At 39.7% G+C, this 71780-nt stretch overlaps 2 protein-coding genes across 2 annotated transcripts in view; both read left to right on the top strand.

Annotated features, from left to right (window-relative positions):
• The window catches only part of nadka (NAD kinase a), a 21112-nt gene extending 4197 nt beyond the window's left edge, over positions 1-16915 (top strand). Inside the window, exons 4-12 of the mRNA XM_056246927.1 lie at positions 4634-4763; positions 5247-5352; positions 6166-6251; positions 6764-6866; positions 7534-7673; positions 10357-10456; positions 14606-14763; positions 15380-15462; positions 16444-16915. Of these exons, the coding sequence (XP_056102902.1) occupies positions 4634-4763; positions 5247-5352; positions 6166-6251; positions 6764-6866; positions 7534-7673; positions 10357-10456; positions 14606-14763; positions 15380-15462; positions 16444-16591 (1054 nt within the window). The 3' untranslated portion in view covers positions 16592-16915. The remainder of the gene's footprint in view (positions 1-4633; positions 4764-5246; positions 5353-6165; positions 6252-6763; positions 6867-7533; positions 7674-10356; positions 10457-14605; positions 14764-15379; positions 15463-16443) is intronic.
• A 15975-nt stretch (positions 16916-32890) lies between these two features.
• wdr46 (WD repeat domain 46) lies at positions 32891-70716 on the top strand. The gene is made up of 14 exons (XM_056246926.1): positions 32891-32971; positions 33929-34075; positions 35568-35648; positions 36944-37056; positions 38236-38323; positions 44650-44711; positions 47760-47864; positions 48806-48956; positions 51120-51355; positions 54417-54570; positions 58576-58726; positions 68039-68229; positions 69944-70057; positions 70434-70716. The coding sequence occupies exons 1-14, from the start codon at positions 32909-32911 to the stop codon at positions 70548-70550; spliced, it is 1773 nt and encodes a 590-aa protein (XP_056102901.1). The 5' UTR covers positions 32891-32908; the 3' UTR covers positions 70551-70716.
• The last annotated feature ends 1064 nt before the right edge of the window (positions 70717-71780 follow it).

Genomic DNA, 71780 nt, shown 5'->3' with positions numbered 1-71780 from the left:
AATATAGGTCTAAATCTGGGTGACCACTGACATCAATGTTATATACATCATCATATCGTCCAGCACTAAAACTTGTATTTTTGTTAGTGTTTCACGAGTTCACACTTACAAATAAGTCAGATAGAATAAATGCGTATTTGGCGTGCTGTCCGAGGAGAGGGCTCCGAGTTAGGTGTTCGGCCCGAACCCAGAGCACTCCCCCCGTATTCCTGGCTGTGAAATAAATAAATAAGATAAGCCAAGAGTGAGGAGTCGGGGTGGTGGAGGGATGCTGAAACTGTCAAGGAATGTTAGGTGAGTTGACAGAGTGAATATTTATATGCTCCTTCTCGTGCTGATAGGGTAGACATGGTAATTGTTTGATGACCAGTTGATTGGAATGATTATTTGAACGTGCTCCTCCCGAACTTTGTTTATAAAACATCATTTATTTAAAAACATCCAATTATGCAGAATATACAATGGTAAATATTTAAATGATGAGTTGTCAATATATAACAATATGTACAGTAGGGTATGATTTTACCCCTAAATTCAGCATAATGACACAAAATAACTGCAAATCCGCCTTTTTCTGTGTGGATCCAGTTGTTTCTGTGAATCGCAGCGATCATTTGCTTCTCTGTTCTGTAGCTTTCGGCAGTCTGTAAAAATATACCTCAGATTTCTTGTCAAATCTATTTATACAGTCAATCTAATAGCTATTTCCCGTTTTAGATGTGTTTTGTGTGTTTTCCACTCAGTGTGTGTAACAGCAGTTACTCCAGCCGACGGTGACGCCACACGTATAACCTCTATTGGTTTTAATGCTTGAGTAAAAGCTAGGCTAGGCTCAGTGTTTCTGCCACTCGGTGTGTTTCTGCCGCTCGGTGTGTTTCTGCCACTCGGTGTGTTTCTGCCACTCGGTGTGTTTCTGCCGCTCAGTGTTTCTGCCGCTCAGTGTTTCTGCCGCTCAGTGTTTCTGCCACTCGGTGTGTTTTTGCCACTCAGTGTTTCTGCCGCTCAGTGTTTCTGCCGCTCAGTGTTTCTGCCGCTCAGTGTTTCTGCCGCTCAGTGTTTCTGCCGCTCAGTGTTTCTGCCACTCGGTGTGTTTTTGCCACTCAGTGTTTCTGCCGCTCAGTGTTTCTGCCGCTCAGTGTTTCTGCCGCTCAGTGTTTCTGCCGCTCAGTGTTTCTGCCGCTCAGTGTTTCTGCCGCTCAGTGTTTCTGCCGCTCAGTGTTTCTGCCGCTCAGTGTTTCTGCCGCTCAGTGTTTCTGCCGCTCAGTGTTTCTGCCGCTCAGTGTTTCTGCCACTCGGTGTGTTTTTGCCACTCAGTGTTTCTGCCGCTCAGTGTTTCTGCCGCTCAGTGTTTCTGCCGCTCAGTGTTTCTGCCGCTCAGTGTTTCTGCCGCTCAGTGTTTCTGCCGCTCAGTGTTTCTGCCGCTCAGTGTTTCTGCCGCTCAGTGTTTCTGCCGCTCAGTGTTTCTGCCGCTCAGTGTTTCTGCCGCTCAGTGTTTCTGCCGCTCAGTGTTTCTGCCGCTCAGTGTTTCTGCCGCTCAGTGTTTCTGCCGCTCAGTGTTTCTGCCACTCGGTGTGTTTTTGCCACTCAGTGTTTCTGCCGCTCAGTGTTTCTGCCGCTCAGTGTTTCTGCCGCTCAGTGTTTCTGCCACTCGGTGTGTTTTTGCCACTCAGTGTTTCTGCCGCTCAGTGTTTCTGCCGCTCAGTGTTTCTGCCACTCGGTGTGTTTTTGCCACTCAGTGTTTCTGCCGCTCAGTGTTTCTGCCGCTCAGTGTTTCTGCCGCTCAGTGTTTCTGCCACTCGGTGTGTTTTTGCCACTCAGTGTTTCTGCCACTCGGTGTGTTTCTACCACTCAGTGTTTCTGCCGCTCTGTGTGTTTTTGCCGTTCGGTGTTTCTGCCGCTCTGTGTTTCTGCCACTCAGTGTTTCTGCCGGTCTGTGTTTCTGCCACTCGGTCTGTTTCTGCCTCTCGGTGTGTGTAACCGCCGTCACTCCGGCCGACGGTGACGGCACACGCACACCCTCTGTTCTCAGACTAAAAAGCATGTTTGAGCTATCTTAACTGAAAGCAACTTGCATTGACATATGCACAACAGTAATGTTTTTTTCTAAGGAACGTTTATAAAAGCTACTTAAATATCCGAATTTAACTAAGGCCTAATCCTGACTTAATCTATCTAAGGCTTGTGTGTGAAACCAGGTCATAGTGATGCTTAAACAGCATTAGATGATTATGTGACTAAGAACGTCTGACTGTGCACAAGTCTTTGCGTATCAGAAATCTCTTATCACCGATTACACATTAGAATTAACATTGTTTCTTACTTGTTGCGGCATTACTATCAGGACCATCTTTCTGTAAGAGTCTGTTTGCAAAGCCTGAGCCAAATTGTGGCTTGTTTACCAAATAATCCACAGTGAAATGAACAGTTACAGAACAAATAATACTCTACTTAGACATTTACATAATTGAAAATAAACAGCCGCTCTTCTAATTCCTTTGGATCCTTAATGTCATTTTCAATTGCAGTGATTTAGATTTGAGTAATTCTCCTGTCTGTCCTTATTACTGCACTTAAATGCAATGGTGTAGCTGTTGTTACTCACTCTGCTGATCTCTATTACGTTATAAAAACACAAGGAAGTAAATGAGTCAGCCTGGTTTCAATAAGATCTCTTCTTGGACTTACAAGGAAGTCAGTTTTTATAGTATGTTTGTGTTTTACAGCACCATGATCAGTTGCATGTAAAAAAAACTCTTTAATCCTTAACATGTTTAGTTATTCTTTCATCACCCATTGAGCTTCAAGTGTTAAATGTAACAACACTATATTGTAGGGGTGTAACAATATATTGTGTCACAATACACTCACCTAAAGGATTATTAGGAACACCACACTAATACTATGTTTGACCCCCTTTCGCCTTCAGAACTGCCTTAATTCTACGTGGCATTGATTCAACAAGGTGCTGAAAGCATTCTTTAGAAATGTTGGCCCATATTGATAGGATAGCATCTTGCAGTTGATGGAGATTTGTGGGATGCACATCCAGGGCACGAAGCTCCCGTTCCACCACATCCCAAAGATGCTCTATTGGGTTGAGATCTGGTGACTGTGGGGGTCATTTTAGTACAGTGAACTCCTTGTCATGTTCAAGAAACCAATTTGAAATGATTCGAGCTTTGTGACATGGTGCATTATCCTGCTGGAAGTAGCCATCAGAGGATGGGTACATGGTGGCCATAAAGGGATGGACATGGTCAGAAACAATGCTCAGGTAGGCCGTGGCATTTAAACGATGCCCAATTGGCACTAAGGGGCCTAAAGTGTGCCAAGAAAACATCCCCCACACCATTACACCACCACCACCAGCCTGCACAGTGGTAACAAGGCATGATGGATCCATGTTCTCATTCTGTTTACGCCAAATTCTGACTCTACCATCTGAATGTCTCAACAGAAATCGAGACTCATCAGACCAGGCGACATTTTTCCAGTTTTCAACTGTCCAATTTTGGTGAGCACTTGCAAATTGTAGCCTTTTTTTCCTATTTGTAGTGGAGATGAGTGGTACCCGGTGGGGTCTTCTGCTGTTGTAGCCCATCCGCCTCAAGGTTGTGCGTGTTGTGGCTTCACAAATGCTTTGCTGCATACCTCGGTTGTAACGAGTGGTTATTTCAGTCAAAGTTGCTCTTCTATCAGCTTGAATCAGTCGGCCCATTCTCCTCTGACCTCTAGCATCAACAAGGCATTTTCGCCCACAGGACCGCCGCATACTGGATGTTTTTCCCTTTTCACACCATTCTTTGTAAACCCTAGAAATGGTTGTGCATGAAAATCCCAGTAACTGAGCAGAGTGTGAAATATTTAGACCGGCCCGTCTGGCACCAACAACCATGCCACGCTAAAAATTGCTTAAATCACCTTTCTTTCCCATTCTGACATTCAGTTTGGAGTTCAGGAGATTGTCTTGACCAGGACCACACCCCTAAATGCATTGAAGCAACTGCCATGTGATTGGTTGATTAGATAATTGCATTAATGAGAAATTGAACAGGTGTTCCTAATAATTCTTTAGGTGAGTGTATATCTCAATACAAAAATGCAACATTATGTATCGTGGATGGTGACAATATGTATTGTGTATAATTCACCAAAAATGAAAATTACTGTGAAAAAAAAAAAAATCAATTTTTAGTGTCAGTACTACATTAAACTACCATATATAATGTATATTAATGCAATGGGGGAATATTTGTGGGTCCTGATTGTGATAATGCCAAATGTCTGATGTTACCAGTAAAAATGGCCGACATTATTTAAAATATATCTAGTCGGTGACAGAGTTCAAGCATATTCATCTAAAATAATTCTGTATTTTCAGCTTCAGAATCATGAATATGTTTATTCTGGTGTCTCTATTGTCCTGTGCTTTGGGTTTCCAGCAGCAAGTCTATTCATTTACACACACAATGTAAAACCAAATGTATCATTTTAATCAACAGTGCATTTTTTGTTAACCTTTTATCATATGTCTTGGAAAACCGCAATAATATTGTATCGAATCGTGACACGAGGGTATTTTTACACCCCTACTATATTGACAAAAGTGTGTTGTTCATATCTATTCATTCAGGCATATACAAGATCCAGCCAGTCAGAGGTTGACATGGAACAAGCCACCCAAAAGTGTCCTTATTATAAAGAAAATCAGAGACGCCAGTCTGCTACAGCCTTTCAAAGAGCTCTGCGTTTTTCTGACACAGGTGAGAAGACCGAATAAAGAAATGCAGATGTGGCCGTTGAGAGTGTGCATCAAAGGGAAAGATGGTTCAATGGAAAGCAGTGCTGATGATGATCTGCAGTTATTAGAGGTTCCCTCACAATATTGCGATCTTCGTGGCCATTGAATAGATGCAGAAACTGTTTCAGCAACGCACTGGTATTTAAAATCATTTTTTAAAATCATTTAAAAAATGCATATTATACGCGAAATTGAGACCAGTATACTGGATGAACCGGTGTACCAGCCAGCAATCCTGTGTAATATGCACATTCCTAAAGGCCACACCTGTTTGTGAATTTTTGGCAAATTTGAATGAGCATCTTTGGTATGTCATTGATTGCATTAAGTGTTTTTTTTTTTAGTTCAAATCAATTGAGTAAATCAAAGCATAATGTTTCCTGACATCTGTTCATATTTGCTCTTTTCTGTCGTTGTGTTTGTTCTCTGCATCAATGGCTTCTAGCAAAAAAATATGATTGTTTATGTGGAGAGAAAAGTCATTGAAGATCCAGCCATTGCTAATGAGAGCTTTGTCTCCGTCAAGAAGAACTTTTGCACTTTTAGAGAAGGTGAGGATTTATCCAAAAGTACTTTGTTATACCTCGTGTAATTTGTTTGTGTGTGTGCGCTTCAGTGTGCATTGATTATTAATAATAGAATATTAACAAATTGTGTGCTGTCAGTTGAATATATTTCAATGACTTGTACACAACCACGTAATGTGCTACTTTGAAACTGTTACAATTAAAGTCCCTCAGTAGTCAATCATTTTATCCTTTAAAACTCATATTTGATCACCAAAATTACATATTTAAATGTTTTTTTTCCTTAAAATATCTTGAATGTAACTCGACACCCTTGCCTCGTTTAGTATTCGCGGTTCTATGAATATGCAAATGAGCCCCGCCTCCACTCACTCACTCAGCTCAGAGATCCACTGGTTGACGATCACACGTTGATCTGATTGGTTACAAGGTCGTTTGTGACGTCAGAAACACCAGCGATTTCAAACCGTGTTTTTGAGACTGTCTTTGGTTCACTGCAGTTTTAAGCAGAAAATACTCAGCAATGCTGTCGACTTATGAATTTACACATGGTTTGTCTTAAAGCATATTATAAACACCACATAGACATATAAACAACGTTAGAAACTCGATTTTCACTACAGGGGGACTTTAAGCAGTTAATTCAAAGTAGTTAAACTACAGTATAATCGATCTTGAATTGACAGAAATAGGCAGCTACATTTAGTTGACGACTGTTCTCCAATATTTAAGGAAAACCATTGCAGTGATTTATAAAATCTGCTTAGGACTTAAAAAAATGAAGTGTTCCTGAGTAAAGATGTAATGTGTAAAATTTACATGTGACATGTTTCATAGATTATGATGATATTTCCAATTGTGTCGACTTCATCATTTGCTTGGGAGGAGATGGGACTTTGCTGTATGCCTCCTCTCTTTTCCAGGTTTGAAAATCTTTTCTTAATTAATATAATATTTACAGAATAATGAGAATCTAAGTGTACTGACAAAGAATAATGAGAATCTAAGTGTACTGACAAAAAAATATGTTAAGTCAGTGAGTCAGTGAGTCAGTGAGTCCGTGCAAACACTCACTCATTGTAAATATAAACCTTAAACACATCAGGAGGTGACGTAAATGGAAGTGTCACTCTTTGTTAATCATGGCATCCGTAATCATAATCTTGATTATTTTTTTTTTCAATGTATTTTGCACCCCTGGTCATTGCCATGTACATGTACATGCATTGTACATGCTCACCTTATGTTGTTTATGTTGCCAGAGATTGCAAACTCAAATTGAAATTGAGTGACTTTTTGTAGCTTTGTTACTGCAAATTGCTGTCACTGTGAACACCCTTTAAAAGCCTAAATATAAGTGTGTGTGTGTGTGTGTGTGTGTGTGTGTGTGTGTGTGTGTGTGTGTGTGTGTGTGTGTGTGTGTGTGTGTGTGTAGGAGAGTGTGCCTCCTGTCATGGCCTTCCATTTGGGTTCTCTGGGATTTCTTACACCATTTAACTTCGACACATACCAATCTCAGGTCAACCAGGTTATAGAAGGTAAGTCATTACACAGTAAGAGGACATCTGGTTTTTCACAGTTTATATTTGTGACACTTTTCTCAGGTTCCCGGTTGTCAAAAGGGTCTGAAATATTGGACATTCCCATCTGGTTTCTTTCAATAATCTTTACACTTCTGCAACTGTATTGTGCTAAAGTATCCATTTATAGGAATGCTATTGCTCTTGTGTCACAGAGTAGTAAGGTAAATTGCTTTATGAAAACTGCTTTACCTGGGAGTGGGACCAACAATAGACATCAGTTCAATCTAATAGATTTTAGAGTGATTTTTGAAGTTCAGCATGTAAAATCAAATGGTTACACTTTATTTCGATGGTCTTACTTTAGTAACTTTGCAACTACATGTCATCTAACTCTCATTAGAGTATTAGTAGACTGTTAGGGTTCAGGTTAGTAGTTTCAAAGTTACTTATAGTTAGTAGAATGTCTAAAGTGGACTATTGAAATAAACCGTGACTGATCAAATTCTTTATTATGGCTTGTTTGGGTTCACACCGTCCCTCTTTTCATGACAACCATAGCTGTGTTTCAAAATCTAGTTTGCTGCCTACCTAGACAGCTGACAGCATTGTTTTCATGCAGTGTAGAAATGTAATGGTTGTATGTGTAGAGGATTTATGCCGTGTTTTCTTGTTCTGTTTGTAGGAAATGCTGCGATTATTTTACGCAGTCGTCTGCAAGTGAAGGTAGTGAAAGAGTGCAGAGAGAAGGCACCTGTGGAGGAATCGAGTTTAATCATCACTAACGGAGACTCTGAACCCAAACACAAAACTATGCAGTATCAAGTGAGTGCCACACTTCCTCTTATAATACAGGGATCTACACTTCTTTTCCAGTATTCTCGTTACATTAACTGTTCAAGATGTAACAATTATACCCTAATGCACATCACTGATAACAAAAAACTAAGAAGTGATGATATGTGCAAAAAGCTGTTATTGTCCTACATGTAACACAACATGGTGCGGTGCTCCTCGATGGTGTTTTGTAACATTACAAACATTGAGATTGCTTTCTTTAATAATCATGCACTGCAAACAAGAAATTTTGCACGCTTACATTGCACAGTAAAGCACGGCATGCTGTCAAACCATTTATTTGAATAAAAGCAGTACTTTTGTAACAAATTCAATGCAGTAGTTTGCTCTTTGCAGTTCTCCTTTCCTTATGCAGAAATGATGTGTGTGTGGACTGATAGTATCATGTACTGAAAGGCCATTTAGCATATTTACTTGTTGAATATCTCTGTCAGAAGGCCTAAGATTAACAACTACAGTATATGTCCATGTCACTAAGAAATGCCTGGTGTATATGACCCTTAATAATAAAAGGCTTTCTCAGTAGTTACTTGTCTTTCTGCCAGCCAACTGACTAATTGATTTTAAAGGGGACCTATTAGGGGCCAAGATGTAATATAAGTCTCAGGCGTCCCCAGAATGTGTATGTGAAGTTTCAGCTCCACAGAGCATTTATTATACCATGCTCAAAAATGCTACTTTATGTGTGAAAGCATAAACGTGCTGTTGTGTGTGTGTGTCTTTAAATGCAAATGAGCTGCTTCTCCCGCCCCCTTTCCAGAATTGAATTTGAATTTATTTCAGGATAACCCCTTGAGATGTAACATCTCATTTTCAAGGGGGTCCTGCAACATACAGACACAAAGGTTAAACACACGGTACATATACAAAAAAACTAGGGCTGTCAGTTAAACGCGTTATTAACGGCATTAACGCAAACCCATTTTAACGGCGTTAATTTTTTTATCGCGCGATTAACGGTCTTTTTGGCCTAGCAAACTTTGCAGTTTTTTTTCACATGCTTTTGCATCAGGACGCGGCGCTGCGCGGTGAAACCCATTCATTTCAATGGCTTGTGCCGCGCGAGGACGTTTTGTTAATTCGTCGACCAAAGCGCAAGCGGATCTAGCTAGACCGGAAACAAAACAACAGGCACGACGCACACACTTGTTTAGGCTTGCGAGCCGGCGAAATGGTTGGTTATCGTTACGTTTTGAGCGGATGACGAGCTCGAGACGCCGAAATGGATGCCAATAAGATCCTGAATTGAAAGTTTACTTTTAAAAAGTTGCCAAATGGTCCCATTGACAAGACCAAAGTTATCTGTGTGTTTTGTCGTTGTGAACTGAGCTATCATCATCGCAGCACGTCCAGTCTGAAACACCACTTGATGGCCAAGCACACACACACACACACACAGCTGATGCGAATTCTCCGCCCCCTCGTCAATATCAGGACCTCGTCAGTATTTCTTTCACCCGTTTATTGATGGACAGTGTTACATTGTGTGAGAGATTATTTGCTCCAAGTGAGAATGTTAGTGTGAAATTGAACACAGTAAATGCCAATGTTGTTTTCAATAAAAAACATTTGCACAAAGCAAGCCGATCCACTTTTCCATGTTGATAAGAGCATTAAAATGAGAAAAAAATAATGGGACAAAAAGAAATCAAGAGACATTTAGAACAGATAAAAATGTGTGATTAATTGCGATTAATCGTGAGTTAACTATGGCATTAATGCGATTAATCGCGATTAAATATTTTAATCGTTTGACAGCACTAAAAAAAACATAAACACAATATAAACACAGACATATGCACAAAATAATAACTCGCTCACCTGCCCGTACCCCACAATTACAATAGCACACATATTAAAGTATATTAACACATAGTCAGCCAAATGCATTAAACTAATGCATCATTTATCGATTTGCCTTATAACAAAATGTAACATGCAGGATAACGTCACATCTCCCAAAGAAATCAAGATAAAGAAAAAAAGACAAAGAAAATCATAATTGTATAGATACTACTAAATGTTTTCTACATAAATCATTTATATGTAAATACCATTGGTGTCCCTAATGACAAGAACATGTAGTTTTAAGAAAAGAAAAAGTGACGATTTGAATAAGCCAATTGTGGAAATAGACCTCAAGAAAAGAGGAAGGTTATTCCAGTCAGAAGAGGGCGGGGCCTTTACAGCTCGTTTACTGCACGTTTGCATAGAAAAGCAATGGACAAGTGAGATGGAAAAACGTGTTCTGTGTTCATTGATACAGGATCGTGGGCGGGGTCTGTTACATCGTGGCGACACAATGTATAGAAAACGCGAACGACTCGTTTTGAGTCACTGTTTATGATTTATGGAGAATATAATAAAAGGAGTGGGTGGATTGTTACCATTATAGGGTGGTTGTGTACACACTGCTGACACACGTTTATGTTCAAACACCAAGTAAAAGTGATTTTTGCACAATAGGTCCACTTAATCCTTAATCTGATATCATGTTAATATCACCAACTTGAACAATGATATTCTTTACTTCAGACTGGTTACTTTTTGGGCAGTTATTCAATTGTTTTATTTGTTGCTTTCCGATATTTTCATGTGTAAAGCTGTTGTGATATTTTCTGTAAATAATAAATCTGTCTTCCTCTATCAGGTGCTGAATGAAGTTGTTGTAGACAGAGGTCCATCGTCCTACCTCTCTAATTTGGACTTGTTTCTGGATGGTCACCTGATCACCACCGTTCAGGGAGACGGTTAGTGTGAACCAGTGTAATCCAGTGAATTACTCATGTCGTGACATGTCGACATAGTCTATTATACCTTTATCTTTCTGTGTGTTTCCTGTAAAAAAAAAAAAACTACATCCTTAATGGATTAATTTACGTTTAAAGTTCCCCTATTATGCTATCTAAAGGTCCCTAGTTTTGTTTTGGAGTCTCCTACAATAGGTTTACATGCATCCAAGGTAAAAAAAAACACTCATAATCTCCATTGCAGCATCAGCTCTTTTCTCACAGTGTCTGAAACGGTTCGATCAAGGATTCAGTCTCTCTAAACTCCGCCTTTCTGAGTTGCTCTGCTCTGATTGGTCAGACGGCCCAGTCTGTTGTGATTGGTCGACCACTTACAGCGCGTATTGGAAACCAAACTTCCATTAGCATATCTGAATCTCAGCTCTTCCTCAGCACTTGATGCACAGTGATACGGTTATTTTTCACAGTAATACGGTTATTTTGTTATTTAAGGAGCGCGTTAGTAATATGAGCCTATCGGCGGGTCCACAACTCACGCACACTCTGCTTATTACACACACCCACACTGCTTATTACACATACAGGAACGCGCAGCAGCACAAAAACTAGCCAAATATTAAAAATAAAAGGATTACAATGTAAAAGATTATTATTATTTACGCATATGCTGTGCGTTTGGGTTGCTTATAATGTTCATCTGGGAACGCAACATGCGCCACTTCATCAGATTTGTAAGGTGAATCATTTATAGACCTACGCCAACACAGGAGAATACATCAGTATGTTTCTAAATTGTTGTTCATCGCGATTTCAGCGTTTCAACATTTGCATTGCATGCTTTGATGTCCACATGTTGTATTTCTTTCATAAGTATCAGAAGTCGCCAAATATTAAAGATTTCGAATGAATCTTTAATATGACTCGAGAACGTCGAGTTGACTCCGAGAGTGATTCGTTCATTTTGTGTTTACCGCGCATGCGCAACATCCTATAGGCTCTGTACCGGAAACAGAAATGATTAGTTCACCTCCAGAGTCTTCGAGTCGTTCGTTCTATTGTTGTATTGGAAACCATAACTCCCAACCTTCCATACAAACAAGCTCTTAGTTATTTTTTTAAATTATTAATACAGTTATGTGATGCGTTTCTGGTCTCAAACTGTAGCTTTTTTAGTTCTTATTTATAAATTTGTGATTCTGATCTGATGGTTCTTTTCCATAACATTGAATATGGTAATAAAGAGATGGTTAATGCTTTAAACTTTATCCGTATGATGGAGAAAGTGTTGTATTTGTTGCAAGATACTGAGCCGGGAAGAGGTGACATGACAAAAGAACGAACGACTCGGAGCTGAAGACTCGAGATGTGAACTGATCATTTCTGTCTCCGGTACAGACTGTATAGCTTCAGACTGGGGATGTGACGGGACAAAACAAAAGGGCGAGCGACTCGGACCGGGAGGTGCAGGTGAATTAACACCTTGGCTGTATTATAGTGTTTTCTTATTCGAAATGTGATTAACGTTTCATAAGTAGATGCGTTGAGGAGTTTGGCTATTAACATGTAACATTTTAGTTATATTCTGCTGAAATTAACAAAATGACTTGAAAAAAGATTATTCATTTTGATGAACGAGATTCAAAGATCCGAGTCTGTAAAATGATCCGACCTTCCCATCACTAGTGACAACAATCACCAGGCCGCTGGCGCCCTCTGCAGGCACTTGTTATAATGCGTAAAGTACATTTTATATTATGTATTTTAAGTATGGTTGACGTGTTAACGCATGCGATTCATTTTTACAGTTTAACGCGTTGAAAATATTTAACGCAATTAACGCAGCATCTGTTTTTCTGTCATCTTTTGGCTAGCGTTACATTATATGACCACTCTCCTATTCGTGTATAAGTTTTAATATAATTTAAACGGATGAGTTATAAAATTCACAGTTGTCATGAAGGGCAAAATTAGCTATATAGACCAAAACCACTTTTTGCAACAGGCTGTAAACATGTATTTTTCTGCTGTAAAGTTGGGCATTTTAACATGGGGGTTTATGGGATTGACTCTCTTTTGCAGCCGGTCTCTAGTGGACAGTCGATGAATTACAGTTTAAGTCACTTCTATGCCAAACTGTCAGTTTTGTCGAGTATCCTCATAAGAGCAGCCTTAAATGAGTTAACCAAAGTCTTAAATAAACGTGAAGAGTCGTGAGAGAATGAGTGTGAGACCGCGTCTCTGTCAGCAGCGGCTGCTCTTAAAGGGCCAGCAGCCAATAAAGCTTTCTGTCAGTAAAGTTAATCAAAGAACAAAGATAACAGAGAAAATTACTCACTGCTCTTGACTAAATAACTTTTGTAGCTTTAATAAGGATTAGTCTATATTTAATTTATAGTGTATGCAGTGCAGACTGTTTGATAACCTTATTCAATTTCTGTATATTTCCTACCTGTTAGACAGGAAGTTTAAGTTTACTTAAAAAAAAAAAGTTATGCCGGTGGAGAAGTCTGAAACCCCTGTCAATTATTCACTACAGAAAGTGAAAGTAAAATCATGTGACGCTGCATTAACGGTGCATGTTCTCTCAGAGACGATGAGAGCCGAATCTACTTTAGTTCTTCAGTTATTTTCGTAATATTTCTCTTGTGGACCTAAAGTAGTGAAAAGATTAAAGAGAAGTACTTCGTTTTAAACAAGTTGTTTTTGAAATGAGGAATAAGCTAATCTTACTGATCCTAAATTTTAGTCTTACATTAGAGTTACATTCAAGCTATTTAAAGGCATGAAGAATATGTCGTTTAAATGTGTCACAACTGTTTATGTTCACTTAAAGTCCCCCTGTAGTCAATAATTGTATCCCTTAATCTTTGATCACCAAAATGTCATATTTAAATGTTTTTTTCCTTGAAAAGAAATCATCATGCCTTTAAAATATCTTGAATGTAACTCGACACCCTTGCCTCATTTAGTATACGTGGTTCTATGAATATGCAAATGAGCCCCGCCTCCACTCACTCACTCAGCTCAGAGATCCACTCGGCCAACTTACTGAAGTAATCGCTGCACAATGGTATCGCTCTTTACAACGTCGGACACATAACGGTAATTAATAAATTGATTAGCATTTTGCTTGACTATGTTATCAAACCGCTAATAATGTGTTGCTAATGTTACACACACCATGTTCCCGTTCGCATCTCAGTCACACAGCAGCCTTATAAACATCAGTATACGAAACGCTTTGAACAACTCAGAACATGAGTGGAGAAAGGCATATAGTTCATCATAACATTGAAATATACATCACATACATAATTCACTCGCTATATTGCTAAATCTACCCGATTTATCAACAGAAAAATATACCGGGATAACCTGCTTCTCTGGAGACTCCCCTCCTACTTCACTGTTAATGATATGCGAAAGCCTGCCGGCACCTTGACCTGATTGGTTACAAGGTAGTTTGTGGCGTCAGAAACACCAGCGATTTCAAACCGTTGTTTATATGTGTATGTGGTGTTTTTAATATGCTTTAAGACACACCATGTGTAAGTTCATAAGTCGACAGCATTGCTGAGTATTTTCTGCTTAAAACTGCAGTGAACCAAAGACAGTCTCAAAAACACGGTTTGAAATCGCTGGTGTTTCTGACGTCACAAACGACCTTGTAACCAATCAGATCAACGTGTGATCGTCAACCAGTGGATCTCTGAGCTGAGTGAGTGAGTGGAGGCGGGGCTCATTTGCATATTCATAGAACCGCGCATACTAAATGAGGCAAGGGTGTCGAGTTACATTCAAGCTATTTTAAGGCGTAACAAATTTTTTCTTTCAAGGAAAAAAACGCTTAAATATGACTTTTTGCTGAGTTTTAAGGGATAAAATGATTGACTACAGGGTGACTTTAAGCCGTTTATGACTTGTTAACATGACCACACCTAAGCATAATCGGGTTAAGAACGTGCATGTAAATGCGCTTGGCGACTTGAAAACAAAGGTAGATACCAAACCATCATCATCGGTTTAGATATTTGTACTGAAAAAGACTAAATGCTAATGAGGAAATACAAGGAAAGCGTTTTGTCTGATTTGACTTTCTAAACATTTACAGTCTTTAAAGAAGATAAAAGCCTCTCTGCCCTCTCTCAGGCGTGATCGTGTCGACTCCCACCGGAAGCACCGCATACGCAGTGGCAGCAGGAGCTTCAATGATCCACCCGAACGTCCCCGCCATCATGATCACACCGATCTGCCCACACTCCCTGTCCTTCAGACCCATCGTAGTGCCGGCCGGCGTGGAGCTCAAGGTGAGCGCGCCGCCCAGCCTGTGTGTTTACCACCTGTTCACAGGGAAATCACAGAAATATGACATTATTATGGGTTTATGTGAGGGTTGGAAGGGCACATACGGTAAATACGACATTTATTATGGGTTTATGTGAGGATTGTTTTAAGTTCAATGACACTGTAATGTTGAATGGCTATAATTAATGTTTAAAATTGGGGGGGGGAATCATTTTCATCGAGACATCGTGTAGCTCAGTGAGACTGGCCTTCATTCATTAAAAGATGCCATTAAACAAGCATTTAAAATATGTTGTCTCTACATTCATTTGGAGATTAACTATGAAATTATTACATTATTAAATGTATTTATAAAGGGATTTTAATCGCAATTAATCACAGAAAAAAAATATTTTGTAAATAATACTAATAGTAATAATGTAAATAATTTTTTTCACTTATTTTAAGCAGTGTTGTTCAATAAAACCATATGATTACTTGCTTTTATTACTTTATTTGAACCAATAATTGCCCCGTTGTTTTGCTTATTTTAAGTAATTTTAAGGGCTTAGGTCCACAGCCTCTGCTCGTGGGCTTGGACTGCATGAGGACTTTCACTGAACCCTGATGTGATTTCAGATTATGCTGACCCGTGATGCCCGAAACACGGCCTGGGTGTCTCTCGATGGAAGGAAACGCCAGGAGATTGCATACGGGGACAGGTACGTGACTTCAGCTTCCACATTTAAAGCTTTCAACGCTGGGTGTCAACATGAGCAATAGGATCTACACAAATCATTTCACTTTAAGAAGTGTTTCTCAACATTGCAACACTGCATATTTAATAAGATCCTGACAAACACATTAATTATTATTTGAATTATCACTCAGGGAGTTATTTAACCATGGTTTACTGTCTCTGGAAGGCTTTTGTCCATCAAACACATTAAAATTTACAATTTCTCCTAATTTCATATTTACATGCACTGTATGCGATTCACCAACTTTTTTCTTTCTAAGTTAAAATCCCTCTGTAGTCAATCATTTTATCCCTTAAAACTCATATTTGATCACCAAAATTACATATTTAAATGTTTTTCCTTGAAAAATGACTTGATGCCTTACAATAGCTTGAATGTAACTCGACACCCTTGCCTCATTTAGTATACGCGGTTCAATGAATATGCAAATGAGCCCCGCCTCCACTCACTCACTCAGCTCAGAGATCCACTGGTTGACGATCACACGTTGATCTGATTGGTTACAAGGTCGTTTGTGACGTCAGAAACACCAGCGATTTCAAACCGTGTTTTTGACACTGTCTTTGGTTCACTGCAGTTTTAAGGATCTCTGAGCTGCTGTGAGTGAGTGGAGGCGGGGCTCATTTGCATATTGTAAGGCATGAAGAATTTTTTTTCAATTTAAATGCATAATTTTGGTGATCAAAGGAATAGTCATTTTAAGGAATAAAATTGACTACAGAGGGACTTTAAATGGATTACTTTACTAACTATTTTTGTCATGTAACTTGTAATCTATAACCGACTACAATTTGTATGTAATCTACCTAAGCAATGTTGATTCGCATGGAAAATGTGCCTTTTATGTGTCACGCCAGTGTTTTTGCATTGATATGATGTAAGCATGCATGTCAAAGTGATTCCTCGTGAACCCGATGCATGATTTTCCTCTCTACTTTCTAGTATCACCATCACGTCTTCATGCTTCCCCGTTCCTTCCATCTGTTTCCGAGATCCGGTGAACGACTGGTTCGAGAGTCTGGCTCAATGTTTACACTGGAACGTCCGCAAGAAACAGAGTCATCTGAGTTCTGAGGAGGAAGAGTTCTGAACACATTCCCAACACTATCACTCAACACACATCCTTTTAACAGACTTTTAACAGTCTATCTCATTCAAACAAAAACCGCTCCCATCTCATTATTACAAAATTATATTTTGCTTAAAAAAATCAACTATTTTTCGGACCATTAATATTTTTTGCATTGTGACCGCTTTGCCCCAAAACTTTTTGAGTGTGTAATCCTGATGATTGTGATTATTCTCAGTACTGTAATAGCCATTATTATTGAATGACAGTAGAACATTACTGCAAAACAATAGTTTTATTTAAATATGCATAAATGGAAGACCGATCAACTACTACAGCCATGATGTATAAATACTTAAGAGGTTAACACATTTTTTTTTTGTGGATAATGCAATTATTTTGCATTATGGTAATGAGAATTTTTGGGGAAAGTGTGAAAAAATAGGAAGGCATCATTTATTTTGTTTAAATTTTGGGTGAAATATGACCCCAATATGTGTGGCCACATATTATTGGTACGTTTACTTTTTAATTGACATCTGTTCATTCCATTATGACTTTGGGGGAAGTATCATGTGTTGTCAGTTTTTGGCTGACAAGGTCCTTTAAAGCAATAACTGAATTTCAATAGATTATATTGTGCCTTATAGAGCATTGCATCAAAGTCTGTAATTTGGGGGAAATGTATTTATGGCATATTTAGAATGTATCATACATCTTGTTTTTTGAAATATTACATATCTGAGCTTGAATATTTATTGGCTATTTTTCTTTTTTTCCACTGGATTTTGTCCCGTTGTAGTCTTACAGGCCAACAAGCAGCCGGATTAACTATGAAGTCAAACAATGAGTTTCTTAAAAACTACAACAGGGAAAGTGAACACTACAAAAAAAAAGTCCATTATGTGAGTGTTTTTTTTTTCAGTTCTGTTATGAAGGTATTTAAAGATGGACAGATCAATAACCATCGTACTTATGAAGGGACCTGAGAATCATTCAGGTTGATGTTTGCAATTTTTCTTCAATAGGTACTTAAATTGAAATGTAAGCTTTTTATGAGATAAAACATTTTGTAACAGCTTCACGATTAATCATTGACCTTTTACTCTGTTTACATCATATCTGACCTCTGCTTCTGTGTTATACCACATCCTGTCAGAAGCCAGGTTTTATTTACTGTCAGAACTTTTTATTATTAAAAAGAACATTTTCATAGCAAAAAAAATAAAAAAAATAATCTGTTTATCCTCGTCTCTTTCTGTTTTCAAAGGTTGGTTTTGTAGCTGCCAAATGTGTATTTGCCATAACAAATTTGTAAGTGACAATAATATATTTTTAATGAACTTGAGACATAACTGCATCCTTTACAAACTTAGAGAAATGAGAATTCATTGTAGTTGATAGACTGACATATTCCTTTTTTATTTCTTTTTTTTTTTTGCTCTTTTATTGTGACACCATTAAACTCATTCTATTTTATGAATCATTATTTTTCATAATTCACCTAAGACAATAAAATTCCACTTTCTCTTAGTGGTCAATTAAAGAAAATTGTGTCATGGATTAGCTTTGTTTGCCTACTTTGGCCCTGTCCCAAATTGCACACTTCACATGTACTTACAGTCTTGTGGACTTATGCGTTCCAGTCCAAAATTTCACTCGCTACTTTCCCTCCGTCTCGATCACTCGGATATACGTCATTGCCTACGTTGCACGAGTGCCACTGGCGGAAACTGCTATGGGCCCTTGTTCTCTTGGAATCAGCTGAAGTTGATTTATCATTATTAAAAGAATTCCCCTTTAAGAATTTGTTTAATGCGGCATCCAAATGTATGTAGGTGTGTTTGGGCTGTTTTAAATGAAAAAAAATATAATTAATATATCATCGAGTTGTTTGTGGTGGTGGTGATTAGACGAGATCTGCGGCGACGTCACAATCGTGTTGCATTGTGGTATATGGCGCTCTCTGAAGTGTACATATGAAGTAGACTGTCCATATAAACTTCCCTCGTCCACTTCACTAAGTGGAACGCACTTCAAAATGGTGGCAGGGATTCCCCCGAGGGGAAGTGCTTAGGGAAGTTCGCAAGTGCGTGTATAATAGTGGACTGGAACGCAGCCTTAATTATCGGAAATTTCCTACTTCCCACTTCTGAAGTCATGATTACGAGCTCATTGCATTCAAATTTTGACTTCAGAGGTCATTCTGACTCGTCCATGTCCGATTTTTTAACTAGAAAACTAGTACGATAATTCCGATAGCATGTGAAGGCAGCATTAATGGACTTGATGGCCGAGTGATCGTGAAATCCACGAGACTGAATGGTGTCCCATTTGTCATTTTAGGTTTTAAAAGTGTGCTTCCGAGCGTCCCCTATGCGCCCTCGATGTGCCGAGATCCGTAGCAGACTTCTTCCCGACAGGCAAAGCGTCATACGTCATGAAAGTGTATAAGATCGCGAGGGCTTAGGGTGCCATTTGGGACAGGGCCACTAACTTTTTTTTTTAGGGCCACTAACCATAGACAGTATAAGAAGTGGACAGAGCCATCTCATTGGAACTCAGTTGAGACAGTTGAAGCCCATTTTTAGCGATTTTTGAGCACTTCCGTTCCTGACGCGCAGACTCAGACCGACTCAAACTAAGCTTGATGACGTGAGCAACCTGTCTGACAGACGTTAATCTTTTAGTAGCTGTGCGTGAAAATTGACAACGTTAATCTTGCAGAGACGGGGAACTTGAGCAAAGAGTTCTTTGGCGTGAGTGAGCAGGAGGAAGTATTCCGTTGCTTTTATGGACTCATTATCTATGGGCTTCTCCCTTGACGGGACGTCCCCCCGATTGCCTGCGAGCTTCTCCTCCTGTCTGTACGGTAACTTCTGTACAGCGCGACAGAGAGTCGAGTGGTTATGACGCAATCGTTAGCCTATTTTTACTAAATCTGTTTCTGTAAAGTTATTCGCTGTCAAAGTGACGCCAAAATGAATGGGAGTCAATGGAAATGCTAACGCAAGTGAAGTTCTGCTACAACATGGCGGCACCCGGCCGACTTCAACTTCCGGTCGATGGATGTCCCCTTGGCCGCCATCGTGTAGCAGAACTTCACTTGCGTTAGCATTTCCATTGACTCCCATTCATTTTGGCGTCACTTTGACAGCGAATAACTTTACATCTGGGGCGTTTAAAGACTCCATTTGTCCATTATTTATTTCTAAAGAAACACGACGATGTATAAAAGGCTCCATTACCTTCTATGTTACATTATGGCCCCGTAGAAACAGATTTAGTAAAAATAGGCTGAACGATTGCGTCATAACCACTCGACTCTCTGTCGCGCTGTACAGAAATGACCGTACAGACAGGAGGAGAAGCTCGCAGGCAATCGGGGGGACGTCCCGTCAAGAGAGAAGCCCATAGATAATGAGTCCATAAAAGCAACGGAATACTTACTCCTGCTCACTCACGCCAAAGAACTCTTTGCTCAAGTTCCCCGTCTCTGCAAGATTAACGTTGGCAATTTTCACGCACAGCCACTAGAAGATTAACGTCTGTCAGACAGGTTGCTCACGTCATCAAGCTTAGTTTGAGTCGGTTTGAGTCTGCGCGTCAGGAACGGAAGTGCTCAAAAATCGCTAAAAATGGGCTTCAACTGTCTCAACTGAGTTCCAATGAGATGGCTCTGTCCACTTCTTATACTGTCTATGGATGGCGGCACCCGGCCGGCTTCAACTTCCGGTCGATGGATTACCCCTTGCCACTAACTTGTAACTTCCCTCCGTCTTGTTTACTCGGATGTACGTCATTGCTTGCGTTGCATGCGCGTCCTACTGGCAGAACCCTTGCAGTGTGTTTAAATGGAACCATACTAAAAGATAACTATAACCTGATTTACAATAAACTATCAGTCAGCTTGAGGCATTATGCGGTTAAATGTAAAAATAACTCCAATATCATACACTAGTTGTGTGGGTTGGGGGTCAGTTAGGCACAATCTGCTGTGATGTCACTATCATGGTGCATTGTGGTCTATGGATCTGTCTGAAATGTACATGTTGGCTGCATCTGAAATCACGCACTTCCCCATTATATAGTATGTGAAAAACAATAGGCCTATGTGACAAAAGAAGTATGTCTGAGATGAATTTACAGTGCTCATAAAAGAGGTGAATGCACCCGGATGATCTACTTCTGGTGAGATTCTGAAGTATGATTGACATTTTACTATCCCATGAGGCCACAGGAGAGGATTTATGAATGACAGTGAAGCGACGTTGGTAGATTAGGCTACATATTTATGACAACATGGTGAATGTGTCTGGGACTGTGTTTAACTGTGTTTTTCTTTTACTATGTTTAACTCCACTTTTAGGTATACACTCGCAAACTTCCCCGCCGCCATTGTTGCACGCGTTTCATTTTCAAAATGTGAAAATGTGTAAAAGAAATTTAATGTGTCAAGAACTTGCTGTTGAATTCTGTAATTTTGAAAGTTCAATTAAGAAAAAAAAAATCCCCTAGCACTTCCCCTCAGGGGAATCCACGCCGCCATTTTGACGTGCGTTCAACTTCGTCAACAAGTGGGTGAGGGAATTTATTTGGGCAGACCCTCGACCCCTCGATCTTGACAGAGGGAGCGAGTTGACTCAACATACACATCAGGCAGATCCATAGACCACAATGGCCTTATTTTACCCCCAGCCCACACAACTCTAGTGAGCTATTTTGACATTTAACCACATTAAATAGGCCTACGTGTAGCTAACTGACTGTTTTTTTTTTACACATATTTTATTGTATCATTTTCGTTTGTGTAATTTTTATATTTTCTCCAAAAGCCCACATACAGGCCTGCAGTATAGAATGAAACAAATTCATAAGGGGAAAAAACTATAAATAATTTCCAGTGTGGATTTCAAGTGATCAAGGTTAGTGCGTTAAATTTAAACACATTTCAAGGGTTCTGCCAGTAGTGGGCGCTCGTGCAACGTAACCAATGACGTACATCCGAGTAAACGAGAGGACATAAAAATAGACATAAATGCAGCGAGGATTATCATACTAATATATAGAACATACTTTTTTTTAGCAGTTATTAAGTAATTAACTCAATGGGAGTATGCGATTGCGGACGAGGGGTCGAGGGTCAGTCCAAATAAAGTTCCCTCGCCCACTTTACGAAGTTGAACGCACTTCAAAATGGCGGCGATTGGGAAGTGCTGAGGGAAGTTCGCGAGTGCATTTCTAAAAGTGGAGTAAAACGCAGCCCTTGAGTGTTTACTGTGCCGTGTGGAACAGGGCTTATAAGCTCTTCCTTCTTCCTTCTTCCTGCACTCTTTCATGAAAAGGGCATTGTTTCACCGAAGAAAGGGTTATGGCTGTACAAAGATTAAATATTACACTGCTTATTATGTAATCACGAGGTTGGGTTTTTTTTACACTATAAGTTTCCTTATTTCACTTTACTCTATTATCTCTTGAAGCAACACTAAATTAACAGGGGGTTTTCTCTGGTCTAGACAAAGAAAGAAAAGAGATGCCAGCAGGAAGTCTGAGAACAGTTAATAAAAACATAACTAATGATCTATTTAAGCGATTTCTCTGATTACATTTTTGCTTCATTCAAATATAAATTCACTAAATATAATGTAAAAAGTCAGATTTCCCCCCCAAAGTAATATCAACTAAATAAATGCCATGGTATTAAAAAAATAAGTGATTTGAAAAAAGTGAAAAATACAAATGAAAGATAAAAATGATCAAAAAAGGTCAAATATAGATTCCATCAAATTACTGTAAAATACAGTTTTGTACAATTAGGCTACATGCAATAAACTATAAAAATGCAGAGGACATTTTACAGCCAGAATTAATTGAATTACAGTATATTAACACTGTTAATCAGATAAATTGTGTCAAAATACGTTAAAAACAACTACTTTTCAGACTATTCTCAATAAATGTAGGGCTTTTATTAAAGCTGCTCTATACAGTAATTCACTTTTAAAATAGCCTATTTCTTTTGTAAGGGGTATACAGTTAAAGACCCAGAACCAGATATGAAGAATGAAGACCCGGAGTCAGAATTATAAAAAATTAAAGAAAAGTTTTACTGAAGATAGTTTGCAGTTTCATCAGCAGAAGTCAGCTTCAAGACTCACACAGGAGTTCGTAGGCCGCCCCGCTTACAGTTACAAAGATCACAGCAGTTATACCATTTCCAAGGTCTAAGCTACGTCATTGCTTACAGGTTGAATGATTCTCATTGGCTAGGAAACATTAAGAGCCTAAACAATTTAACACATGTGAGGAGATAGGGGTGCCTATCGCCATTAGTCAAGATAGTTGTCGTCCACTCATTAGATTTAGGTCTGTGGTGGCCTCGCAGGTTAGAGAAGGGCGCCGGGTTGTCTGGTCCGAACGTCCAGAACCTACATAGAATGTCATACGCACACACACACACACACACACACAAACAACAGACACTAGCAAATAACAGCTCCCATCAAGGCTGAAGAGAGTCTGAGCTCCTTTTTATCAGTTAAGTATACCAAAACATAATGCTAAAACATTCACTCGTTTGGGAGAAAAACAGATCACTGGCATTTACTCCCAAGGAAGGAAATATACTGGAAAGAATACATTTTAATACAACAATTAAAGTTTGATAGTAACGCTCAATATAGCTTGACCATATGTCCAACGAAGGATCATATGTGTCCACGCTGCCTTTAGGACCCTCTATAAACCTTTTTACTGATCCCAGAGAAAGAGAAAGAGACAAACGGCCTTGTGGGTTACGTGGCCTTCGTGTCCTGTGTGCAATCTCAAAGTAAGATTGGAATGCACCTAAAAGAAACTGGTTACTTGCATCCATGCATTTAAGAAAATATAATTTCACAAGCACAAAGAATATAAAAATTATTATGTGATAATGAATATATTTGATTATTGATTTTTATAAAGGAAGTATATAACCATTCAAAATGATATATGATTATATATGTATTTGAAGAGGCAAGGGATTTTGACCAACCCTTCAGTCCCCCGTTTTAGACCAATGTGGGGTCCAATACCGCCACGTCTGGTCTAACCAGTGAGGTCACTACGGAAGGGAGGAGTGGTGACGCATGCTCCCCTGACGGGTCACACTTGTCTCTTCACCTCGTCATGGACATGCTGGATACTAAAAATTCCAGTCCCCATTAAGAGGCTCTCCCACCTTCCACTCACAACAGGACATCAATGTCATTCTTCCTCAGTTTATCAGTCAGGTTAAAATTTTTATAGAACACATAACTGATTACGAAACAAGTACATATTTATTCTCTGGAAGCCAGGCTAAATAAGCAAGCACTATTGCTGTATTCCTAGCATGGGCTAGATCCACAGTCACTACACAGATCCTAAATAAAGACATTGTCTATAATCATGAATACCAGAATATATGCACTAGTTTTTTTTATTTATAAAATTATGATTTCCAAATCCTTTTATTATAAACAAAGTTGGATGGTTAATCCATTATTTTCACTACCCCTTTTATAGACCCTTTAGGTTTAAAACACAATGGTTGTCTAACTAAAAATAAACAACAAAAAATAAAATATTAATAATTAAGGCCCATAATAACCGATGTAAGCACTTTAAGTCTTTACTGAAATCATCCTTCAGTTTACGGTCACATAGCATGTACCATTTTAATTGTATAACATCTTATACCCTTTTTTGTTTGTTTCAAAAATAGAAATAAAATAAAACAAATTCACATCATCATTTCAGTCATTATTTTAACACTAAAATATAGAATCGTTCCCCATTCTGCTTAAATAAAGCTGTTGTTTATTCCTTATCTTTATATCACTTGAATCCCTGTCAATCATACAATGTCTTATTGTTTTTTATTTTGAAACTCACTTTTTCATACCATTTAAACTTAATTTGACTTCCATAAATCCTATCAGAAATTGTATTTTCATAACATACATTTTTTTCTACTATATTTCTTCCATCTTGCCCTACATGCCAGTTCCTTCTGCATCCGAGTCTCTCACCACTGTCAGCCTAGTGACACTTAAAGTTCCCTCGTTAGGGAAATCATGGTATTTTATTAATTCTTCAATACTCTTGTCTTGTTTTCTTATCATTAACTTCAACTTTATTTTTCATTATAACTACTTCTCACAGTATTTGTCTCAGTTCCACTTATCTTTACAGTTTTACAGAAACCAAAATATTATGTTACTCAGATCCCAGCCCACAGCCATATAGCTGCTTTCTCTTTTTACCTTTATTAAATTGTAGTTTTCTTAGACATCTAATGTCATACATGCATTTAATGGATTGAGAAATAAAACCTTTTCTTTTTAGAAGTTATATTCACTCCTTCTTTGTTCGCCCTCCGGCTTTTCAATAAAAATGAGGGAGCTCACTCTGGATAATTTGGATAGTGACTTAGCCAATGTGTCACTTTGTCTCTCTGCCGTCAAGTCCATATATATATTTTTTTTTCCTATGTTTATCCTTATGATCCCACCTAGTTGTCTATTTAAATTTAGACCCTCAGTTGAATTTAGACAAGAGTTTTACCCCATAATGGACGGCAATCTTCTTTACAATTCCAATTTATATAAAATACTAATCCAGAGAGTAATTCAGTTCAATATCATAAATGACAAAAGCATTCATAATTACCAATAGCAGACAGAGCTGGAAAACCACTCCAATTAAAGCTCGTCCCATGTTCTGCATTGTCTTTTCATCAGATTGACTTAGAATTATCAACTTTTTTTAAGTTGGTCATTTCACTTAACCCATCTGTAATGATAAAACACTAATTCCAGAGGTTAATGACACAATATCCTCAAAATCAGGAAATAATAGTACCCCAAACTAATACATACAAGACATAAAGTGCTGTCACCATCATACGCACTCATACTAGACACACATATGTTAACTGTTCATTTTCAATGTTCATTTTTCTTTATATTATTGCTAAAAGATTTAAATTTTAAATAAGATTTTAAACTTCCCATTTTCCTGTAGCTTCTACCTAATTTTACATGGTCTCTTAACCAGTTTCAAAGCATGCCTGTTCATTATTCATTAGAATTTAACAAGGTCAGCTGGGTTGTTTTGTTTCATTATCATTATTTTGCTTCAGCTTGCTCTAGCAGGCAGATAACAGAAAGACAGACACAGTTACCATCCCTTCCTCCGCTCAAGCAGTCTCTCTTACTATAAATAAATTTCTAAGACTGTAACTTATATAAAATGTAATATTAAATTCGTTACAATAATCTTTGACCATTCACCTTTGTTATCCAGACTTTTCTTAAATCAAAAACTGTCTTCATCTTTAGCCACCACCATGTCTAACGACCTTCAAGAGTTAAAACTATGTCATAGACCTATTAGTTCAAAATCAACACTATGATTTTCCTTGCCCATAAGGCAACCGACATCAAAAAGTTTATTACTGTCTCCACAACAACTAATGGGAATCACTCAATGGCCTCAGCTGGCTCCTGAACGCCCACTCCTGTTAGCCCTTTATCAATAATCTCCATCAGGGTGTTTTCCCCTGGCATATTTGCAGACAATGAAAAACAAGCCATACAATGAATGCGGTTTCTGGTGAGTGGTATGGAGGAACACTCACGTTTCTGGGTCAGACTGCAGTAACTCGTCACCGCTTCATCTCCCCTTAACGGTATAAGGACGCTGCTGGCCTCACAGCTCCTGCTCAACTCTCATACCTGTCTCACATAACACACCTCCATTCAGGAGATGCCCAATGACTTTACGTGACCCCTCTGGCTTAGGTTGCCCCCTGTCTGGCCAAAGAAGGTCTTACCCGTCATAGAGATGGTCACTCGTGCCCACTGGTGACCGCTCTTTCCCATCACCCAATCAGTTCTCTTCAACAGAACTCAGCTGTTTTCTGGAGCTTAGGAAAGGCACGTTCAAGAGTCACCAGAGCCATTCGGATTGCCTAATAGTGTTCACACAGGGAGACAGGTCAATAACAACAGTATTTAATCACTTAAATCCATTAACCATCTTAAAAGCAGAAACCTAGCTGCTTAGATTATACTCAGTGAATTTAGATCACAACCCTACATTCAGTGTACATTTCCGTCGGCCCCACCCCCGTTTCATGGTGGGGACTAAGATCAGACAAAGAAGTTACTGGTCCTAAAATAACCTAATCAAAGATGTCACTACAAATAGCTTATCACTTATGACACCGACTCAGGTAACAGCTTTTAGCTGACATTGACTGAGAGAGAGACATTGAATGAGAGAGGGACTGGTACACTGCACTCTCATGAACGTCTAACTTTATCTACCATCTTTTAACTCTATCCCAGCTTAAGGCATCTTTGCCAGATATTACATACGGTTTCAAATAAACATATTATTTATATTTGTCTTTTGCCCACACATCAGGAAATTTAGGCATTACAAATTTCCACTCAGATTGAGTCTGTTGCACTGGCAGTTTCAGCCACAGCACACATCAGATTCAGATAAGCGAACTGTTTCATTACAGCCAATAACAAACTTATCTTTTGAAAGCAAAACATCAGCTTCTAGTTCTTTTATGGTCAACTTTTCAAGCTGTTTGTTTAATCAGCATTTAGCAACTGTTAATCCAGTACTGCTTCTGCTTATTTGTTCTTACATAAAAATAATTATTCTAGTTCTCAATAACGTTTCACATTTCTCAATCTCAATTTTAATTGTCAAGTTCTCAACCATAGTTTAATATTTGACTAAAGTTTTCTCTTGGAGTTTATCAATCTCCAATTAGGATTTAATTTTGACGAGGCAAGCACTCTCTGCTTGTGATACTTTTGCAGTTATTGTAAATCATCTGTGAGATTAGTCTCTCTATATCATCTAAAACCTTTTTAAAATGTTTAATTACAACACAATCATCCTTTTAGTTACTTTGATATATTTTGCAACTCACATCTGTTGGAGTCATTAATTTTACATCAACCTATATTCATCAATTCACTTATAAAAAATACTATTATAGAAATTACTATTATAGATCTTTTCTTCAAAAGGATTCACTTTAAGACTTCAATCTTTTGACCTTGTTTTTATCTCTTATTTTTCAGACGAAAAATGTCACTGTCGTCATTTAAACACTGATCTACTTTCAAACCAATATTATTACCAGAAATGTGTTGTCATTTTATCACATTTTTAAACACCTTCTCGGTGGGCATTTACAGTTACGTATTAAATGGTCCTGATGACCACCATTAAAACACTCTCTGTCATCTGGTGAATTTGTTTCAGCCTCAACTACAGCATCACACCCTTGAAGCAGTGTGTGTCCCATTCAGGAATGCAAACAGAGCTACTGATTAAGCAGTTCTCTGTATTCTTTTACAGTCCACCAGTGGCTGATTTAATCATAATAGCCCAATCATAATCTTCATCATTATTATTGGCAGAACATTAATTTTCATAAGCTGCAAAATATTCTAAGTTGTTTTCACAAAGTGCCTGTTTAACTTTAGTCGCTTGCCCAGGGAAATTATCGCAGACCCAGAATTTCTTTCACTTGCTTCTTGTAATCATCGTAAGCAATACGAGGCTAAACATTTTAATTTTTCAGTTTCTTTGTTTGTTTGTAGCCAGTCAAGTTGTTTAAATTTCCAATCAGAATCAAAATCCTGACTACCATTTACTTAATTATTTCTGCAAATTTCTTTAAAGTGAGGGCTTTAGAGCACAGCTGCTTACAGCGTTTGCTTTTCCTGTCTCACTATTTGTTTCAGGACTCTTCAGGTTACTGATTTACGTTATTACATTTTTTTTTTCTGCCATATCTTAATCATGGTTCATACTCACCTGAAGTTATTGCAGAAATGGAGGCGGCGATCTTTTAACAACACAGCTTGGCTTCTGCGTGATGAAACTGCAAAGTATACTCCAAAATCACAGTTACATATACTGGTCCACGCCAATTTGGGTCACAACTTTTTTTTTTTCTCTCGGAATCGTTCCTGATGCATCCCTGGCAAACAACCCTATTATTGTTAGTATCCCTAACTGCCTGATTCACTTCACAAAGTTCGGGGATCCCCTATCTGAAATGGAAGAGATTGAGCAGGTTTACGGTGCCACTGGACCTCTAGCCCAGGGACGTGCTCTGCTGGGGTGGTGCTACACCAGTAATGCCCAGCGGGGCCCCCACAGAGCACGCTTCGCTTGCGCTGTCTGCTGCCGTTACCCTTAACGACCCTCTCAGCGACTTCTTATACTGTCAGTAGTATAATTAACTTACTCCTTCACTCGCCTCATCGGAGTGAAGCTCTCCCGCTCTCCTTCAAAATCTCTTCCAGTCAGACAGCCCTAACAATTAATAAAAGCTTACTACCTTGTTTGTTGATTTGCCAGGGGTGTCACCGAGAATAATTGCCTGCGCATCCTCCACCATAACTGTAAGGGGTATACAGTTAAAGACCCAGAACCAGATATGAAGAATGAAGACCCGGAGTCAGAATTATAAAAAATCAAAGAAAAGTTTTACTGAAGATAGTTTGCAGTTTCATCAGCAGAAGTCAGCTTCAAGACTCACACAGGAGTTCGTAGGCCGCCCCGCTTACAGTTACAAAGATCACAGCAGTTATACCATTTCCAAGGTCTAAGCTACGTCATTGCTTACAGGTTGAATGATTCTCATTGGCTAGGAAACATTAAGAGCCTAAACAATTTAACACATGTGAGGAGATAGGGGTGCCTATCGCCTTTAGTCAAGATAGTTGTCGTCCACTCATTAGATTTAGGTCTGTGGTGGCCTCGCAGGTTAGAGAAGGGCGCCGGGTTGTCTGGTCCGAACGTCCAGAACCTACATAGAATGTCATACGCACACACACACACACACACAAACAACAGACACTAGCAAATAACAGCTCCCATCAAGGCTGAAGAGAGTCTGAGCTCCTTTTTATCAGTTAAGTATACCAAAACATAATGCTAAAACATTCACTCGTTTGGGAGAAAAACAGATCACTGGCATTTACTCCCAAGGAAGGAAATATACTGGAAAGAATACATTTTAATACAACAATTAAAGTTTGATAGTAACGCTCAATATAGCTTGACCATATGTCCAACGAAGGATCATATGTGTCCACGCTGCCTTTAGGACCCTCTATAAACCTTTCTACTGATCCCAGAGAAAGAGAAAGAGACAAACGGCCTTGTGGGTTACGTGGCCTTCGTGTCCTGCGTGTACTACGTGCAATCTCAAAGTAAGATTGGAATGCACCTAAAAGAAACTGGTTACTTGCATCACATGCATTAAAGAAAATATAATTTCACAAGCACAAAGAATATAAAAATTATTATGTGATAATGAATATATTTGATTATTGATTTTTATAAAGGAAGTATATAACCATTCAAAATGATATATGATTATATATGTATTTGAAGAGGCAAGGGATTTTGACCAACCCTTCACTTTCATGTACAATAACTAAAAAAATACGTTTATAGCTATAAAAGTGTTTTATGCCAAAATATTGGGTTCTACATGGGGGGATGCCCACTTAAATGATCTAACAAATGATATATCCTTGGGTAAATGTTATTTACATTGAAGCTTCATATTACTCAAAATAGGGAAACATGCACATATTGCAGTCAAGAAAAGACTGTTAGCTTGCGCCCTTTTATTGCACAGCATTTGAAAGAGAAGGATATGAGCCTGCAACCATTCAGAGATTGCTGCATGCTGGGAAATCAGCCTTACAAAGATCTCCTTAGTACAGGGCCGTAACCATCATATACATTACTAGAAATGGCCAAATTGACCCCACCAATATTTGATATTGGCCCTGTCCCAAATGGCACACTCACGGTCTTCCTAGTCTGCAGTTTCGTGACGTAACGCCGCTTTGACTGTCGTCAAAAGTGCGCATCAAGGGCACATATTGAAAAGGGACGCTCGCGGACACCCTTCTAAAAACCTAAAATGACAAATGGGACACCCTACGGTCTGGTCATGGACTTAAAGGACACTCGCACACGGCAGCCATTGTAAATCCACAAGACCGAAAGTGCATATGAAGTATGCCATTTGGGACAGGGCCTGCGACGCTTTAGTTTTAAAGTCCCCCATGAAATACATTTTTGGGGGCTTTTAGTATGAATATGTTAGCCTTACTGTTATCTATAAGCTAGTGTGCTCCAAAACAATGACACAATTTGCCTTTAGAAGATATAAGCGTTCAAAACTTACAGTTCTGCACAGAATGCTGTATTTTAAAGCGGAGGAGATTATGAGGAGAAACGGTTAGAGATTAAGAGGAAACTGCTGGTCAACGGCTCTGGCCAAGCTGTGATATAAACTAAACGCTATTGGCTGTTTCTAAAAAAAGGGGAGGAGCTGATCGATATGCCCCGCCCTGTCTTCCTGTTTCAGTGGAAATTACATCAACACACTGAATAATGCTACGCGTTTAAAGGCACTTCATTGGGCCTTAAAGGTCAGTTCACACTATTATAAAGATAAATATATAACTGTATTCGTTTCCACACCCGCGGACAATATCGTTCTGTTTATTATAAGTGCTCGCTACAGTTTTGTCGTCTGTCACTTTAACCCTCTGGGGTCCTTCATTTCAGAGTCACACTCTGGACCTTCGGGTCCAAATGGGCCGGAAGGGTGGGATTAATATTTATTTTTAAAAAATCATCTTTTTTTCTTTTTACTTGTTTTTTGGTACTTTCCTGTTATCCGGACCCCACGATGGCCTAACCCTAACCCCGCCCCTAAACCTACCCGTCACTGGGGTTAAGACCAATCAGGGACGATGGCCTACCCCTGACCCCGCCCATGGTATATGGTGGGGTCCGGATAACAGGAAAGTACCGTTTTGGATAATATTTTTTCTTTTCTTTTTTGGTGTTTTGAGATAATTTCAAAAATAAAAATGATTTATAATTAATATTAATGCAATAATTATGACCCATTTTTTCCCCATTGAATATAATAGAAAATGTAAAAAAAAATATATATATATATATATATTTTTTTTTTAAGCTGTATTTCATTTTAGAGTCAATCCTAGGCCTCATGAAAGCAATTTTTGAAATGAGATGGATGCCATCTGGTGGACAAACTGAGCATTTTAAAAATTCAAAACCCATATGTAATCTGAATTTATTAGTGTGTATGTGTATAAAAGTGTGTTTGTGTGTGTGTGTGTGTGGATGTGTCTGTTTTGCACTCTTGATGTTTTATAGATTCACCCCTTCACTGTTGTGTGCTTTTTTTATGGATCGTGGCTGATTTGTAGATTGTACGCACAAAAAAACTCTGTATTTTCACATTTTTGCCAATTTCCCATTCATTTCCTATGGGGGTCCATTTGGACCCGAAGGTCCTGAGTGTGACTATTTTTTTACAACCACTTAGACTATTCAAATCCTGTCCCCAATTTTTTTGGGTGTTCATATACCAAGTACCAACAAAGTCACCAAATTTCGGACCATTCCGATAAAGCTATGATTTAAAAAAAAAAATTTATTTAAATGCTTCGGGTCCATTTGGGCCGAAGGACCCCAGAGGGTTAAATGCTCACGCTTGTTAAAGCAAGATGGATTCTGATTGGCTGTCAATGTTTATTTTCAGCTGAAAAAAAAAAGTTCTGAAAGTGAAGGCCACACTGAGTACGAAATTCGCGTCCAAAATTTTCGCACGTTAAAAAATAAATACGCCCTCACGTTATGTCAATCACGCTTGCACACTGCCTACGAACACAAATTATAGTTGTGCTGGACTGCTGTCCTTTTCATTTCACTTCAGTGGGCCTTTAACGGTAAGATGCAAGTAGCTAACCTTTTAATATTTGATAACTGTTTTACGATACAAAATAATCAACGACCGACAATATTATCCAGTGATGCAAAGTACTCAAATGTTTTATCAAATGTTGAATTGAAAATATGCTATAATGTACATGATGTAATTCGTAAATGAATGTGACGAAGTTTGCGTTTCGAGATAGTAGTAGACATAAGAGTAAGTGAGTGCGCATATTTTAAAATCGAATAGGCCTACTATTGGCAAATAATTTAAATTGATTACTTCACAACTATTTTTCTAATTCCCTTAATTCCCCTTTAAAACGTATTTAATTCCTTCTTTAATAAAATTAAATAAATAAAGGAGAAGACATGCTTACAGGACAAGAAGCAGCAGCACCTCCAGGTCGGCAGGGGGCGATAATGCACCTTCGGGTTGTTTGACGATCGCCAATAGACGCTAGAAGAAGAGTTTTGCTCTGTAGTCCTAAAACAAAAATGGCAGCGCCAACGCCGGAGGAATTGTCGAGCACACACGTGGAGAAAAAGAGCAAGCAAAAGGTAAACATTATCAATCCCTGCTCTGGCTATAACAGTAGTCGCTTTTCACTAAGATGTGAAAAGTCTATAGACATAGTATAAATGTCTTTTTTTTTATATCGGATTGTCAAAGGAAAGGTAAGATGTTGTCATCATCGCAAAACACGTCGCTTCTTAATTTTCACGGCTTTATAATATTATATTCGACATTTCTTCTTGAGCTTTTTGATAGAATGTAAGAGTAAATCTATCGTTTGAAAAGTGTACAGTGGTGTTGATGGTATCATGTGTGGTAATACCATGGTACTCTGATATATCATAGTACTGAATAAATGCCATATTAACTATTATTTTCATATTATTTCAATAACCTGTTCTGTAATGAGCATTTTTTGAATTAATATTCATTAAGAAAAAAATCCTTATTGAGTAATGAAGTTCTTGAAAACATAAACATCATATCTATACTATATTATTATTTATATCGTATTTCAATACACCTCTTCTGTAATGAATATTTGAAATAATCTCCTCATTATTTCCCAGGAAAAAAATAATATTTTCACTGCTTATTAATATTTGTAAACCTTAAATCCACTGAATCAAAAGCCACCAAAACATTTGCAGAAACTCTCTAAGTCTGTATTTCTAAGAACTTTTTTTGGTTACACTTTATTTTAAGATGTGAGTAATAATAATTAACTTACTATAGGGTTTAGGGTTAGTTGCATTTAATTATTATGCATAATTCATAGATATTACATGTAATGTGCAACAAGGACACTGACAAATATATAATTTACCAATCATGGACTAATCGTTTTGTTTATTATGGACAGTCTTATTTATTTCCCCTGCACGGTGAATATTGTTTGCCATTCAGGGACAGTTGTTGTCATGGTCATCTGCATTTGTTCCTGAATGAAAATGTAAAATAAAGAAAACATTTATGAATGTGTTTGTCTTTTCCTCACTCAGCTTTCAAAACGCTATTGGGAGGAAACAAAAAACACAGAGCAGAGGAAACCCGAGGAAGAACCGAGTAAAGATGTGCAGAACCAGAATGAAGCACCGGTAAAAGAAAGGGCATCAAAAAGGAAGAAAGGTGAAAGTGTCCAACCAGTGGTAAGCGTGTGTGCTTTTCCATTCACTGACTTTAGTTTACTAGTATGCTATGTGTATGTATGTGCTAATATGCTAATCAGATCAATGCTTCTACTCACAGCTTCAAATAGTGCTGAGAACAGGCGCGCTCAACTCCCAAAACATTTATGGGTGTGAGTCAACAAATAAAGATGAGAAACCGCACTCTAGTTATATCTCATATCTTTTTTATTCTTACCATGTTCACACAGACGCGTTTCAGCCTAAGCCATCATCAGTGTGTGCATCATCTACTCACGGCTTGACATTAACTGTTTTGTTTAGCAGTCACTGTGGCATGTGGTTTTCCAAAGTATGGATAAAAACTGTCATAAAGATATTTTTAATATTATCTCATAATTTGGCAGCCGGTTTATTAGGCTGCTGTCACTTTAAGACCTGACGCACGGATCCATTATACTGTTACACATGTGTTTTTCTTTCTCAATTCAATTCACATTTATTTGTATAGCGCTACCCGTTCTTGTCTTAGGACAACTTTGATGAACTTTTCTGATCCACTTCAAATGTTGACTACTGTACAGGTGAAAGATACTGTACAAAGTGAGATATTTCAAGCCTTTATTTGTTATAATAGTGATGATTATGGCTTACAGCTTATGAAAACCCCAAATTCAAAATATTTTAGAATATTGTGAAAAGGTTTTCATATCTGTAAGCCATAATCATCAAAATTATAACAAATAAAGGCTTGAAATATCTCACTTTATGTAATGAGTCTATATAATATATTAGTTTCACCTTTTAAGTTGACTTACTGAAATAAATGAACTTTTGCACAATATTCTAATTTTTCACCTGTATATTTTTTTGCTTCGGTGAAGAAAATCACTACAAAGGGGCGCCTTGATTTCAAAACATTTGAGAACAACTGCTTTAAAGGATAAGTTCACTTTAAAAAAAACTTTTGCTGATGATTTACTCACCCCCATGTCATCCAAGATGTCCATGTCTTTCTTTCTTCAGTCGAAAAGAAATTAAGGTTTTTGATGAAAACGTTCCAGGATTTTTCTCCATATAATGGACTTCAGTGGGGTCCAAACGGTTCAAGGTCCAAATGACAGTTTCAGTGCCGCTTCAACGGGCTTTAAACGATACCAGACGATGAATAAGAGTCTTATCTAGCGAAATGATCGGCCATTTCAAAAATAAATAAAAAAGTTTAAGTTTTATAAGCACAAATGCTCGCCCTGCTCTGTGGTGCGCGTTCGTGACGGCACGTAATACGCAATTTCAGAGTCATCACAGAACAGAGCAGGGCGAGCATGAAATGTGATTATTTTGCACCATTATCGTTGTTCTAAAATAATGCAAACATCACACCCTGAATAGTTTGAACTTCACCTTTGGCTTCCTGCACCTAGAAGCCTTTTCTTCAATTATGTCCTAATTTGAACAGTCAAAAAGTCAATATTTCAGCAGCCCTTCTCATCTGATCATATTGTGTATTCAGAAAGAGGACCCTTTTCCTGGTCAGGCTCTGATACCAACAGAACGACTCCAGAAGTTTCGAAGAGGAGAGAAACACAAAACGGTGAGTCCCGATTTATACTTATACTTGTGACATTGTTGCGTTCCTGTATGTTTTACCACTTATTGTTTTGAGTATATTCCGCATATAGAAATGGATGCAAGTTGCTGTTAGGGGTGGGAAATATGATCAAAATCTTATATCACTTTATGAGAATTGAGTTTTTTTGTTGTTGCTGGAAATTAATATTTTTACAATACCAAAATGATAGATCCCAGTGAAATTTCAATACCAATTTTGATACCACAGAAATAAGATATTTACCTCAAAATATACTGATAACCATTAGAAAATGTAACACAAACCACCCTAATGTACATTAGGGCTCTCAATTTTGTGAAAAAATCCTGTTTGATTTCTGAGACACAATTGTTCATTGAATCGATTGTAAAATCCATTTTCCATGTCTAAAGACGTTTCCATTTTCAACACCAAATACAGGCAAATCCACGGACACCTAACAGGCATTAGGACGAGTGTAAAGAGGGCGCTTGAGACGCACAAGTCAGCAATATTTCTGATGATTTATTGGCGTGAAGTTTCGTGCACAATGACAAACAGGAGCGCAACATTCAGGGATTGAGATTAACACCCTCGACCCGCCCAAACGCGCGTAAAAATGAACTTTGGCGGGAAACGCTGTCAAATCACGAGCCAATGAGGCCATTATAACATTTTAATGACAAATTCAATTTGTACCACTGTAGTTGAGGTCAAGAAACATATTCATGACACAGTTATAATGGCCTCATGACTGCCAATGTCAAAACCAACCACATGACAGTTTAATGTAATGTTAACCCATAAAGCTAAGTGGTTTCTCAAGTTTGTTAATGAATCTGCTATGTCATGTTTATAACATATTTATGACAGGTTGTGGTGTCTTGGTAATGTCAAGTTGTCATAACCAAGACACTGACAGGTTATGATGTATTGGTTTATGTCAAGTTGTCATAACAAAGACATCTCAAACAATGTCATATTTGCATTCAAAATGTCATAATTGAACTAATGACAGTTGTCATAAACATGCATAAAACCTCCTTCATATTCATGTCATGTCGTGATTATGACGTGTCATGTCAGTCTTATGCACACCCCTTCTACTAAAGTGTTACCGACTTTTGTTTTTGTAATCCAAAATTTGGAATTAATTGTATGGTCCAATATATCGCTTATCGGCTTTTAAATATAAAGAATTATCGGTTATCGTTAACGGCCAAAATGTTCATATCGGTGCGTCCCTAATAAGGAGTGTATTTTGTGTTTTCACGCTCTTTCTCTCTGTGATGCGTCAGCCCGCAGGAGCCAGGAGAAAGCTGAAAGAGGCCATTGTGTTCTCGGAGTCCGTGTCTGAACTCGCTCAGAAACAGGCCGCACGATACGATCTCCTACTTCCAGAGGATGCTGGGTAATGTAGTTCACATATTGTGCCAGATGAAAAGAAGAATGACACTATGACAAACACCCACACAATCTCATTCCTAAATGACAACGATTCAGCCATGTCTATTAAAAATACAGTCCTTTCAACCACACACACACACACAGTATCGTTATTTCCGTTACAAATATTCAAATTATTACGGACGTACTGGGATAAAAGTTTATAGTTCGGATATAAACACGCAATCAAAATAGATCAAATCACCCTTTGAAAGTAACTTGGATCTTCAGATTACGATTGTGTCGATTACATCATTATTTGTCATTGAATCATTCAAGAAATTCGTTCAGAAATTCGGATTCATCCAGTAATAAAACAAGTGAAGTATTTATGAGTGAGTCATTGAATCATTCATTCAACCTGATTTAAAAAAAAAAAGTTATACTTGTAGTACATTATTTTACGTATTTTGTTTGGTTGTCTGTACAAAATCGTAATCTGTGTTTGAAACAAAGAAATCGTAAATCTCAATTTATCCAGAATCGTGCAGCTCTACTTTAATTTATATATTTAGCATCAAACTAATTATATTATGTTTTTCACAGTTTTTAAGAACTTGATAAAGTCCCCCTGTGATGAAAATGTTGTTTGTTTATGTGGTGTTTTAATATGCTTTAAGACAAACCATGTCTAAAGTCATGTGGAGTGGAGGTGGGGCTCATTTGCATATTCATAGAACCACGTATACTAAATGAGGCAAGGGTGTCGAGTTACATTCAAGATATTTTAAGGCATGAAGTTTTTTTCAAGGAAAAAACTTTTAAATATGTCATTTTGGTGATCAAAGATGAGTTTAAAGGGATAAAATGATTGACTACAGGGAGACTTTAAGGTGATTGGCCAGTAGGTGGCGATATGCACAATGTAAATCGCCATTATACAACAATACTGTATTATGGCGTGCTGGAACCAATAACCATGAGTCAGAAAGATTTGGTTCAATCAACCAAGAGTTTGGGATTTATGTGACCATAAGTTGACCCTGCTTTCTGTAATTTCCCCCAGAAGCCTCAAACATTCAAGTTACAAATGGCAGAAAAGATTAGCTTGGACATTTGGTTTAACTACTGTTTGTGTTTTTACTCTTCATACATTCATAAATGTACACACACACAGAGCTCATGTCTGTCTGCTTGTCTTCAGCTTCCTGGAAGGAGACGAGGGTGAAGACACGAGTACGATCTCTCAAGATGACATCGCGGATGCTGTTGACATCACTTCTGGATCAAAGGTGAGTTATTTGAGCACGTTTGAACACTAGAAACTGCAGCGAGAACAATAATAAACAGTAGAGTTTGTTGACGATCAGTTAAGCAAGCGTTTGGTGCCAGTAGCCGCCTTCACACATACAGTCTTAACTGGTAAAATACCGTTTAGAGATTGTATGTGAACCAGACTTAAAAAAAAAAAAAAAAAAAAACAGTTCTGTTAAATTTTCCAGTATGAAAAGTTGTAACATTACCAGTATGATGCAATGTGTTAAAGAATAAGATTACCAGTATGAGGTCAGGACGCGCTGATGTCAGAAGTCTACTCTGGGCCAATCACAAAGCTCAGAAGCAGATGATGCGATTACTCATTACTTTTGAATAGAGAGCCTAAGCCCCGCCCCTCCGCTTCCGGCTCATGGGACCTCATTTCGGAAAAAATATGTTTGATAGTCAATGGCGAGAGACAACTTATCTGTTTATTCCGTCTGAACTGTGCCCTGAATTACACATATGATGTTTGTCAATTTTAAAGATAATTCTGAAAGTCAAGTAAGTCGCAGTTTGTCATGAAACAGAAGAGTAACATTTAGTTTTATGTGAAAATCGCTCAATGAACTACATCTCCCGGGAAGCGAAACAACGAGCGAGATCTGCTGCTCGTGTGTGTGCAGTCTGGTACAAAACACTCGATGACGGCATAACGTTACGATTATAACGCAAGACTATAGAAACAATGACAGATGTTAGCTTCAGTAAAGTTAGCTTCAGGAAAGTTAGCTTCAGGAAAGTTAGCTTCAGGAAAGTTAGCTTCAGGAAAGTTAGCTAGCTTCAGTAAAGTTAGCTTCAGTAAAGTTAGCTTCAGTAAGGATAGCTTCAGTTTAGCTTCAGTAAAGTTAGCTTCAGTAAGGTTAGCTTCAGTAAAGTTAGCTTCAGTAAAGTTAGCTTCAGTAAAGTAGCTTCAGTAAAGTTAGCTTCAGTAAGGTTAGCTTCAGTAAGGTTAGCTTCAGTAAAGTTAGCTTCAGTAAGGTTAGCTTCAGTAAAGTTAGCTTCAGTAAAGTTAGCTTCAGTAAAGTCAGCGTCAGTAAAGTCAGCGTCAGTAAAGTTAGCTTCAGTAAAGTCAGCTTCAGTAAAGTCAGCGTCAGTAAAGTCAGCTTCAGTAAAGTCAGCTTCAGTAAAGTCAGCTTCAGTAAAGTCAGCTTCAGTAAAGTCAGCTTCAGTAAAGTCAGCTTCAGTAAAGTCAGCTTCAGTAAAGTCAGCTTCAGTAAAGTCAGCTTCAGTAAAGTCAGCTTCAGTAAAGTCAGCTTCAGTAAAGTCAGCTTCAGTAAAGTCAGCTTCAGTAAAGTTAGCTTCAGTAAAGTCAGCTTCAGTAAAGTTAGCTTCAGTAAAGTTAGCTTCAGTAAAGTCAGCTTCAGTAAGGTTAGCTTCAGTAAAGTTAGCTTCAGTAAAGTCAGCGTCAGTAAAGTCAGCGTCAGTAAAGTCAGCGTCAGTAAAGTCAGCGTCAGTAAAGTCAGCGTCAGTAAAGTCAGCGTCAGTAAAGTCAGCGTCAGTAAAGTCAGCGTCAGTAAAGTCAGCGTCAGTAAAGTCAGCGTCAGTAAAGTCAGCGTCAGTAAAGTCAGCGTCAGTAAAGTCAGCGTCAGTAAAGTCAGCGTCAGTAAAGTCAGCGTCAGTAAAGTCAGCGTCAGTAAAGTCAGCGTCAGTAAAGTCAGCGTCAGTAAAGTCAGCGTCAGTAAAGTCAGCGTCAGTAAAGTCAGCTTCAGTAAAGTCACCGTCAGTAAGGTCAGCTTCAGTAAAGTCAGCGTCAGTAAAGTCAGCGTCAGTAAAGTCAGCGTCAGTAAGGTCAGCGTCAGTAAAGTCAGCGTCAGTAAAGTCAGCGTCAGTAAAGTCAGCGTCAGTAAAGTCAGCGTCAGTAAAGTCAGCGTCAGTAAAGTCAGCGTCAGTAAAGTCAGCTTCAGTAAAGTCAGCGTCAGTAAAGTCAGCGTCAGTAAAGTCAGCGTCAGTAAAGTCAGCGTCAGTAAAGTCAGCGTCAGTAAAGTCAGCGTCAGTAAAGTCAGCGTCAGTAAAGTCAGCGTCAGTAAAGTCAGCGTCAGTAAAGTCAGCGTCAGTAAAGTCAGCGTCAGTAAAGTCAGCGTCAGTAAAGTCAGCTTCAGTAAAGTCAGCGTCAGTAAAGTCAGCGTCAGTAAAGTCAGCGTCAGTAAAGTCAGCGTCAGTAAAGTCAGCGTCAGTAAAGTCAGCGTCAGTAAAGTCAGCGTCAGTAAAGTCAGCGTCAGTAAAGTCAGCGTCAGTAAAGTCAGCGTCAGTAAAGTCAGCGTCAGTAAAGTCAGCGTCAGTAAAGTCAGCGTCAGTAAAGTCAGCTTCAGTAAAGTCACCGTCAGTAAGGTCAGCTTCAGTAAAGTCAGCTTCAGTAAAGTCAGCGTCAGTAAAGTCAGCGTCAGTAAGGTCAGCGTCAGTAAAGTCAGCGTCAGTAAAGTCAGCGTCAGTAAAGTCAGCGTCAGTAAAGTCAGCGTCAGTAAGGTCAGCTTCAGTAAAGTCAGCGTCAGTAAGGTCAGCGTCAGTAAGGTCAGCGTCAGTAAAGTCAGCGTCAGTAAAGTCAGCGTCAGTAAAGTCAGCTTCAGTAAAGTCAGCTTCAGTAAAGTTAGCTTCAGTAAAGTTAGCTTCAGTAAAGTCAGCGTCAGTAAGGTCAGCGTCAGTAAGGTCAGCGTCAGTAAAGTCAGCGTCAGTAAGGTCAGCGTCAGTAAAGTCAGCATCAGTAAAGTTAGCTTCAGTAAAGTCAGCGTCAGTAAAGTCAGCGTCAGTAAAGTCAGCATCAGTAAAGTCAGCGTCAGTAAAGTCAGCGTCAGTAAAGTCAGCGTCAGTAAAGTCAGCGTCAGTAAAGTCAGCGTCAGTAAAGTCAGCGTCAGTAAAGTCAGCGTCAGTAAAGTCAGCGTCAGTAAAGTCAGCGTCAGTAAAGTCAGCGTCAGTAAAGTTAGCATCAGTAAAGTTAGCATCAGTAAAGTCAGCTTCAGTAAAGTTAGCTTCATTCATTGAGAGAACATGTGCGGCTTTGGGGTTTGTAGTCTTTGTAATTGCGTATTTTCACAGTCTTATACCTCAACAGTTTTACATCAAACTGCGACTTTCTTGACTTTAAAATGTATCTTTTAAATTGACAACATCATATGTGTAATTCAGGGCACAATTCAAACGAGATTCAAATATTTGTTGTCTCTCGTCATTGACTACCATACAATATCTTTTCCGAAATAAGGTCCCATGGTGGTCGACCGGAAGGGGAGGGACTTAGGCTCTCTATAGGACTGGGAGAAAAAATCGATTCACTTAACTATCGGGATGTGTGTTTTTATTTTTGTTTAATTTTATTTTGTGCTGCACGACTAATCATATCGCGATGTCAAGCCCATGTGATTATATGACGCAAAATGCTGCAATTGTATGGAATAAATAAATTAGGCCTGTTAAATTGCGTTAAATATGTTATCAATTTTTAATCAATCAATGCAGCGTCCGTTAATTTCTGTGATCCTTTGGCTAGTGTTACATTATATGATCCTGCTCTTATTTGTGCAAATGCTTTTAAACCATTCATGCGCGACAAGACAGAAGAGAGCTGCTGCCTGTGAATGTCCTGACTGACACACACACACACAGAAAGACGCGCGCCAGTATCGTGCACACAGACAGCGCGCCAGAATACAGTTCTTTCGCGCTTAAATGAACACTAACACGCACAATTATACCAAAATGTCAGTTTTGTCGAGTATCCTCATAACATAAGAGCAGTCTTAAATAAACATGAAGAGTCGTGACAGAATGAGTGTGAGATCCGTGTCTCTGTCAGAAGCGGCTGCTCTTAAAGGGCCAGCAGCCAATAAAGCTTTCTGTCAGTAAAGTTAATCAAAGAACAAAGATAACAGAGAAAATTACTCACTGCTCTTGACTAAATAACTTTTGTAGCTTTATTAAGGATTAGTCTATATATAATTTATCATTTATGCAGTGCAGACTGTTTGATAACTTTGTTCAATTTCTGTATATTTCCTGCCTGTTAGACAGGAAGGGCACAGGTAAATATGACATTTATTTTATAGTATTGTATTATTGAGACAATAACAAGTTTGCAGTAATGCAAAGATGTCACTTTAATATTATTTTAATTTGAAAATCAATTAATTTGTTTGTATTTTAATTTGAAAACACAATGCATTTAGTTGTTGTTGAGAAATACACATTTCAGCATTATCACTAATCTGTGTGTGCATTTTACTTGAGAACCAAGCAAGTTGACTCAAACCATTTGTTTATTATAACGCATATCGCAATATTGACCTCAATAATCGCAATATGACATTTTCCCCAAATCGTGCAGCCCTAATTTTTTTATTCCAGAATCGATATTAAAAAAATGCATTCTGTGTGATGAGACCCTTTACGCCTGTCACTCAAAAGTAGGGTTGGGTACCGAAACTCGGTGCCAATAGGGAACCGGTTCCGACGTAAACGGTAGTAACCAGACCGAATAAGAACGAAAATTTCGGTGCCTGATTTCGGTGCCTAACTTCATTAGGCACACACGCACACACACACACACACACACACAAGGTCTCTCGCTCTCTCTCTCTCCGCCGTGCGTGTGCTACACAGTTTGGAGCACAGTTTCTTCTGTCTCGCATGCGCGCTCTTTCTCACAAGGTTTGGCTGCATTTCACGTGTAAAATTACGTGTCAGAACGCCCTCTGGGTGTGCCGATAGTCTGAATCCCATATAGAATCAAGCCAATTCATTGGCTGATGGCGCGGGCGCCGCATCGACGCACTTACGTCGTCATACTTTGTTGGCGCGCGCGCGCCATCTGCTCCTCAGATTTCTCTGCCGAAAAAGGAAGCTGGTCGGCAGCGCGAGGAGCTTGGCAGCGTCCCGTTCCCTATTGAGAGATATGTTACACCAGTAACCAGAGATGTTCTCTTTCATAGGTTCACTCAACGCTGCGTAGCTAAGAAGCAGTGGATTTGTATTTGTAGGCTGCTGTATCACGTGCCGTTTGAACTGACGCGCTACAGCGATCTGTCACATTTCAAAGAGCCAAAACGTTATTTATTGTGTGAATCTCGTAAAAATATTGACAGAATCTGACAGCTGTGGATTTGTTCCATATCAAAAGTAACCTTCTCTGTCTTGTCTGTCAGTGTCCTCTTTGTCCGTGATTTTTCTGTGTGAAAAGGGTCATTTGCGTGAGTCTCACGGTCAATGCGTGAGAGTTGGCAGCTCTGCCTGCTAGTAATCTCTATTAATCTCCAGTATTATTACATTGTTTGATACAATATTGTTTCATTTGATATTATGTAAATATGAATTTTTATTTTATATTGGTTTTATTATTACCATATGTTACTTGTATTTATATTGTTTAAAGATTTAAGTTAATATTGTGTCCAGTTTGGCCCTGTAAATTAAAGGGTATTATTTTTTTATAAAGTGTGTGCGGTTTCATTTTCTTAAGTACCGATTTAAGAACCGTTTAAGCACCGGAACCGTTTAAAAAATACCGAGTAGGTACTGGAATCGGATAAAACCCAAACGATACCCAACCCTACTCAAAAGCAAAAAAACGGTCAAATTGGGCAGAAAGCGTCTGAAATGAAGACAAAAGTGAAGCATTTAAAGGTCATAACCGAGGATTACCAGTATTTTGGTGCTGATGTGTAAATGGTATCTAAATGTTAAAAAGACTTTTAGACTAAAAAGTCGTTGCTTGTGTGAAGATATATAATGTGTTAAAAAAAGTCAATCTGGTAATTTTACACTACCACCTTTTATACATTAAACATGTTAAATTTAATGAATTTCACTGACGTTTTCTTTGAGATCAATATTAGCATTAGCATCACTGGTGAAAGTTTGGAATAAGGTGTTTTGAAAGAAGAGTCTGTAATGCTGCGTGTGTGTCCTCAGACTGAAGCCTTTCATAAGCGTGTCAGATCAGTCCCTGCGGCCTCGTCCCCGGACACACAGATAAAAGCTCGAGCATGAATGGCCTTTTCTGCTTAGATGTTCCAGTGATGAATGTAGTGTTTTATGTGCATATTTTTGAACCATATTTAATTCAGATCATCAAGCCACATGCAGCAGTGTTGTGAAAGAATCTAGAGAAATTTATCAAAGTAAATGGATTACTTCTTTATAAATCTAGAAAAAAATCTAGTATTTCTGCTTTCCTACTATGCATTTGTTAAACATGACATTTTAGAAAGTGAACAAGCATGTATAAATAGTAGTGTAAAATATTAAACCGTTTTTTAACAGCTGCACATGTGGTATGTTCTACTGGGCTTCTCTTTTTCTCTCCCCACAGTACTTCAACCTGCATCTTTCCCAGTTTGGGCCGTATAGGCTTGACTACAGCAGAAATGGACGGTACGTACTGAAGGTTTAATACACATGTATTCTAGTCCAGAACTGATGGATCACTACATGTACTTGTATTAAAGGGTTAGTTCACCCCAAAATGTAAACTCTGTCAGTAATGACTCTCCCTCATGTTGTTCAACCCAGTAAGACTTTCGTTCATCTTCAGAACACAAATTAAGATATTTCTGATTAAATCTGAGAGCTGGATCACTCCTCCATAGGCTTCTAAGGGATTGAAACTTGCCGGCCCAGAAAAGTTATTAAAGACATCGTTAAAATAGTCCGAGTGACTACAGTGGCTCAATCTTAAGTTTATCAAGCGACGAGAATACTTTTTGTGCACAAAAAAACAAACAAAAATAACGACTTTATTCAACTATTCATTTCCTTCTCTGTGGGCCTCGAGTGAGTTCACGTAGTGTAACAGCGCAGCGCTTCTGTGTCGTACGTCACACGTAGGCTCACTATTGGCCGACGCTGGTCATGTGTGTGTGTGATGTGTGTGACGTACAACTAGGGCTGGGCGATATGGAGCAAAAAATATATCTCGATATATTTTGCTATATCTCGATATTCGATATATATCTCGATATCTTTACAGGAAAATGGATGTGAATACAACTCAAAATATAGGCCTACAATCAATAGAAAATTAATTTTCCATAACAGAATGTAACCAAATGAGAAAAATTAAACACAGGGCCTGAATTTCGTCATCATTAATAATCACGTGATTCATATACAGAAACTGAATAAAGTAATCAAATGGAAAATAACACTGAGTAGTATTTTAGTCCTGAATAAATTAAATACATAGGTTATTAATCCTGATTCCTTTAACTTAAAGCCATCTTTTGTTGTATTGACAACAAAATGAATGACACACATATGGCTGCCGTCACTTTAAGAGCTAGTGCACGGATCCTGTGTTCATTATACTGGCATGCGTTTTATGCTTATTAAAGACAAAACCGACTATGTTTAGAGTATACTCACGACGACCGAAATTGACAATTTAGCGTGTTAAAGCAATATAATCCGCGAAAAATAACTTTTGTTACTGGCCAGCTGTTCTTAAGGCGGATTTTCTATGAATGTGCGCATAGAAAATAATCTCTCAGAGAGCGCGCGAGCACTGATTAGTTTAAAATCGCTTGAATGTTTAAACTGGTAAGACTTAAAAAGACGTGCAAATGGTAAATTTCAGTCACGATGCACTGCTGGCCCGATTGTGCGAGTGAATATCCATCATGTCCCGACTCCTAAACGCGAGTGTGTGTTATCACCGCAGCGCTTGATGCTTGCCTTGCACAACACATTATGAGAGAAGAGAAAGAAGCGGCACCGCTGAACACTCACGCTGTTTGTGAAATTGCGTCTGGCAGATAGTTGTTAAAAGAATGATTTGATTTTATAATCTGTGTGGATTACGATTGCGGGAATTTCCCGCATTATAAATGGGAGACCTGCGGGAATGATTAGAATTATGCGCAATACCCGCGCCGAAATTCGAGCCCTGCAATAGTTTAAAACAAGACGTTTGTAGTAGCCTTCTGATTACTGGAGTCCATTAATCGAACTTCCATGCCTCTTATATAGTAATTATATATTGTAGTATGTAGGCTACCAATTTACTAATGCAATTAATGCTCACACTCGGTTTCTCTCGTGCTCTGTCGCTCGCGCGCAGACACACTCGGAGTTCTGTAGCCTCCGGGCTGGTTGCGGATGAGACAATTGTTGAATGAGACAACACGCGAGGTGAGGGGGAACAAAAGCAAGGAGGAGGGGGCGAGCACAGCACAGAGAAGGCAAACAAGCAAAGTGGCGAAATCAGGATTAAATATAAACAATATATCGATATATACGATATGTCAAAATCCATATCGTGTTTAAAAAATATCTCGATATATTTTAAATATCGAGATATCGCCCACCCCTACGTACAACCCAGAAGCGTTGCGCAGTTACACTACATGAACTCACTCGAGGCCAACAGAGAAGGAAATGAATAGTTGAATAAAGTCGTTATTTTTGTTTGTTTTTTAAAAGTGTCAGTAACAACTATGAATGTCTGATATGATGAAACCTTCAGAAATCTATTTTTAAAAGTTAAAACTTGTTTATTAGTAAATGTTGGGAAAAACAACTTTTTATGCGTTTATAAAATTAAAAGAAGTCCTTCACTCTTATTTGTTTGTCTAATATGAAAAAAAAACGCAAAATGTTTCTTGTCTTGTCAATTCAGTTATGAATTACATGAATCTTGCACAGTAAATCATGCCATTTTCAATTAAAAAATTCAATTGCAAAATTTGATAACTTTAGTACTTTGCAACACTGGATATTACTGTCGATCATTAAACATTTCTATAATAAAACATGAACAAATTTGTATTTTTATATGCATGAAATTGGAAAAAAAAATGTCTTGGGATGAGTTTGACTATTTGTGTCGACACCTCAGTATTTAAATTATTGTACCTGTTTCCTTTTTAATGTACATTGTTTATATCACTGTACCTTGTCTAATAATATTCAGACAGTTGGTTTCGTTGGGAGATTAAACTCGTGATCATGTTAAGTGTGAACAGAAGTAGATTTCTGTTGCAATGCTCTTCACTTCTCTCACATTTACACATACATTTTGGAACCTAGTAATTACATTTCTGTTTTCTATAAATAGTTTAACACATAAGCTGACAAAAGTCTGCCATTAATTGTGATTACTTTTCTTTTTAACAGACAACCCTGTTTTTTCCCCCTTGAATATCAGTTTTCTTGAGATTTTACCATTTAACAACCATAATTAATCTTATTAAAGTAAACATTTAATCAGATTTTTAAGAAGAAAAAAATGTGTGTCTGCTCTTTTTCTTTATGATCTCAGGACATTTACTTCAATATATACCGTGAACATTTTAATCCAGAAATTTAAAATGTGTTCATTATAGAAGAGGTTTATTTAAATTGCCTTTTTTTTGCATTTGTAAAAAAAAAAAAAAAAAAAAACGATATCTATAGATGCATACCAATGATATGTGTGTGCCCCAGGCATCTGCTGTTGGGTGGAAGGAAGGGTCATGTGGCCTGCGTCGACTGGCAGTCCAAAGACCTGATGTGCGAGATGAATGTCATGGAGACGGTGAATGACGTCAAGTAAGTGCACATTCAGACCAGATTTTATACGTTTTTGCTTCATTCACCCACCCCATCTGATCCGTTCCCTCAGCCAAAGTAAAGCAGCGTAACAAAAACCCTGATTGCATTCAAGCTTTTCTCCGGCTCTGAGGCCCCATCCACACTACTGCGTTTTAGTTTAGAAGCGGAGAATTAAAACGAATACAATCTCCGTCCACACCAGCGTTTTAGCTGCGTATTAGAATTGATCTCCGTCCACATTAAAACGACTGAAAACGCGGATCACGTGATCATTCACCTACACTGGGCGTGCGCATGCCGGCGTAAACAGGACACAGATTGACTATTCCTCAGATTTGACGAAGAAGAAAGTAGCTAAGTTACCTCTACAAAGAGCGGCGCTCCATGTACGGGCGATACCGCCGCTGCACACGGGAATTGTCACAGATCGCTGGAATAATAGCTTGCCTCCGGCGCATATAGGCAGTTATAGCATTGAAAAATGCCGAAGTTACTTGCACAACAGCCGCTAGCAAAGACATCAGAGTCAGTAACGCTTGCCATGTCTGACGACACCCAATCAGAGAGCCGAGCGTCATCGTTTCTAAAGTCCTCCGTCTTGACCCGTCTACACTAAAACGCCCTCCGGAGATTCAAAACTCCAAACGGGGTCGGCAGCGTTTCTAAACTTCTCCGTTTTAGGTCTTCGGTTGTGCCGTTTTAGTCTGGACGGGAGGTGCAAACGTAGCAAAAGGTCTGCGTTTCTAAACTAAAACGTAGTAGTGTGGATGGGGCCTCAGGCAGAACAGGCTGAGTTTGTAGAAATCCTGGAGGAAGTTCTTTGATTTGGACTGACACTTTGAAATGAAGTCAGTTCAGATTCAATTTATTTATGGTTTTTATCACTATACATCCTGTACCCCTGTAATGAGTAATTGCCTCTCTCGTTCTGCCTCCAGGTGGCTTCATACGGAGGCCATGTTTGCTGTGGCACAGAAGAAATGGCTCTACATCTATGACTCTAAAGGTGTGGAGCTGCACTGCGTGAAGAAGTTCAATGACGTCTTGAAAATGCAGTTTCTGCCCTACCACTTCCTACTCGCCACTGCGGTGCGTCAACAGTTGCTTTTGGACAAACTTTCAACTTCTTTAAGGCTTTGTTAACCTTCCAAATAAGTTGTTTAAGTGTCAATGTACAACCTATTAAATTCAGGCTATTCCAGAGATTAGGAGCCGAATGTGAGAGAGCTCATCCTCTTTAAGTAGACTTTGATATCCTCGGTACGATGAAAGGTCCAAAGTTTTGTGTCCTTAAAGAGCATGATAGAAGATTGGTTCAATACAAATGAGCTAGACCGTTTAGGGCCTTATAAGTGAGCATAAATATTTATAATCCATATGGAATTTAACAGGTAGCCAATGCAGAGATTATGAAATTAGGGTGATATGATCGTATTTCCTTGACCTGGTGTGAATTCTAGCAGCTGCTTTTTTGGACTAATTATAAAAGTGTTTATTGAAGATGGAGGACCACCTAGTAGTGCATCACACCAATCCAGTCTTGAGGACAAGTTGTTGTCTCATATTGCACCCTGATCTTTAAAGAGGACCTATTATGCCTTTTTACAAAGTCTTGGTTTTGTTTTTGGGCTCTACTAGAACAGATTCCTTCATTATTTTCCTCATATTCTCCATTGTTGCCAGTCTGTCAGTAACGCTCTGTTTAGTTCCTGTCTCTATGAAGCCCCTCCTTCTGAAAAGTACACTGTGCTCTGATTGGTCGGCTGGAGCAGTGTGTTGTGATTGGTCGGCTGGAGCAGTGTGTTGTGATTGGTCAGCTGGATCAGTGTGTTGTGATTGGTCGCCTGGAGCAGTGTGTTGTGATTGGTCGCCTGGAGCGGTGTGTTGTGATTGGTCGGCTGGAGCGGTGTGTTGTGATTGGTCGGCTGGAGCGGTGTGTTGTGATTGGTCTGCTGGAGCGGTGTGTTGTGATTGGTCGACTGGAGCAGTGTGTTGTGATTGGTCTGCTGGAGCAGTGTGTTGTGATTGGTCGGCTGGAGCGGTGTGTTGTGATTGGTCGACTGGAGCGGTGTGTTGTGATTGGTCTGCTGGAGCGGTGTGTTGTGATTGGTCGACTGGAGCGGTGTGTTGTGATTGGTCTGCTGGAGCAGTGTGTTGTGATTGGTCGGCTGGAGCGGTGTGTTGTGATTGGTCGACTGGAGCAGTGTGTTGTGATTGGTCGGCTGGAGCGGTGTGTTGTGATTGGTCGGCAGGAGCGGTGTGTTGTGATTGGTCTGCTGGATCAGTGTGTTGTGATTGGTCAGCTGGATCAGTGTGTTGTGATTGGTCTGCTGGATCAGTGTGTTGTGATTGGTCTGCTGGATCAGTGTGTTGTGATTGGTCGGCTGGAGCAGTGTGTTGTGATTGGTCAGCTGGATCAGTGTGTTGTGATTGGTCAGCTGGAGCAGTGTGTTGTGATTGGTCAGCTGGAGCAGTGTGTTGTGATTGGTCGACTAGCAGTGTGTTGTGATTGGTCGAGCGCTTCGAGTGTGTTTGGGAAATGTCCCGCTCCTTTCCATAACCGCCAGTTTAACACACTACTAACTAACTCAATCAGGCCCCGCCCCTTTATTCTGCTTATGAATTATTTTAGGGATGTACTGATATGAAAATGTTGTCTTATACCGATAAATCTTTATATTTGTAAGCCGATAACCGATATATTGGCCCATAAATCTAAATCCAAATTTTTATATACATTTTTGAAAGTCTGATTACAAAAACAGAAAATCTCACCATTAAAAACCACGTCCCAAACACACAATTATAACATTCTCATTATAATTTTATGTAGCCGATATGACAGACTTGCGCTGCACATGTTGCACTGAACTGTATTTTCTTTTATTGAAGTGATTTCAATCATAAATCAAGCAATTCAAAAGCATCATGTTGAAGTGCATCTGAAGCGTCTCAGCTGAAGGAAATAATCCATTATTTATCGGCTTTAATATATCAAACAAATTTTCTTATCGGTCCGATAACATTATAAATTATCATATATTGGCCGATACCAATATGGTGCGTCCCTAAATTATTTAGATGAGAAATATTGTGATGTGTTCGTTCCTGGAAGAAAACTCAAGACTACAATGGAGGCGTTTCAGACAAATCAAATTTTTGTGTATGAAAAAGAGATCTTTCCCATTTAAATTTCAAACTGTATTCCTTACAGGTTTTCCATATGTCAATAATAATGTTCTGACCTTTCAGAGTGCCACCGGGTTTCTGCAGTATCTGGATGTGTCGGTCGGTAAAGAGGTCGCAGCCATCGGCACAAAACTGGGCCGTCTAGATGTGATGGCGCAGAATCCCTATAACGCAGTGGTTCACTTGGGTCACCCGAACGGGACCGTCAGTCTGTGGTCGCCCAATCAGAGAGAGCCGCTTGTGAAGATGCTGTGTCATCGGGGTGCTGTGCGTTCCTTAGCCGTGGATAAAACCGGCATGTGAGTATCACTATATTCACTTCAGTGCCTGACTCAAGAAATTATACAAATCTGCTTGTTGAGTCTCGGTTCATTTGTGTACACAGAGTTTGTTTACCGTAAAACTTCAAATAATAGCCCAGGCTTTTATTATCCCAAATGAGACAGGCGTCTATATGAGACAGGCCTTTAATTTAGTGTTGAGATGTTGTTCATTGAGTGTAGGCCTAGAGATAACGGTCCAAATAGCAGAGGCTGATTACCACATTATATTACGTTTTATATTCATTCGAATGTGTTTAACAAATCAGTTAATGTAAGAATTAGCCTACTTATATTGGCGTATGTCTAAAAGGGGTCGCACACCGGACGAGAAGCGAACACATTATTCTCTATGAGTGTACATACCACATAGACTGTAAAAACGATTGTATTTAATTGTACAGTACAATCATAATAGTGTAGTACAGACATGATCTTAATTCCATAATTTCCTTAAACATAACAATATTGCTGGCCATAAACGGACAAAGTGCGCGTCCGGTGTGCGATATCTCGTACTGGTTTTAGAAGATTAAATACAACCCGAAACTAAAAAACAGACCAGGGCCCGTATTCATAAAGAGTCTAAGAATCCTCTCAGAAAACTCTTAATTTAGCTTAAAAACTTTTACGTAGGAGTCTTAGCTTAAGAGCGATTCGGGACCGATCTGAGAGCAACTCTGAGTAAGGAAAAGACTAAAACTTTCGTCATAGTGAGGAGGCGGGGCTGACCCCGTTGCTATGTGTGACACAATCTTTTGAAGACTGTGATTGGTTGGTTGTCCAAGAAGGAAAAAAAGAGTCATGTTAAGTATAGGGTCTATTCTAAACCTTCACTTTAAAATTACATGCCTCATTTTTCCTATTTGACCGTTCTCACACACGCACACACACACACACATATTATATATGTGTATATAAATCCTTTTTTTTAATTTACCATGCTGTTAATTTTCTGTAAGGTATTTGATTAGCTTAGAATGATACAAATTCCTCCACTCTTTCCAATTACACTGATTGCTGGCATGTCTATTTAAGTGGTGGTTTTAATGTAAAAAACATGGAATCAAAACCAAGAAGGACGAGAAAGCCGGACTGGACAGAGGAACAGTGTTTACTGTTAGCCCAGTTAGTGGACGAACACAAGGCCATCCTTAAAGGAACATTCGGGCCGGGTGTCGATCTATAGCGTCTTATTAACTCACTGTCATCTATTGTCTGCAACACATTTCTTCTCCCTCTTCATCTTTTTTCTCCTCTGCTAAAGAAAATCTTAAGCCTCTTAAAGGGATACTCCACTTTTTTTGTAAATAGGCTCATTTTACAACTCCCCCAGAGTTAAACTGTTGAGTTTTACCGTTTTTGAATCCATTCAGCCGATCTCCGGTTCTGGCGGTACCACTTTTAGCATAGCTTAGCATACATCATTGGAGTGGACAAGACCATTAGCATTTCTAAAAAAAAAATGACCAAAGAGTTTCATGCTAATGGTCTTGTCCACTCCAATGATGTATGCTAAGCTATGCTAAAAGTGGTACCGCCAGAACCGGAGATCGGCTGAATGGATTCAAAAACGGTAAAACTCAACAGTTTAACTCTGGGGGAGTTGTAAAATGAGCCTATTTCCAAAAAAAGTGGAGTATCCCTTTAAAAGTCCTCGTCTGTACTCCTAACAATTTTGACCGTAAGACCTCTTTTAAGGGTTAAGATACTTTCTGAATTACTTTTTTCTTTACTAGGATTTTTTCTTTAATTTTAAAAGTAAACGCCCACATTTCTAAGAATTTTCTTAGAATTTTGTCACTAGGAGCGACTCTTTGCATTAAGATTCTTTATGAATACCCTGAGCCCTGGCCCTGAGCTTTATTTGAGACCGGCTTTTATTTATCCAAACCTGTCGCCACACCAGGCGTGTAAAAGAGACAGGCGTCTATTTGGGACTCGGCTATTATTTGAAGTTTTACGGTATATATCAAGTTAATTTATGTTTGCGCTCCAGGTCAGGGAGACAGAGACTGCAGAAAGCACATCCTTTGTTTGTTTTCTTTATTTCACAAAAGCACAATGTTTTGTTGTTATTGTAAGTTTACTCAAATAAAAGTAGACCCTTGAGAGTTTCGAATGGTGCATTCCTCATACTTATCTGTGTGACAAAAAAAAGAGAACTGTTTATACAGATCACTTTATACTGGGGGAATTGAATTCAAGAAATTATACAAATCTGGTTGTTGCATCTTTAAAAAAGAAAAGAAAAACAAATTGTGCGATGGCAATACGCCAGTTCTGCTTTCTGTGGGAATAGGCAAGTCACCTTCATTTATATAGCACTTTAGATTGTTTCAAAGCGGCTTTACAGTGATGATAGGAAATGAATGCAACTGTCAGAGATTGTTTTGGCTTTACAGCAGATCTAGAAAAAAGTCATTGTCCAGCTTAAGTTTTTAATTGATTCATTTCCATTGTAAAACTCATTAGTTATTAACTTAGGGGCCGCTTACACTTGCTCTTTTAATGCGCTCTGGCTGTTTATTTACACGACAACGGCGTTTTGGTGGCCTAAGAACGCAAACTTTGAAGTAGGTTTCAAAGTGCACGTTATAGAAAACCAGGTACTATATAGAAAACTCCAGAAATTATGTCAATTTTTCAGAAAAAGAAATCCCAATGTAATCACAGCTTTAAAAGTTTAATGTTTAGGACAACTTAGGCCATGAACTTTTCCTGCAGCATCTCATTGTGTGTCTGCTATTTTTCATATGCGTTTTGTCCATGTGTTCTTCACCACTGTAAAGTGACGTTGTAACAATCGGCCTAATCGGTAGAGTTACAAGAGTAACAAGACAACATAAAATCATCCTAATATATAGAGTGGTTAAAACACGTGTCATGTGTGACAGTGTCACAACATGATTATCAGATATTTTTCGTGTCAATTTTAATTATAGTATCTATTATTATTGATTTAGTTGTTGCAGCGCTGGACCGTACCTTACAAGGCCCTTCATTTATACCAATAAAATGTCATATTTGTTTGTTGCAGGCACATGGTGACGTCAGGTCTGGACCGGAAGCTAAAGGTGTATGACATCCGAGCGTTTAAACCCCTTCACTCCTGTTTTCTCCCTGCTGGAGCCTCTTGCCTGTCTCTGAGCCAGAAAGGACTGCTAAGTGCTGCTACTGGAGATGTTGTACAGGTAGGGTACATGGACACATGATATACACACACACACACACACACACACACAAGATCAACATCCACAGTCCTAGCCCAGCCCTTAACAATAACCTATCCCTGAAATCAGACCAGCGGATGCTCAGTTGCAAATAATAACCCACAACACAACAAAATAAAGCCACAACACAACGGAAATAAGCCTCGCTAATACCAAAACAAATCACTCTTAAGTCAAGTCATTTTATTCATGTAGCGCTTTATACAATATTTCATGTTTCAAAGCAGCTTCACAATAATAAACGGCAAATTCTGCTGTAAAGCAGCTCTAACAAGACAATAGTGTCATTCTTCAGCTCAATTCAGTTCAGTGTTGATTCAGTTCAGTTCAATAACGGTAAATTTCAACTAATGAAACGAGTTCATTTTGGCTATAAGCAGCTCTACTGAAGACAAAAGTGTTATTCACTTCGAGTCAGTTCAGTGTTAATTCAGATCAACAACAGTGCCGATGTCGCAAACTTTATCAATTATGCCATATTATTCTAGTGTTATTGCAGTCGAATCGATAATGTTACTTTAGTTAGTGTTAAAGTCCCCCTGTAGTCAATCATTTTATCCCTTAAAACTCATCTTTGATCAACAAAATTACATATTGAAACGTTTTTTCCTTTAAAAAAAATTCTTCATGCCTTAAAATATCTTGAATGTAACTCGACACCCTTGCCTCATTTAGTATACGCAGTTCTATGAATATGCAAATGAGCCCCGCCTCCACTCACTCACTCAGCTCAGAGATGAACAAAAAAAAAACTGGAATCACCAAAACACGAGAGTGATTCAGATTTTATTACATCGTGTAAGTGGCGATTGAATAATGGACTGACACTGTTGAGGCTCGCGCAGACAAATGGAAACAAATGAGCGCATCTCACACAAACTCGTTAACATACTGTGGTAAAAATTCAAAAAAATAATATATGATACAGTTAAGCAACATCACACAATCAAGAGCGCTGTTTTCCTGAATACCATCATGATTGAAAGTGACACTGATTTCATTCAACAGTTCAATAAACAAGAAGTTAGTATTAAGTCACTTAAATTTTAGATGTAATATTGAGTTTTTTGTACTATTCCAGCAGCGAAAATAGATCCAAACAAAGATCCCAGCAGAACCACAGCGCATCTCACAGCATCTCACTCCATTACTGAACGATCCAGCGCTTTGAACCAATCGGTTGAGTGACTCACTCATAACGAATCATTCTTGAACGAATCAGCCGTTTCAATCAATGACTCACTCATTAAGACGGATTAGTTGGTTGTTTAGTTTCATGTTTAAGTCCGATCATTTTTTCCTCAACGTTTCTTATTTGTATATTCAAAAAATATTTAAAACACTTTCATAACATTATTTAACGCAGTTGTAATTTTAATGTAAATTATTTAATTTGATTGGTAACAGCCATATAGCGTCTCAATATTCTAATTAAATTTATTGATCAAACTTAAGAATTTGAAATGAAAGATGAAGCATATATTTAATAACATTAGGGAAAAAATGCCCTTTTTAAAGGTAAAAAATGCCTTCGGGCTATATATCACAAACATGCAGATTTAAATGTCAAATTTTAAATGAACACTGATGAGAAAATTGCTTCAGAATAAATTATATTTACACCACACACACACAAAAAAAAAAATCCGGACAAGCAATTTGTTTCTTGAGCGAGTGAATGACCAATTTATTGTTGAGCCCTGGAGACATTCCTTTATTTCTGATTTACTTGTGAGGACAGAACGGCATGTAACATAAGACTATGGAATTATTTTCCATATGTTATATATAGAAAATAATATGAAAGAGATAAAGAACCGCTGCGTATACACATAAGTTGCAGTTATGAATGATACACAGCAATTCAATATTGTAATATTAGAATACTTTCTCAATTGTAATATTGAAACAAGCTTTCTCTATAAAGCAGCTTTGAAACGATATCTATTGTGAAATACATGTACGCTATACAAATTAACTTGAATTGAATTAATATTATAATGCTGCCATTTAAGCATCGGTCAGACCGTCGGTCCAAATTAGATTTTTGTGGATATCTGATTAGAATCTGATTGTATTTAGCAAGTGAGAACGGCAAAATCATTTATATATATATACTTTTTTTTTTTACAAATCTGTTTTGAGCTACATTCATATGTAGTTTGAAATCAACTCAATTCAACTTTTATTTATGTGGTTTTGGTTGGGTGACAGTTGTAGGTTACAGTTTTACAAGAGTTTACAGTGTGACAAAAGCACAATGTTGTGTTTTATTGCGAGTGTACACAAATATAAGTAAACACTTTGCAGGTTTAAAGATCTGTATGAACAAAATGACGGAGTATGTTTTTTATTTTTCCACTGTTCGATCGCGCCTCTCTCTCTCACACACACACACACAAACACACACAGAGTTCAATCGCGCCCGCGCCTCTCTCTCTCTCGCGCACACACACACACACTCCAGCATTGCAATCTTGACATCGCAGCCTGTTCATTATGCGGTCACACCAAACACGGAATAGAGTGTCAAATTCGCATCTATCGCATCTAGTTCGACGCTAGTCCAAAGCGAATAGGCCGCGCGTATAAAGCCAACGTTTGAAGTCAACGCGCGTTCAGAGCTAAGCCGATGCTACAGATTATGTGTCCCTAAAGAACCCGCGTATCTAACAGTAGTTCCGCATTACATTAATTAATTTGCACGCGAGTTTTATTTATTTTTATACCGTGTATTCTCCGTGTAAATTCGTGCACCAAACCGTGACGCCCGTACCGTTTCGGTTCAATACGAATACATGTACCGTTCCACCCCTACAATTTACTAATGCTCGGACACACTCTCACGCGCTCTCTTGCGCACTGGGCCTCATGGAGGCACGTGATCAGACAGTGGTTTACGGAGCACTAGATTGGCTTTGCAAAAAACAAAACCTTTGATACAGAGCGTTCTGTGAACGACGCATTTTAAATATCGCTGGATCATGCAAATTTGATCGTGGGAAGCCAAAATCGTGATCGTGATTTAAAATTCGATTAATCGTGCAGCCCTAGGACCCACTCATTTTTACCGTCTCTATTCAGCGCATATGTCTGTTCGCTTTTCAGAGCGCCGTCAGTCAAATCGATTCCACTTGAGGAATGCCCTACTAAACTAAACTCCATTTCCGCTGAATCGCTACATTTATATTTCTCAACGAGTCGTAACTTTCGAAAATAGCCGCCAGTTTTACTCTTCCAGACAAATATTGCGTTGCAAACATCAATAAGGCCGTGTGTCCACCAAAGTGGCTAAAAACGCTAGCCGCTCTGCTGAAGACGCCTAGCTTTGGGCGCTTGAGAGCGTTTTGGCAGCGCAGCGTTTTTTTCCGTTGAGACGTTTCGTTGCTATGATACAGAATATCCGCAGCACAGTTTACTTGTAACAGATTTCGCAGATAATTTGTTTTATACTAAAAATTTATTTTTCATCAATTTTGTTCGGTTTGCTCTGCTGGTGGATGTCGTTGTACAGAAAGAATGTTGTGACAGTTGGTCGGTGTGGTATTAGCCCCGCCCCCCTCCAATGTGATTGGATGGCTGGGTAAAAAGTGACAGTGAGGAGCGCTGCGTTTTATCCAAAGTTGAACATTCTTCAACTTTCGGCGACCAGTAAAAAACGCAGAGCGCTTTAGCGTGAAAAACCGCTCAGCGCCTCGTTACGCTCATGGCGTTTAAAAAACGCGGCACTCCCATTGAAAACAATTGAAAACACACCAGGCGCGTGAAAAAACCCTTTGGTGGACACACGGCCTGACCGCTTTAAGTTGTCAATGCTGGCAAATGACCATGGTATCAGCGGGATGATCCACGGATAGCTGCATTTAATGCACGACGTGAAGCGGAGTTTAGTTTAATTAAAAGGCACTAGAATACATGAAATGGCATTTACCCACACACTTCTGTTTTGCTTCGACGCATCCACAGGTTTATAAGAACGCTTGTGGAAGCAGTACTTTATCCAAACCCTACATGGCCCACCGCCTTCGAGGGCAGGTTTGTGGATTTGCGTACTGTCCGTTTGAGGATGTTCTGGGAATCGGACATGAACAGGGCTTCACCAGCATGATTGTACCAGGTAAGACACACATACATGAAAGTTCACTCAAAGGACATGTTCACTCCTTCATACCTGCAGGCTTGCTTGTATTGTCAGCTGTTTCATGTACGGTGGAGAGATGAGCTCCGTTCCCAAACCTAGTGAAGCTTATACTGCATTGTAGAGCCGTCGCAGTTTGTCATAAAACAGAAGAGTAACATTTAGTTTTATGTGAAGATCGCTTAATGAACTACATCTCCCGGGAAGCGAAACAACGAGCGAGATCCGCTGCTCCTGTGTGTGCAGTCTGGTACAAAACACTTGATGACGGCGTAACGTTACGATTATAACGCAAGACTATAGAAACAATGACAGATGTTAGCTTCAGTAAAGTTAGCATCAGTAAAGTCAGCGTCAGAAAAGTCAGCGTCAGTAAAGTCAGCGTCAGTAAAGTCAGCGTCGGTAAAGTCAGCGTCGGTAAAGTCAGCGTCGGTAAAGTCAGCGTCGGTAAAGTCAGCGTCGGTAAAGTCAGCGTCGGTAAAGTCAGCGTCGGTAAAGTCAGCGTCGGTAAAGTCAGCTTCGGTAAAGTCAGCGTCGGTAAAGTCAGCGTCAGTAAAGTCAGCGTCAGTAAAGTCAGCGTCAGTAAAGTCAGCGTCAGTAAAGTCAGCGTCAGTAAAGTCAGCGTCGGTAAAGTCAGCGTCGGTAAAGTCAGCGTCAGTAAAGTCAGCGTCAGTAAAGTCAGCGTCAGTAAAGTCAGCGTCAGTAAAGTCAGCGTCAGTAAAGTCAGCGTCAGTAAAGTCAGCGTCAGTAAAGTCAGCTTCAGTAAAGTCAGCTTCAGTAAAGTCAGCTTCAGTAAAGTCAGCGTCAGTAAAGTCAGCGTCAGTAAAGTCAGCGTCAGTAAAGTCAGCGTCAGTAAAGTCAGCGTCAGTAAGGTCAGCGTCAGTAAGGTCAGCGTCAGTAAGGTCAGCGTCAGTAAAGTCAGCGTCAGTAAAGTCAGCGTCAGTAAAGTCAGCGTCAGTAAAGTCAGCGTCAGTAAGGTCAGCTTCAGTAAGGTCAGCGTCAGTAAGGTCAGCGTCAGTAAGGTCAGCGTCAGTAAGGTCAGCGTCAGTAAAGTCAGCGTCAGTAAAGTCAGCGTCAGTAAAGTCAGCGTCAGTAAAGTCAGCGTCAGTAAGGTCAGCGTCAGTAAGGTCAGCGTCAGTAAGGTCAGCGTCAGTAAGGTCAGCGTCAGTAAGGTCAGCGTCAGTAAGGTCAGCTTCAGTAAAGTCAGCGTCAGTAAAGTCAGCGTCAGTAAAGTCAGCGTCAGTAAAGTCAGCGTCAGTAAAGTCAGCGTCAGTAAAGTCAGCGTCAGTAAAGTCAGCGTCAGTAAAGTCAGCGTCAGTAAAGTCAGCGTCAGTAAAGTCAGCGTCAGTAAAGTCAGCGTCAGTAAAGTCAGCGTCAGTAAAGTCAGCGTCAGTAAAGTCAGCGTCAGTAAAGTCAGCGTCAGTAAAGTCAGCGTCAGTAAAGTCAGCGTCAGTAAAGTCAGCGTCAGTAAAGTCAGCGTCAGTAAAGTCAGCGTCAGTAAAGTCAGCGTCAGTAAAGTCAGCGTCAGTAAAGTCAGCGTCAGTAAAGTCAGCGTCAGTAAAGTCAGCGTCAGTAAAGTCAGCGTCAGTAAAGTCAGCGTCAGTAAAGTCAGCGTCAGTAAAGTCAGCGTCAGTAAAGTCAGCGTCAGTAAAGTCAGCGTCAGTAAAGTCAGCGTCAGTAAAGTCAGCGTCAGTAAAGTCAGCGTCAGTAAAGTCAGCGTCAGTAAAGTCAGCGTCAGTAAAGTCAGCGTCAGTAAAGTCAGCGTCAGTAAAGTCAGCGTCAGTAAAGTCAGCGTCAGTAAAGTCAGCGTCAGTAAAGTCAGCGTCAGTAAAGTCAGCGTCAGTAAAGTCAGCGTCAGTAAAGTCAGCGTCAGTAAAGTCAGCGTCAGTAAAGTCAGCGTCAGTAAAGTCAGCGTCAGTAAAGTCAGCGTCAGTAAAGTCAGCGTCAGTAAAGTCAGCGTCAGTAAAGTCAGCGTCAGTAAAGTCAGCGTCAGTAAAGTCAGCGTCAGTAAAGTCAGCGTCAGTAAAGTCAGCGTCAGTAAAGTCAGCGTCAGTAAAGTCAGCGTCAGTAAAGTCAGCGTCAGTAAAGTCAGCGTCAGTAAAGTCAGCGTCAGTAAAGTCAGCGTCAGTAAAGTCAGCGTCAGTAAAGTCAGCGTCAGTAAAGTCAGCGTCAGTAAAGTCAGCGTCAGTAAAGTCAGCGTCAGTAAAGTCAGCGTCAGTAAAGTCAGCGTCAGTAAAGTCAGCGTCAGTAAAGTCAGCGTCAGTAAAGTCAGCGTCAGTAAAGTCAGCGTCAGTAAAGTCAGCGTCAGTAAAGTCAGCGTCAGTAAAGTCAGCGTCAGTAAAGTCAGCGTCAGTAAAGTCAGCGTCAGTAAAGTCAGCGTCAGTAAAGTCAGCGTCAGTAAAGTCAGCGTCAGTAAAGTCAGCGTCAGTAAAGTCAGCGTCAGTAAAGTCAGCGTCAGTAAAGTCAGCGTCAGTAAAGTCAGCGTCAGTAAAGTCAGCGTCAGTAAAGTCAGCGTCAGTAAAGTCAGCGTCAGTAAAGTCAGCGTCAGTAAAGTCAGCGTCAGTAAAGTCAGCGTCAGTAAAGTCAGCGTCAGTAAAGTCAGCGTCAGTAAAGTCAGCGTCAGTAAAGTCAGCGTCAGTAAAGTCAGCGTCAGTAAAGTCAGCGTCAGTAAAGTCAGCGTCAGTAAAGTCAGCGTCAGTAAAGTCAGCGTCAGTAAAGTCAGCGTCAGTAAAGTCAGCGTCAGTAAAGTCAGCGTCAGTAAAGTCAGCGTCAGTAAAGTCAGCGTCAGTAAAGTCAGCGTCAGTAAAGTCAGCGTCAGTAAAGTCAGCGTCAGTAAAGTCAGCGTCAGTAAAGTCAGCGTCAGTAAAGTCAGCGTCAGTAAAGTCAGCGTCAGTAAAGTCAGCGTCAGTAAAGTCAGCGTCAGTAAAGTCAGCGTCAGTAAAGTCAGCGTCAGTAAAGTCAGCGTCAGTAAAGTCAGCGTCAGTAAAGTCAGCGTCAGTAAAGTCAGCGTCAGTAAAGTCAGCGTCAGTAAAGTCAGCGTCAGTAAAGTCAGCGTCAGTAAAGTCAGCGTCAGTAAAGTCAGCGTCAGTAAAGTCAGCGTCAGTAAAGTCAGCGTCAGTAAAGTCAGCGTCAGTAAAGTCAGCGTCAGTAAAGTCAGCGTCAGTAAAGTCAGCGTCAGTAAAGTCAGCGTCAGTAAAGTCAGCGTCAGTAAAGTCAGCGTCAGTAAAGTCAGCGTCAGTAAAGTCAGCGTCAGTAAAGTCAGCGTCAGTAAAGTCAGCGTCAGTAAAGTCAGCGTCAGTAAAGTCAGCGTCAGTAAAGTCAGCGTCAGTAAAGTCAGCGTCAGTAAAGTCAGCGTCAGTAAAGTCAGCGTCAGTAAAGTCAGCGTCAGTAAAGTCAGCGTCAGTAAAGTCAGCGTCAGTAAAGTCAGCGTCAGTAAAGTCAGCGTCAGTAAAGTCAGCGTCAGTAAAGTCAGCGTCAGTAAAGTCAGCGTCAGTAAAGTCAGCGTCAGTAAAGTCAGCGTCAGTAAAGTCAGCGTCAGTAAAGTCAGCGTCAGTAAAGTCAGCGTCAGTAAAGTCAGCGTCAGTAAAGTCAGCGTCAGTAAAGTCAGCGTCAGTAAAGTCAGCGTCAGTAAAGTCAGCGTCAGTAAAGTCAGCGTCAGTAAAGTCAGCGTCAGTAAAGTCAGCGTCAGTAAAGTCAGCGTCAGTAAAGTCAGCGTCAGTAAAGTCAGCGTCAGTAAAGTCAGCGTCAGTAAAGTCAGCGTCAGTAAAGTCAGCGTCAGTAAAGTCAGCGTCAGTAAAGTCAGCGTCAGTAAAGTCAGCGTCAGTAAAGTCAGCGTCAGTAAAGTCAGCGTCAGTAAAGTCAGCGTCAGTAAAGTCAGCGTCAGTAAAGTCAGCGTCAGTAAAGTCAGCGTCAGTAAAGTCAGCGTCAGTAAAGTCAGCGTCAGTAAAGTCAGCGTCAGTAAAGTCAGCGTCAGTAAAGTCAGCGTCAGTAAAGTCAGCGTCAGTAAAGTCAGCGTCAGTAAAGTCAGCGTCAGTAAAGTCAGCGTCAGTAAAGTCAGCGCCAGTAAAGTCAGCGCCAGTAAAGTCAGCGCCAGTAAAGTCAGCGCCAGTAAAGTCAGCGCCAGTAAAGTCAGCGCCAGTAAAGTCAGCGCCAGTAAAGTCAGCGCCAGTAAAGTCAGCGCCAGTAAAGTCAGCGCCAGTAAAGTCAGCGCCAGTAAAGTCAGCGCCAGTAAAGTCAGCGCCAGTAAAGTCAGCGTCAGTAAAGTCAGCGTCAGTAAAGTCAGCGTCAGTAAAGTCAGCGTCAGTAAAGTCAGCGTCAGTAAAGTCAGCGTCAGTAAAGTCAGCGTCAGTAAAGTCAGCGTCAGTAAAGTCAGCGTCAGTAAAGTCAGCGTCAGTAAAGTCAGCTTCAGTAAAGTCAGCGTCAGTAAAGTCAGCGTCAGTAAAGTCAGCGTCAGTAAAGTCAGCGTCAGTAAAGTCAGCGTCAGTAAAGTCAGCGTCAGTAAAGTCAGCGTCAGTAAAGTCAGCGTCAGTAAAGTCAGCGTCAGTAAAGTCAGCGTCAGTAAAGTCAGCGTCAGTAAAGTCAGCGCCAGTAAAGTCAGCGCCAGTAAAGTCAGCGCCAGTAAAGTCAGCGCCAGTAAAGTCAGCGCCAGTAAAGTCAGCGCCAGTAAAGTCAGCGCCAGTAAAGTCAGCGTCAGTAAAGTCAGCGTCAGTAAAGTCAGCGTCAGTAAAGTCAGCTTCAGTAAAGTCAGCGTCAGTAAAGTCAGCGCCAGTAAAGTCAGCTTCAGTAAAGTCAGCGCCAGTAAAGTCAGCGTCAGTAAAGTCAGCGCCAGTAAAGTCAGCGCCAGTAAAGTCAGCGCCAGTAAAGTCAGCGTCAGTAAAGTCAGCGTCAGTAAAGTCAGCGTCAGTAAAGTCAGCGTCAGTAAAGTCAGCGTCAGTAAAGTCAGCGTCAGTAAAGTCAGCGTCAGTAAAGTCAGCGTCAGTAAAGTCAGCGTCAGTAAAGTCAGCGTCAGTAAAGTCAGCGTCAGTAAAGTCAGCGTCAGTAAAGTCAGCGTCAGTAAAGTCAGCGTCAGTAAAGTCAGCGTCAGTAAAGTCAGCGTCAGTAAAGTCAGCGTCAGTAAAGTCAGCGTCAGTAAAGTCAGCGTCAGTAAAGTCAGCGTCAGTAAAGTCAGCGCCAGTAAAGTCAGCGCCAGTAAAGTCAGCGCCAGTAAAGTCAGCGCCAGTAAAGTCAGCGCCAGTAAAGTCAGCGCCAGTAAAGTCAGCGCCAGTAAAGTCAGCGCCAGTAAAGTCAGCGTCAGTAAAGTCAGCGTCAGTAAAGTCAGCGTCAGTAAAGTCAGCGTCAGTAAAGTCAGCGTCAGTAAAGTCAGCGCCAGTAAAGTCAGCTTCAGTAAAGTCAGCGTCAGTAAAGTCAGCGTCAGTAAAGTCAGCTTCAGTAAAGTCAGCGTCAGTAAAGTCAGCGCCAGTAAAGTCAGCTTCAGTAAAGTCAGCGCCAGTAAAGTCAGCGCCAGTAAAGTCAGCGCCAGTAAAGTCAGCGCCAGTAAAGTCAGCGTCAGTAAAGTCAGCGTCAGTAAAGTCAGCGTCAGTAAAGTCAGCGTCAGTAAAGTCAGCGTCAGTAAAGTCAGCGTCAGTAAAGTCAGCGTCAGTAAAGTCAGCGTCAGTAAAGTCAGCGTCAGTAAAGTCAGCGTCAGTAAAGTCAGCGTCAGTAAAGTCAGCGTCAGTAAAGTCAGCGTCAGTAAAGTCAGCGTCAGTAAAGTCAGCGTCAGTAAAGTCAGCGTCAGTAAAGTCAGCGTCAGTAAAGTCAGCGTCAGTAAAGTCAGCGTCAGTAAAGTCAGCGTCAGTAAAGTCAGCGTCAGTAAAGTCAGCGCCAGTAAAGTCAGCGCCAGTAAAGTCAGCGCCAGTAAAGTCAGCGCCAGTAAAGTCAGCGCCAGTAAAGTCAGCGCCAGTAAAGTCAGCGCCAGTAAAGTCAGCGCCAGTAAAGTCAGCGCCAGTAAAGTCAGCGCCAGTAAAGTCAGCGCCAGTAAAGTCAGCGCCAGTAAAGTCAGCGTCAGTAAAGTCAGCGTCAGTAAAGTCAGCGCCAGTAAAGTCAGCTTCAGTAAAGTCAGCGTCAGTAAAGTCAGCGTCAGTAAAGTCAGCGTCAGTAAAGTCAGCTTCAGTAAAGTCAGCGCCAGTAAAGTCAGCGCCAGTAAAGTCAGCGCCAGTAAAGTCAGCGCCAGTAAAGTCAGCGCCAGTAAAGTCAGCTTCAGTAAAGTCAGCGCCAGTAAAGTCAGCGCCAGTAAAGTCAGCGCCAGTAAAGTCAGCGCCAGTAAAGTCAGCGCCAGTAAAGTCAGCGCCAGTAAAGTCAGCGCCAGTAAAGTCAGCGTCAGTAAAGTCAGCGTCAGTAAAGTCAGCGTCAGTAAAGTCAGCGTCAGTAAAGTCAGCGTCAGTAAAGTCAGCGTCAGTAAAGTCAGCGTCAGTAAAGTCAGCGTCAGTAAAGTCAGCGTCAGTAAAGTCAGCGTCAGTAAAGTCAGCGTCAGTAAAGTCAGCGTCAGTAAAGTCAGCGTCAGTAAAGTCAGCGTCAGTAAAGTCAGCGTCAGTAAAGTCAGCGTCAGTAAAGTCAGCGTCAGTAAAGTCAGCGTCAGTAAAGTCAGCGTCAGTAAAGTCAGCGCCAGTAAAGTCAGCGCCAGTAAAGTCAGCGCCAGTAAAGTCAGCGCCAGTAAAGTCAGCGCCAGTAAAGTCAGCGCCAGTAAAGTCAGCGTCAGTAAAGTCAGCGTCAGTAAAGTCAGCGTCAGTAAAGTCAGCGTCAGTAAAGTCAGCGTCAGTAAAGTCAGCGTCAGTAAAGTCAGCGTCAGTAAAGTCAGCGCCAGTAAAGTCAGCGCCAGTAAAGTCAGCGCCAGTAAAGTCAGCGCCAGTAAAGTCAGCGTCAGTAAAGTCAGCGTCAGTAAAGTCAGCGTCAGTAAAGTCAGCGTCAGTAAAGTCAGCGTCAGTAAAGTCAGCGTCAGTAAAGTCAGCGTCAGTAAAGTCAGCGTCAGTAAAGTCAGCGTCAGTAAAGTCAGCGTCAGTAAAGTCAGCGTCAGTAAAGTCAGCGTCAGTAAAGTCAGCGTCAGTAAAGTCAGCGTCAGTAAAGTCAGCGCCAGTAAAGTCAGCGCCAGTAAAGTCAGCGCCAGTAAAGTCAGCGCCAGTAAAGTCAGCGCCAGTAAAGTCAGCGCCAGTAAAGTCAGCGTCAGTAAAGTCAGCGCCAGTAAAGTCAGCGCCAGTAAAGTCAGCGCCAGTAAAGTCAGCGCCAGTAAAGTCAGCGTCAGTAAAGTCAGCGTCAGTAAAGTCAGCGTCAGTAAAGTCAGCGTCAGTAAAGTCAGCGTCAGTAAAGTCAGCGTCAGTAAAGTCAGCGTCAGTAAAGTCAGCGTCAGTAAAGTCAGCGTCAGTAAAGTCAGCGTCAGTAAAGTCAGCGTCAGTAAAGTCAGCGTCAGTAAAGTCAGCGTCAGTAAAGTCAGCGTCAGTAAAGTCAGCGTCAGTAAAGTCAGCGTCAGTAAAGTCAGCGTCAGTAAAGTCAGCGTCAGTAAAGTCAGCGTCAGTAAAGTCAGCGTCAGTAAAGTCAGCGTCAGTAAAGTCAGCGTCAGTAAAGTCAGCGTCAGTAAAGTCAGCGTCAGTAAAGTCAGCGTCAGTAAAGTCAGCTTCAGTAAAGTCAGCGTCAGTAAAGTCAGCGTCAGTAAAGTCAGCGTCAGTAAAGTCAGCGTCAGTAAAGTCAGCTCCAGTAAAGTCAGCTCCAGTAAAGTCAGCGTCAGTAAAGTCAGCGTCAGTAAAGTCAGCGTCAGTAAAGTCAGCGTCAGTAAAGTCAGCGTCAGTAAAGTCAGCGTCAGTAAAGTCAGCGTCAGTAAAGTCAGCGTCAGTAAAGTCAGCGTCAGTAAAGTCAGCGTCAGTAAAGTCAGCGTCAGTAAAGTCAGCGTCAGTAAAGTCAGCGTCAGTAAAGTCAGCGTCAGTAAAGTCAGCGTCAGTAAAGTCAGCGTCAGTAAAGTCAGCGTCAGTAAAGTCAGCGTCAGTAAAGTCAGCTTCAGTAAAGTCAGCGTCAGTAAAGTCAGCGTCAGTAAAGTCAGCTTCAGTAAAGTCAGCTTCAGTAAAGTCAGCTTCAGTAAAGTCAGCTTCAGTAAAGTCAGCTTCAGTAAAGTCAGCGTCAGTAAAGTCAGCTTCAGTAAAGTCAGCTTCAGTAAAGTCAGCGTCAGTAAAGTCAGCTTCAGTAAAGTCAGCTTCAGTAAAGTCAGTAAAGTCAGCTTCAGTAAAGTCAGCTTCAGTAAAGTCAGCGTCAGTAAAGTCAGCTTCAGTAAAGTCAGCTTCAGTAAAGTCAGCTTCAGTAAAGTCAGTTTCAGTAAAGTCAGCGTCAGTAAAGTCAGCTTCAGTAAAGTCAGCTTCAGTAAAGTCAGCGTCAGTAAAGTCAGCTTCAGTAAAGTCAGCTTCAGTAAAGTCAGCTTCAGTAAAGTCAGCTTCAGTAAAGTCAGCTTCAGTAAAGTCAGCTTCAGTAAAGTCAGCTTCAGTAAAGTTAGCTTCAGTAAAGTCAGCTTCAGTAAAGTCAGCTTCAGTAAAGTCAGCTTCAGTAAAGTTAGCTTCAGTAAAGTTAGCATCAGTAAAGTCAGCTTCAGTAAAGTTAGCTTCAGTAAAGTCAGCTTCAGTAAAGTCAGCTTCAGTAAAGTCAGCGTCAGTAAAGTCAGCGTCAGTAAAGTCAGCGTCATTCATTGAGAGAACATGTGCGCCTTTGGGGTTTGTAGTCTTTGTAATTACGTATTTTCACAGTCTTATACCTCAACATTTTACTTTAAAATGTATCTTTTAAATTGACAAACATCATATGTGTAATTCAGGGCACAATTCAAACGAGATCAAAATATTTGTTGTCTCTCGCCATCGACTACCATACAATATTTTTCCGAAATAAGGTCCCATGGTGGTCCAGCGGAAGGGGAGGGGCTTAGGCTGTCTATATAGCCCTTTATTTAGGAGGTGGGGTTTATGTAAATTCTAGGGTTGGTGATGTCACTAACCCGGGAGGAATGTTGTGTAGTCCCTACCAGCCGTTTGTTGTAGTCCTTAAAAACTGTTTTCTTTAAAAGCAAATATCTCCCTTTGCTTTGAACTTTGAGCTTTGTAACTTTGCAGATGTTGTTTATGCTCAAACAGCAACATTACACACTAACTACAGTTAGAAAAGTGAAATCATAATCAATCACCCCTTTAATATCAGATGTAAACGAGGGCTGAATGTCACAAAAAATTTATAGGTCACATTTCACTTCAAAAAAGGAGAATGCAAAGCTCTTGAATGTCTCTCCAGGTGCAGGAGAACCGAACTTTGATGCGCTGGACACAAACCCGTACCGCAGCTTTAAGCAGAGACAGGAGTGGGAGGTCAAGGCCCTGCTGGAGAAGGTGCAGCCTGAGCTGATCGGCTTGGACCCGGGGCAGCTGGGTAAAGTGGACCAGGCCAGCTTTGAGCAGAGGCACAAGGAACGGGTTGAGGCGTTGGTAAGTACATCACTGGTAACCCTGCACAAATACATATGGGCGAGAGTGCAGTTAGCTGGAACATCCCATTAGTAGTAGGGCTGTCACTTTTGTGAAAAAATCCTGTTCGATTTTTGAGACATAAGTGTTAAAAAGACGTGTCTAAAGACGTTTCCATTTTCAACAACAAATACAGGCAAATCCACGGACACCTAACAGGCATTAGGACAAGCGTAAAGAGGGCGCTTGAGACGCACAAGTCAGCAATATTTCTGATGATTTATTGGCGTGAAGTTTCGTGCACAATGACAAACAGGAGCGCAACATTCAGGGATTGAGATTAACACCCTCGACCCGCCAAACGCGGCTAAAAATTAACTTTGGCGGGAAACGCTGTCAAATCACGAGCCAATCTGGCGTGTTTCTGTGTTTACTCACTTTGCTGGGGAAGTTCGTGTGAGACAAATCTGCGCGGATTTAGCGCAAATACGCAACTCGTGATCCTCATGATATATTAAATACAACGGCGCTTTATTTGTTGTGGCACGTAATACTTCACTTGCATTGAAGTAATAGCGAATATTAAAAAGCATTTGGTGAACAGAAAAGACATTGTTATTTTCCAGCATCCCACATGTTCTGTGTGCTGTGTTGATCTGTCCACCTAAAACACACGTTTGGTTAAAAAAAAAAAAGCCGTTAAAATCGATTCCCTATTTTCGTTTTCTAAACTTGTGTTGGATGGTCCGATCGATTGTGCAATCGATTTTCGAACGTAAAGTGACAGCCCTAATTAGTAGTGGGCAATATGACCAATATTTTCACAGTATCAGAACATTTTATTTAACGATAAAGATATATATCACGATTTGTTTTTATTTATGTTATAAAATGTATATGGAGCCCCTAGATGGACATGAAGGAGATGTTTTATGTCAATGCTTTTGCGTTCCCCCCGAGAAACTCAAAACACAAGAACATTGAAATATTTATTTTTTCCCTCTCATCTAATTTTTTTTTCATCACCATGTCCCTTTAGGGGCTTCGTAAAAAATAAGAAGCAAATTAAAAACAATAGTACAAAGATACAAATTAGATCACGTAAAAAACATTTATTTAACATGTATTAAGAAATACTGCAATAATCAAATGTAAAAAAAAATACTGCGTAGGATGAACGAAATATAAATTGATTCTTATTAAAGCTAGAAAAGTTATTCAGTCAAGAGCAGTGAGAGATTTTCTCTTTGTGGTTTAATTAACATTAATGAGTTTTCACCTTGTTTACGTTCACTTCAGACTAGACATGTATCAGTATTCGGTAATGTGATATATCGCAATAATGAAACATGCACAATATTGTTATCGTGGGCACCTCAAAATACTGTGAAGAATTATTTATTCCACATAAATAGCATTTTTAGAGTGCATTTTAAGAATACTTTACCCTTCAACCATTTAAAATGCACAAAAGAAATAGCCAATAGTGTTTCGTTTCTATCACAGCTCGGCCAGAGCCGTTGATCTCCTCCTAATCTCATCAGTTTCTCCTCATAATCTCCTCCATATCGCTTTAAAATACAGCATTCTGTGCAGAACTCAAGATGTCTGATACGTGTTCTGGTCTAACTCGATCACATGATCCGCTCTGTGTTTGGTGTCTCTGGACCGGAGCGTACGAGAAACCAGACGGTTGGATGTCTTTAGTTCAGACTTTGTCTTGTCTTTATTTCAGGGCTTTGATCCATTGGCAAAAGAGAAGTTTAAGCCCATAAAAAAGAAGAAGGGAAGAAGTTCGGCTGGTTCTGTGGAGAAAAGAAAGAGGAAAGTCGCCCATGAGGATCAGAGGGTATTTACTTTTTACTTTTAATTTTTGTCTCTCTCTGTCTGTCGTCTTTAATGTATTAGCATGTTCAAGCTCAATGTTTGTATTAGTGGTATTTGATACTGATAATGTTTGCGGTTTGTTAAACACACCACTTCAGATTAATGATTTTGTGAGACACAGTTTGTTGAGGATGTTTGCTTGTGAGGAGAGGTAACTTTAACCAAGCAGATTCAAATCTTTGGCTTGTTGACAACAGGTAAAAGTATATAGCGTTACGCAACAGGCCAGAATATTAAACACTTGAGGGATTTTTGCAGTTAAAAGTTAAGATTACAGTTAATAGTGTTTTTCTTTTGCTCTTTGTTCACATCACTTCCTCTCTCGTGTGATTCTGCAGGATGTAATTCGACAATCCGTACAAGAGAAAATGGACAAACAGAAAGAGCTGGAAGAAAAGTCCAAGGAGAAGAAAGTGTCGGGAATGAAGAAGACTCTTGACCGTTTCAGGAAGTAGAGCAACGGTGACCGCTGTGAACATGAGGACTAATGCAAAGGAGAATACAGTATTCAGAAGACATTTTTATAACAAAACCTCTGGCGGTCTTTTCTACTGTTCCTTGATTGCGTGCAAAACAAAGCTATTTGCTTGTTTAATAAAATGCCTAGAATATCTATAAGAAATTGCACATGTATTTATTTTTAAAGACCCAGTTTTCGTTTTAAATGCTTTCCACCCACACAAGTTTCTTGTCCACACTGAAAACATAATAAAATCTCACTGAGATGATGGCGAGAGACCAGGCGTAAAGTTCTCATGCTATTCTATTCTGATCGTTTTATTAGCAAAATATCTCAGCGTTTTTGACACAGGACGGCGATTGAGTGTACATTTTCTGTCGTCTTTGCAGGATATACAATATGTAAGTAAGATTTATCTTTATCAACACTGACAGTGTATAAACACATCTATGGGTACAATATGCATCACATGACTAAACGTGTCATCGTTAGGGTTTGGTATAGTTTGAATTTTGACGATTCTTATCGATTCCTAATTTCAAATCTAATAAGGGAAATAAAAAAATGATATTCACATTTATTCTGTCTTATTGCAAAACATTTCATTGTAGCTGAATAATATGAACAAAAATCAACAGAGGTTTTAAAGGTGCCCTAGAATGTTTTTTTATTATTATTTTATAATGTTTCCTGGGTTACCCTTATAATGTTAGTATGTTTTTTAGATAAAAAAATATTCATAATTTAGAAATAAATGGCATTTTTCCTAGCCTGCTTTTAGCCTCTGATTTGAACACTCTGTTTGAAGGGGCGTGTCTCTGTGGGATTCAGTGTAACCGCGGCCACTGCTGTGATTGGCTGACATGCTTGCATATGAAATAGCAACGCATTACATGTGAAACTCTCTCGAATACTTTTACTACTGCTATTATACGTTTTTACTATAACAGCTATCGAGATTAACGAATCGTGAGATGTTTTTAAAGTATTTAGATCTATTCCCATCACATAAAATGTTGCCGTGATGAGCATTGAGCAGATGACAGTGTGTTGATCGCGAGAATGAAGATCTTATCATTGCAAAGCAGTTTCTGCACTCTCTCTGCTTTCCCCAATGCAAACACGATGATGTAAATACAGTAAGAGCTTCGTTGTGCAGTAACGTGCGTCATTGATTTCATAACGAGTTTGGCAAGTGTCCAGATAAACTCGCGCTGTGTGGAAA

Source organism: Rhinichthys klamathensis, unplaced genomic scaffold (genome assembly GCF_029890125.1).
Source record: "Rhinichthys klamathensis goyatoka isolate OS25496 unplaced genomic scaffold, OSU_Roscu_1.1 h1tg000040l_1, whole genome shotgun sequence".
Lineage (NCBI taxonomy): Eukaryota > Metazoa > Chordata > Actinopteri > Cypriniformes > Leuciscidae > Rhinichthys > Rhinichthys klamathensis.
Note: the sequence above shows the minus strand (reverse complement) of the source record. Positions and strands in the feature narration are given on the sequence as shown.

Bases quoted from the DNA above. Each gene is read 5' to 3' on its own strand.
- wdr46 (XM_056246926.1), top strand. From the start codon at position 32,909: ATGGCAGCGCCAACGCCGGAGGAATTGTCGAGCACACACGTGGAGAAA. The intron at 47,865-48,805 runs GTAAGTGCACAT...TTCTGCCTCCAG, and splicing joins GAGACGGTGAATGACGTCAA to GTGGCTTCATACGGAGGCCA. The intron at 70,058-70,433 runs GTATTTACTTTT...GTGATTCTGCAG, and splicing joins TCGCCCATGAGGATCAGAGG to GATGTAATTCGACAATCCGT.